At 36.3% G+C, this 72,089-nt stretch overlaps 1 long non-coding RNA gene across 1 annotated transcript; it reads right to left on the reverse strand.

The window, feature by feature from the left end:
* Positions 1-9,890: 9,890 nt before the first annotated feature.
* LOC127492009 (uncharacterized) lies at positions 9,891-57,398 on the reverse strand. Its single transcript, XR_007920921.2, has 4 exons — positions 57,242-57,398; positions 44,224-44,371; positions 27,786-27,939; positions 9,891-10,757 (listed from the first exon to the last, which is right to left on the reverse strand). It is a non-coding gene; the product is annotated as an uncharacterized lncRNA (long non-coding RNA).
* Positions 57,399-72,089: the final 14,691 nt, after the last annotated feature.

Here is a 72,089-nt window from a genome sequence, read left to right on the forward strand (position 1 = left end):
AGGCAGCATGACAAAGAGAGGGAGAGGCAGAGAGATATTCCATTCTCTGGTTTACTCCTCAAATGGCTGCCACAGCCAGGGCTCAGCCAGATAGAAGCCAGGATGCTGGAAATCCATCTGGGTTTCTCCATGGGGGTGAAAGGGACTAAAAAATTGGGCCATCCTATGCTATTTTCCAAGGCAAATTAGCAGGAATCTGGATAGGAAGTGAAACCTCTGGGACTTGAAATGGCACTCTGCCATAGAATGCTGGTACTGCAGAAAGCAGCTTACCCCACTGCACCATAATGCTGGCCCCTCACATTTGGATTTTTAAAAGTAGTGATCCCATTAATACTATCTATCAACTCAGTGATCTCCTTCAGCATGTAAGAAACCACATGTATGAAAATGTACTATAAATCCTGTAATGCATTGCAAAATGTTTGCGAGAATTATTTTTATAACAGTGCTATTTTAACAATCTTGTCACAAAGATTCTGACATTGACAACTTGCATTCATGAAACAACTTCTCCAAGCATGAAACAATTTTTTAAAATGCTTTATAGAGAAAATTTTCCTAAATTTGAGTTAGTGACACTATCAGACTCCAAAATTTGTCTGAACTCAAGGTGAACCATTCTGCCTCTCTTCTCTTTGATATACCTCATCGGTTATTCAGAACAAATAAAACATCCTTGCTACTGAATAATAAACACAGGCTCATCTCCCATTTGGTAAACATTTAGTGGAAAGAAAACAGCTGGTTTAGGAAAGAGAAGCTTACTCACACTTTTCGAGATAACTTCTGATTAGATTCATCTTTAGATTATTCTAACCCACAATGTTTATGGCTTGGATGTAAAACATATTGAATGTCTCAGGGAGAAATATCTGTTTCTGATTGCCAAGCCCTATGGTTCAGCCTAGCAGAAAGTCCTCTTAAACCTTTGGGCTCCCACAAGCTTGTGGAATAAAATTCAGTTGTGCATCGCTGGTTTGCTGTGGTCTCTGAAACCGTATCAAACTGCCTGTGTCATGCTCTTCATTCAACAGATGGAAAATATTGCCTTGTAGCTCAGTGCCAGGAAGGGAGGCTCACTGGGAGAGGTGAATAGGGGCCTGGAGAGGTGTACAGATCATCTGCCTTCCAGTGAGGGGTTAACAGTGAAGAAAAGTAGAAGTTCACTGAGGTAAGAGAGAGAGAGTAGTGGCCAAGCTGCTTTTGTGATTGATGATCAGAGGACGCAGAGAAAGTAAGCACAGAAAGACATTTCAGCTTGGAACACAGGCGTGAATAAATACAGACTATCACAACCAACTCTGATGGTGATTTATAGTGTGGCTCTGCTGTGAGTCCACTCATCTGGGGTTGCTAATAGCATGCAAACCATGGAAACACACTCTCAAAAGTAACAGTGTATGTTACACTCCAAATTTTTTTTTTATTTTTGGAATTTTCTGCTTCTTTGAATGTTTTATGTCTTTATTCAAAATCTAGTCATCCATCTGCAAACAATTACATGATGCCTGTATTGAACTGCAGCTAATAATGACTTCCCACCAAGAAGAGTAATCTCCCAATTTCTGACTGATTTCCAAATTTATTGAGTTGGTACTTCTTTCTTAAGCTATACTTTATTCTTTAATTTCATTTACTCAAAAGACAAAGAACAAGGGAGGGACACAACAAAGGAGACAGAGACAGAAACAGAAAACCCATCCACGGGTTCACTCACCAATGCTCAGGAACCAGAAACTCAATCCTGGTCTCCCATATGCATAGAAGGGGCCCAGCCACTACCACTCAAGTCATTCTTAGGGTGTAAACCAGCAGGAATCTAGAATTACAAACCCACCAACCAAATTCAAGCACTCAGATATGAGTTGTGGGAGTACCAAGATGGGTCCTAACCGTTGTGCAAAATGCCGGCACCATGGTGCAGTAGGTTAATCCTCCACCTGTGGCACCAGCATCCCATATGATCTCAGGTTCTAGTCCTGGCTGCTCCTCTTCCAATCCAGCTCTCTGCTGTGGCCTGGGAAAGCAGTATAAGATGACCCAAGTCCTTGGGCCCCTGCACCCATGTAGGAGATTGAGAAGAAGCACTTAGCTCCTGGCTTTGGATCAGCACAGTTCCGGCCATTGTGGCCATTTGGAGAGTGAACCAATGGAGGGAAGACCTTTCTCTCTGTCTCTCCCTCTCACTGTCTGTAACACTATCTCTCAAATAAATAAATAAAATCTCAAAAAAAAATGCCTGACTCCAAGCTACACTTTCTTGTGACTACTTTTGTATTCTCTGACATTACTTTCTTCATTGAGTGGCTCCTGTCTTATCAGCGCTCCCCAAAAGCACAGTGAGGAGTGCATACCTAGCAAAGACATTTGTTTAGCTTGTCACCAATCCAGGTGGTGGTGTTCAGTAGGCACACTCCAGTCCACTAGGAGAAGACTTTAAATCACTCTATGGCAGAGCTGGTTGGCCACTGGAGCAATCAAAGCCATGCTCTTAAGTACTCTTCTAGGCAGCTTTCATTTAGTGAAATGGTTTGAAGCATGGATACGGAAAGTATCTGATAGGGCATATAAGATAGACCTGTTTTCCCCTTTGAACTTAGAGAATGCAGCGTTGCACCTGTAGTGTTCAGGCGCTTGATGAAGTGATTGTTAACTAGTTCCAGCAGACAGAAGAGAACAGTTCCTGTTAGTTAGAGATGCTTAGCCAACTTCCTTAGTCTCAGGTCACACAGCTATTGGGTTTACACATCCTAAGCAATAATTTTTCATTTTAACCTCTCCTTTTTCAATATTGATGGTCCTTCATTTCTTTTTTAATGTCTTAGTAGCTCAGTTGCAATAATTCACCTCTTCACATTCAGTGTAAGCTATTCAGACTTTTGTAAGTTATTTTAATCAAACTCTGAAAAGCTAAGTTGGACAGAGTAATCACAAAACTGGCCCAATATTGTATTCATTCATTATTATATTTTATTTAAAATGCACTCAAAAGTAGAATTTGAAAAGCAGTTCATATATATTTTGACATGCTAACTTATTAACACACTCTACCAATTTGGGTAAATATAGGAATGTAAGTACTATACTGACACAGTTTTTACACCCAATCCTGATCAAATAAATAAACATTGTTCTAGTTACAGTTTTTGGTTTCAAGTAAGAGTCTCAAGTCACTTCAGGTAAGAGGTGATTTTGCCCCAGAACCTGCATGGATAGAAGAAAAACAATCACCAGCAATATAGGATCAAGTTTCAAAAGAACTCAAAGCTGCAGAACCACTACACATGAAGAAAACAAAGTATACAGAGAACATCAGGATTCAAAGTGCCTTCACCTACAGAGATTTTTTTTTATGCCTAGACCAGAGATTTGCTGGTGTGAATATTTCTACCCATAACAGGTTTTCTCTGTCTTAATCCAGTCTCTGTTTCTATGCCTGAATATTTCCTGACAGTTCCACTGCGAACTTCTCACTTTGGCATGACTGTCTAACTCCAGGTTATTTTCATATTTTGTAAGTGGAAAGTCACTTTGCTTTACTTTATAGATTAAAAACATAAATATTGTAAAGTCATATATTCCTGAAAATAAATGCTTTTTTTTTTTCTTCTGGCAAACCATAGAAGACAACTGACTTTAAAAAACCATCCAGTACCTGACGGTTGATGTACAATGTAATACTTTATCCATTTTAGTATATTTTTTTTGTTCTAGTACCATTGGTTGAACTTTGTAATTAACACACCATTATTCTTAGGTGTTTAAATTTTAACTGAAAAGTGATCCCTGTTAGGAATTTGGAAAACATTATGCTGAGTGAAATAAGCCAATCCCAAAGGGACAAATGCCACTTGTTCTCCTTGATAGGTGACAACTAACTGAGCACCAAAAAGAAAACCTGTTAAAGTGAAATGAACACTATGAGAAACGGTGACTTGATCAGCCCTCACCCTGACTGTTGATGAGCAGCTTAATATGTTATCCCTCTTAATATTTTTTTTGTTTGTTCTACTTAATACTTTTGGTGAATACTGTAATCAATACACAATTCTTCTTAAGTGCTGAAACTTAACTGAAAAGTGATTGCTGTTAAATATAAGAGTGGGCATAAGAGAGGGAAGAGATGTGCAATTTGGGACATGCTCAAGCTGACTTACCTCAAATGGTAGAGTTAGAAACATAATAGGGGATTCCAATTCAATCCCATCGAGGTGGCATGTACCAATGCCATCTCACTAGTCCCAGTGATCAATTTCTGTTCACAATTGATCATAATGATAGGACTAAGAACCAAAGGGAGTGCATAAACAAAAATAGTGTCTGCAAATACTAGCTGATAGAATCAAAAAGGGAGAGAATGATCCAACATGGGAAGTGAGATACACAGCAGACCCATAGAATGGCAGATGTCCTAAACAGCACTCTCCCCTCAGAATCAGCCTTTAAGGCATGCGGATCCAGCTGAAATGCCCATGAAAGTATTTCAGGCATGGAAAGCCAAGACACTCTGGGGGAAAAAAAAAAACCTAAATGAAAGATTTCCACGAGTGAGATCCCAGTGGAAAGAATGGGTCATCAAATAAGGAGGTACCGTTCTCTGAAGGGAGGAGAGAACTTCCACTTTGACCATGGCCTTGTCTAAATGTGATCAGAGTCGGTGAACTCAGGGGGCTTCCATAGCCTTGGCAGCTCATGACAAGAGCCTAGGGTGATTACTGATGCCATAAACAGGAGTGGCAATTTGTTAAGTCAACAACAGGAGTCACTGTGCACTTACTCCTCATGTAGGATCTTTGTCCTTAGTGTGCTGTACATTGAGATTTAATGCTATAACTAGTACTCAAACAGTATTTTTCACTTTATGTTTCTGTGTGGGAGCAAACTGTTGAAATCTTTACTTAATGTATGCTAAACTGATCTTCTGTATATAAAGAGAATCGAAAATGAATCATGATGTGAATGGAAGGGGAGAGGGAGTGGATAAGGGGAGGGTTGTGGGTTGGAGGGACGTTATGGGGGGGAAGCCATTGTAATCCATATTCTGTATTTTGGAAATTTACATTCATTAAATAAAAGTTTGAAAGCAAAAAGAAAAAAATTAAACTGATTAAACTGAAAAAAAAAAAAACCCATCCAGTATTTAACAAATCACCTGGGAGTACATAAATCTAGGCTGGATTAACAAAGTTTTGACCATATTTTGGTCCTCATCTAATTAAAGAATTAGACTCTTAAACCCCAGCGTGCATACATAGGAACAACCATCAACATGCTTGCCATTCAGGAAGATATCATTTCCTTAGATTAAATTTGAAAAGTAGAATCCCACTCTTGGAGAGCTTATTTATAAAAGGATATCAAACTACAGATCTCTGCTCATTCCCAGAAAGCTTCCTTATTAAAATTTCTACATTGAATCAGCTGTAGAATAAAAATGATTCCCCACTTTTTCTTAGCCTATTTAACCTGGAGATCATTACTGTCCTTTTAAATTAACTTTATCATTAATTTACAAAGTTTTCCAAGTCTCCATTTGCTTAGATATCTGGAAATGGAGAAGTGGATGAATTAAGAGAGAAATCTCAAGGCATGAAGGTTACCAAATATTTAAATTACTAACATACAATCTTAATTTGTTTTGGGAGGGTGAGAACCTCTAGACAACTGATACCAAATTTTACACTGTTGGAGAATACAGTAGTAAGGCTTAAATGGAACAGGGATTCAAAATTTGTTGCCTGGATATTCAAAACATAGTAGTGGATTTTCTTAGTTTTCAGGAGAAAAGGATTCAGCATTTATGGGCTAATGGGTGAAAACATGAGGCATGTTAATTAAAATAATAATAACTATGATATAAGCCATAAGATAAACTAGTTTTAAGGATAAATACATAGCATCAAAATTCCAGCACTGATAGGCAGCATGATAAACAGGGACCACAATTTTTCAATGTGGAATCTACCAGGAGAATGAGTTATGAGTTATGTACAATCATTCCCTGACTTCTCAATGTGATTGATCTTCCCATCCAAGCATTCACACACACACACACACACACACACACACACACCTATGCATGACTATCATTTCCCTCAGGTTCATCCACACAGTAGGTTGGAGAAACGACTTTCAATATGCTATGTAGGTTTAGAATATAAGTCATTTACTGAAGGAAATTAATAAATTTATAGTCATGATATATAAAGATAAGTGATATATAAAGATAAGTGGACCTGCCGAGGCAGCTGCAGATGGGACTCAAAATTCAGTAAATCTACAGCTGGCTAATTTTTTTGAGTTGATAATTTTGTATGACCCACAAATAATGTTATAAATATCCACATGGCCCAGGTAAAAATAAATGTGAATTGAATGCATTAGAGGGGGAGGTGGCTCTTTCCACTACCAACAAAAAAATTAACATGTGAGAAAATCCTGTAGGAATACAGGTAGGTAACAGTGGTTTAATTTCAAAAGTTGATGGCTAGAGTTTTCAGTCACATTCTTCCTAGTGTCAAGTTGAGAGCAGCATTATTTCTAATGTAGACCAATCACATCAATATTAAAGCAAATTTAATGAGTTTCAAGTAAGTTAATAAAATATTTTACAATGACTTTTAGAATTCTGAGTGATTATTAAATAAAAAAGTGTTGACAATGATACATAGCTTAGGGAGGAAGACAAATTCTGGATCTACATTTTGATAAAACATCCAAATTAAAACAGAAGTTAAGAAAGTGCTGTTATCCATTTGGCATAACCCATTCACACCCTCCTGTATACTCTCAATCATCTCTAGGTTTACTTACAACACCTAATGCAATGTAAATGCTGTATAGATTGGTATTCTACCATATTCTTAGGGAATCATGACAAGGAAAAATTTCTGCACATATTTACTATTGATTCAGTGTTTTTTTTTATATCCAAGATTGTCTAGATGTGAAAATGTGGAACCCATGGATATATATGGAGGGCTAACAGGATGACCAAAAAATCTACAACATAAAAAAATATTTGTAATATTTAACATATTTGAGCATACCCAGATTATTGAGTTCTTTAGTCTTCAATCTGCTATGATGTACAGTATTCAAATCAGTGGTTCTCAAAATGCAGTTTCTGGACTGGCAGCTTCAACTTCCTATGGGCACATGTTAGAAATATATTTCTCAAAGCAGGCATCTTTTTCAGTGGTAGAGATTCCACTTGGGGTACCCGTATCTCATATTGGAGCAACTGGACTTCAGTCCAGCTCCGCTCCTGATTACAGCTTCCTGCTATTGTATACTATGGGAAGTAATAGGTAGTCATTGAAGTAGCTGAGTTCCTGACACTCATGGGAGACCTGGATTGAGTTCTAGGCTCCTGCTTTTGGCCTGACCCAGTCCAGGCTGATGTGGGCATTTTGGGAATAAACCAGCAATTGGGAGATCTCTCTCCCTCTCTCTCTCTTTCTCTCTCTCTCTCTCTAGATAGATAGACAGACAGACATATAAATGCACATATATGTATATATGTAATATTTACCTTTTTACTTCCTTTCAGATAATTAAAAATGAATAAATAAAAGAATTGGGGTCAGTGATGTAGCATAGCAGGTAAAGACACTACCTCTGACACTGGCATCTCGTATGGTCACCAGTTCGAGGCTTGGCTGCTCCAATTCTGATCCAGTACCCTGTTATTGGCCTGGGAAAAGCAGTGAAGATGGCCCAAGAGTTTGGGCACCTGTCACCCACATGTGGGAACAAAATGAAGCTCCTGGCTCCTGGTTTTGACCTAGCGCTGGATCTCTATCTCTTTCTGTCTCTTCCTCTCCCTCTGTAACTCTGACTTTCATATAAATAAATGAATCTTTTAAAAAATGAAGATGGTTGATCTGAGATCTCACCTAATGAATCAGGCCCCAGTGAATTGTATTATAACAAGCCTGCATGTAGCTCTGACTCACAATGAGTTACATCGTTGGCTTAGTCAAAGCCACAAAAGAAACTACATTATTATTATTATTATTTTCATATTGTGAAAGAATGCCAAAAAAGATAAGCATTTTACAACAGAAACTAACATTGTGTGCATATTTTTCAAAGAGTTCAAATAAGGATAAAGAGATACTGTTTTAAATGATAATATGTTCTCAATTTCAGAGCACTGTACAATATACATATAGTATCCTTCTTATGTTACCTATTTTGTTGTCCTGGTAACATGCCCAGATTACTAGTACTCAAATAGTACTTCATACTTTGTGTTTCTGTGTGGGATCAGTCTGTTGAAATCTTTACTTAGTATATACTAAATTGATCCTCTGTACATAAAGATAATTGAAAATGAGTCTTGATGAAGAATGGGATGGGAGAGGGAGTGGGAGATGGGATGGGTGCAGGAGGGAGGGTGGTTAAGGGGGAAAGAGCTGCTATAATCCAAAAGTTGTACTTTGGAAATTTATGTTGATTAAATAAAAGTTAAAAATAAATAAATAAATAAGCAATTTCCTAAATGTATCAAACTATGAAAGTACTGATTATTAGCAAAAATAGTATTTATATATAACTTACTAATAAAATGACCCTGAATCAAGACAAAACATTTGCAAAAATGCTTCAAAAGGTATTGAAGGAAAGAAGTGTATGGACATAATTGTTACTTTTTCTATCTATTTTTATATTCTTCATATTAAGAGATCTGTAGTTATATTCAAAATAGTGTCCAGAGTATAATTTTTACAGTGGGACAAAACTAGTATAACCATATTACTAATATTATATGACCTACATTTTTATATGGAGAATTCTTAATGCTTTAATACTTAAATCCTTAATGCACATGAATAGTTTTAATTCCATGGCCTATTTGCAGTCCCTAGGAGGTAGGTATTTAATCTGTCAAACATTTGTAAAACACCAAAAACAGTGTGGCCTTTGACTTAGGTCACTAAAATGCACCCCATTCTAGTGACTTTTTCATTTCACACCGCAGGTCCCATACATTTGTGTCGTGTCATATGAAGCACTCAGGCAGAGTCTGATCTTTGACTTCTGACCACCTGTGTCCCATACTTTTTGTGTGAAAGAAATAAATGACAGGCTTGGAGATTAAGTCCAGTGATCCTTTTTTTTTGTATTCAGGTGTACTGCCAGCTGAGTTGAGTGACCCATGGGTGCCTTAACTTACAGGTTTTTTTTTTTTTTTTGTTATAAGTTGTAGCAATGCATGTGTTCCTGACAAATTATCTTGACATTCTGTGTCTCAAATGGTTCTATTCTTTGGTAAGTGTGTATATCAATCCAATAAAACAATCCACTGTATTTCACACACACATGTATATACATCCTTAATTACCGCATGTGTTTTCCATATTAATGTCATCATCATTGTTTTTAAGTCTAGGATCTTTGACATTTTGGAATGTTTTCCATGGGCTTACAAGTGGATTTTACATATTACTATTCCAGACCTATCCTGGGAATTACACTTGGAGATTCAATTGTGGGTAAGTCTCTTTTAAACAATTCTGAAATTTCTGAGGATCAGGAAAAAATTGAGGCTAGATATTTTTAAACTAAGATTGTATCAGAAGGAAAGGTCACCATTGTGGGCACCATGTATATTTGATTCCTATCTGCCAATCTTAAATGTTTTAGTGATGTTAATAAGTGTGTTCTTATTGTTATGTTTCAACCTCTTTACCTGAAAAATTAGGTTGTATTCAATAGGGTTATATGAGATGATTTATTCAGATAATATATGCAAAGCATTCTAAGAGAATATTTGTACTATATTAGGTTAAAAATATTTTCTTTCTCTATTCTTCTCAAATGCTTAATGAACATGATTAAAGGCTGGAAATAAGAAGAGAAAATGTAAATGTGAACCATGGTGGCACCAATTGCATTTTACATTTATTAGCAGTTTCCATTAAATGGAAAAGATCTTCAGTATGCACATATTCATAGCATGTAGATATAGTATAAAATACAGAGCTGTTTATTTATCCTACTTCACTTCAACATCATGAATGAAAAGTTAGAAGTTGTGCTTAGCTTTGTCACAAACCTTAACCACGTAGATAATCTGCTCCAATATTTAGATACACAAGTCAAACAAATCTGTTTCTTAAGTACTTGGTTTCAAGTCTCATAATTTACATCATGTACTCTACATTGACATAATCTAAGCAGTGTTTTAATCTTCTAAAAAATCCTTCTTCACAGACACATACATAGAAGGGATCTTCAAAATGTTTGTGAAAAATGTGTAGTATGATTAAACTGTATGTATTGATTTCAAAAAGTTTTTGCACCAAGACAAACCTACCTTTAATTCTATTTTAAACAGTTTTTTAAGTAATCTCCTATATTAAAAATAATATTTTCATTATTTTACATGTACACATGAAACAACATAGCCAGTTAAATCAACAGAATATAACAGAATGTTACAACACAATTTTCAACTGAAACATGAACAGTTAAACACATGCACAATTTTTTCCTTCCTCACAAATAGTGCATACCAAAAATGGACCACTGTGAAAGAATAGGGTCTTTTGACATAGTATCTGACTTAACATCCTGCTTATAGCATTCCCCAGAAAATTTCCCTTTAATGAATTATGCTGCTGTTTTGAAGATTAAATCATTAATGAAGAGCATGATGTCAGATTCTACTGATGTATCTGTGTTTGCTGAGACCACCAAGTCTCTCAGGAAATGTCATCTGGAGGTTGTTATGGTAGCAATAGTTGCTGCAGAGGGTAAAAAAAAGTGAATAACTACATTAATAATATCCAAATAATGTCTATTTAGCTAAATCCTGGACATTGTTAAATCTGACTTAAATTTTGCCATCCTTAACTTTTCAGTACACATAACGCTCCCCATATTTCCCATGTCTCCTCTTACGATTGTGGAATGAAGCTGGCAAGGACCTGAGCTTAGCATCCTGACTAACACAAGACAATGGAGCAGGATATGATGAGGGGACCGTATTGATAGCTGAGGGACTGTAGCACTGCAATCAGAACTTCCACACACAACTGATGCACTTCCAATCTGGAGAAACATGACATTCGTGGTTTCTCACAGTAATGGCCCTAGTATTTCAGTTCTATGTCCACCATCTGCATCCATATATGAAATAGTATGACCAGTTTATCAATAGTTAACAGAAAGTTACAACGTAATTGCATCTTTACCTCCTTCCTCCACTTTTCTCCCCTTTGTTTTCCTTCTCCTTTTCTAATGGTTGCATGACAGACATTGCTACAAGTACAACTACAGTTCAATTAGAGAGAACTAGACTAAGAGAGGACAAAACAATATTTATGAAATCATAATAGAATCCTTATCTCTCAGGCCCAATGATTTCCAATTGTACATCTATATCAACCTAGGTCCATGTATCTCTGCTTCCTGCAGATACTGAGGAGTGCCTGATGGGTCTCTGGTTACCATAACGACTTATTTCCAGATTAGGGATTTAGTTTGGGGATTACTCTTTTAAATATGGCTGTTCTTGTACTCATATCTGGTGAAATCTAGGACAGATTTGTCACCTCAAAAAATAACATGTGCTTCATTCATTTCTGAGCTGCCAACCTACCCTTACAAATTTGCAACCACAGTTCTTCTATTATTAGAAAACAGGTCATGCATCAAGTTTCACCAGAGGAATTTTTCAGCAAAAATTCTGTATCTTAATGTATACTAGAAATATGTCTGATGGGTCTAAGAGGAGTACTCCATGCTTGCACTTCCATTGCTGTCCCGTCTGGTGACAGAGATACAGGGAGACTATAGCATCCAATTGGAAATAAAGCTAAAGGAGCCCAAAAAATCTGACATTTTAATGCACATCTTCAGTAAAAGTACTTTTCCCATGACTATCACTCATTATAAGTGATAGAGAAAACTAATTCCCCAAAAGCACAGATAGCAAAAGAGGGACACAGGAAGTATGCAAAAGTGCAGAAATATTATGTCTCCAAATGGACACCACAATATTTTAGAACAGCCTCCAAAGGAGAAAGGATTGATGAAATGCCTGACAGATAATTTAAGACAATGATTACAAAATGGTCAAAGAACTACGGGAGAATAGAAGCAAACAGTTGAATTGGGAAACAGTGAGAAAATCTGTGAATAGATAGAAATGTTGAAAAAGTACCAAACAGAAATCTTCTAAATGAAGGATTCCATCAGTCAAATAAAAATTATAGTTGAAAACCTCAGCAAAAGACTAGGTCAAGAAGAAACATGAATATATGAACTAAAATTAGTCTTTTGAAATATCTCACACCAAAAAATAAAGGTTTAAGCAAATGATTAGGACAATGTTGTAAGATTTCCATCTTATACAATTGGGATGGTATTACAAGAGCAAAGACACAAATTGTGGGGATTTCTGAGGGTGAAGAGATGAGTGGAGGGTTAGGAAACCGATTCAACTACAGTAACTGAAAATTACCCCAGTCTGGAGAAAGATATGAATACCCAAGAAGGGAGGCCCATATGACTCCCAAGAGACATGGCCAAAATAGATCCTCATGATGACACACTGTAGTGAAACTCTTAAAGGAACTGTAGAAGGAGATAATTGTAAAATTTGCAAGAGAAAATATCAGATCACCTATAAGGGAGTCACCAACGGACTAACATCAGAACTCACAGGCTAAGATGAAGTGTAATGATGCATGCCAAGTTTGAAAAGAAACCACCACACATGACACTTGACCTAGTGAAGTTATCTTTATGAATGAAGGACAAATACGTGTTTCCAAACAAACAAAAGTTAAGAGAATCCTTTACCATCAGACTAGTTTAACAAAAGATACTTAAGCGGGTCTTATATCCAAAAGCAAATCAATGAAAACATGCGAAAAGTGTAGAACCCAATAGAAACAGAGAAAAGGCAATAAAAATGAAGATAAGAAAATTTGTCCACGAGACAGCAGAGACATTCCCAGAGCCAGCTGCCTGTTGATGCTCTGCCTTGGCAGTTTGAACCCCTGAGCCTTCAATATATTGAGAGGCTGGGGGTACCTCACAGTCCTACATTGGTGCCCAGGCCCCTGTCAACCCTCCCAACTGTACTCAAAGTCAGTGAGGAATGGGGCTTTTTCTTTCTGGTAAAAATCTCCTAGTCACAGGTTCACACAAGACCCACTACAGCCTCTACTGGTGTCAAAGTTACGCCTTCTCCCAGCCAATCGCCAGATGCCCTTGTGGAGGGAAGCAGAGGAAAAAAACATGCTTTTATTTCCCTGGATTAGGAAGGTACCCTGACCCCTGCTAGGTCTCCCTGTCCCAAAGACAGTGTAGTGTGCAAAGGTCTCCTCAGGCAACAGCACTAGTGGCACAGGCTGCCACAATCTGCTCTCACTTTGTCTCCAAAGATGGTGTCTCCTCCAGCTGCTGGCTGCAGGGTTCATGTGTGGTGTCCACACTCATTGCTGAACATCTGCAACTTCACGCTTCTGAATGGCGCCCCTCTTCCTTCTGTAGATTTTCCGCTGCAAGCTTCTCTCCAACCCTCACCGGGGAATGCACTTCCTCTGCTTTTCTTCTGCTATTTTCACGTGTTCAAAAGCAGCACATCTTTTCCCTATTTAGCCATCTTAGAATTGCATATATGATATGAGTTATTATTTTACTATTTCAAGAACTGGTCATTTATTGGAGAAGCAGAATCTACAGAAGTCAGAGCTGATTCCAAGGACCACCCAGGCCATGAGTCAGCCATGATTCCAGAGAGTTTGTAAATGGCAAGATTAACCAATAACTTATCAATGATAAACCTTGACTGTAAATTGACTAAATACCCCAATTAAAAGATACAAAATGGAAGTAGGGATTAGAAAACAAGACTTAACAATAGGCTACCTACAAGAAATACACTTCACCAGCGAAGTCATAGAATAATCTCCAGACTAGACCACATACTAGGCCACAAAAAGTACCCACAAAGTCAAAGAAATTGAAATCATATTTTTTCTGACTTAAGTTAAATAAAATTAGAAATAAATAATAACAAAAAATTAAGAAATTCGCAAATACATGGAGACTCGAACAATAGCTTCTGGAATGAACTATGAGTGAATGAAAAAAGTCAAAGGGGAAATGAAAAAAACTCCTTCCAGCTAAGGAAACTGGAGACATAATGTATCAAAACTCAAGGAATACAGCAAAAGCTCTAAGAGTGAAGCTTCTAGTAACAAGGATTCAGCTCCAAAAAAAAAAAAAAAAGAAGGCATAAAAGAAACAACCTACTAATGCATCTCAAAGCCAAAGAACAAACCAATTTAAAAGTTAGTGGAAAGAAAGAAATAATAAAAACAGAATCAAATATAAAAAATAGAATGTAAAAAATGTATAAAAGATTGATAAAATGACCTGTTGGTTTTTTAAAAGATAAACAAAATGGATAAAATCTTAGCTAAACTAAGAAAATAGAAAAAAAAAAAAGATTTAAATCAAATCGGAAAAGAAAAAGGAAATGTTACAACTGAAAGCATTAAAATACAAAAGACTAATGTAAACAATTTTATGTCAATAAATTGAAAATCTAGTGAAAATAGATAAATTTCTGTATACATATAACTTTCCAAGAGTAAATTGTTAAGACACAGAAAATCTGCCCAGACCGATAATGAGTAATGAGATTGAATCATTAATAAAAATCACCCTCACGAAACAATGAAAAACTCAAGATCATATGGCTTCACTGATGAATTCTATTACAGTTTTAGGAAAAACTAACACTAATTGTTCTTAAACTATTCAAAAAAAAAAAAAGAAAGAAAGAAAGAAAGAAAGGGAGGTAACCCATCCAAACTCACTCCATGAGGTCAGCATGTTTCTAAAATCAGATGCAGACATAACATAGAGAGAAAACTTTAGATCGGTGTTCCAGATGAACATAGTTAGAATAATTATCAAAAACAAAAATGGAAAGCTGAACCTAACAACACATGAAAAAGATCATTCATCATAATCAAGTGGAATAATTCCAGGGATTCAGGGATAGCTCAACATATAAACATCAATACATCATATCAACATAATGAGGGATAAAAATCATATGACCATGTCAATATATACAGAAAGAATTTGATAAAATACAACACCAATTCATAGTAAAACCTTGAGGAAATTACGTATAGAAGAAATATATCTCAACATAATAAAGGCTATATATGGAACGGCCAATGACAACATTTACTTAAAGGCAAAAAATTGAAAGCATTTCTTCTAAGATCTAAATGAGGAAGAAATTATAAGAGCAATCTCATTCATAATAGATGCAAAAAGAAATATCTTGGAATAAATTTAATCAATGATAGGAAAGACCTGCACAATGAAAATTACAAAACATCTATGAAAGATATCGAACAAGACACACAGAAAAATGGAAAGACATCCTGTGCTTATGTATTGGAAAAAATAATATTGTTACCTAAAGAAATGTACAGATTCCATGTCATCTTCAACCAAATATGAATGACATTCTTCGCAGAAATAGGAAAGACAATCCAAAAGTTCATATGGAAACATTAAAGAACTCAAATGATGAAAGTCATCTTGAACAAAAAGAACAAAACTTGAGACATCATAATGCTAGCTTTCAAGATATACTATAGAACTTTTGCAAACAAAACAGCATGGAACTGGCATTAAAGTAGACACACAGTGCAGTGGAATAGAGTAGAAACTTCAGAAATGAAAACATACATCTACAGCCAACTTACCCCCCCCCTTTTTTTTGACAGATAGAGTTAGACAGTGAGAGAGAGAGACAGAGAGAAAAGTCTTCCTTTTTTCATTGGTTCACCCCCAAAGTGGCCGCCACAGCCAGCGCATTGAGCCATTCCGCAGCCAGGAGCCGGGTGCTTCCTCCTGGTCTCCCACGCGGGTGCAGGGCCCAAGGACTTGGGTCATCCTCCACTGCCTTCCCAGGCCACAGCAGAGAGCAGGGCTAGAGTAGGACCTGGAGAGAACCGGCACCCCAACAGGGACTAGAACCCCAGGTGCGGGCGCCGCAGGCAGAGGATTAGTCAAGTGAGCTGCGACACCAGCGCCAACTTACCTTTGACAAAGGAATGAAAACATGTACTAAAGAAGGGACAGTCTCTTCAGTAGATGGTGTTGGTGCAGAGGACTAAAGCTTGCATCCCTGACCTCTGACACTATTTAAAAAATAGCTCAAAATGGACCATAGATTTAAATGTAAGTCCCCAAACTCCCCAAACTATCAAACCACAAGAATTAAACTAAGGTAAATGCTCCAATATTTTGATTTAGACATGTAGCTTTTGGGTAATATCCCAAAAGCACAGATGACAAAAGCAAAAATAGACAAATGAGATTATACCAAATTTAGAAACATTTATACAATAAAGGAAACATGGTGAGGTGACACCCACAGAATAGGAGAAAATACTAACAGACTATGCATCTTGGAAAAGGATTGATATCATAATATCATAATATAAGAAACTAAACAGAAAACAAACAATGCCAATAAGAAATGCAAAGGAGCTGAAAGACATTACCCAGAAAAATAAATACAAATGATCAATAAATATATGAAAAAATTCTCAAAATCACTAGCTAACAAAAAATGCAAAAAAACATGATAGTGATTTACCAATCACAGGCTCTGATTTTGTATGCCTAATTTTAACCAATGGAATATTGGGATCCTAGAAACATAACAAGTGTCTTTTCTATTTAGAGAAAAAACAGAGAAATTAAGAATCCAAGAAAGTTAATGTGGCTACAACTCATAATAAATTAGTTTACTGTGATTCTTGTATTATACTTCACACATGATGCCTTAGTTTATGGTTTGTATAGTGAAAAAGGCATCCCTTCTCTGAATCAGAGATTTCAGAGCTGATAGTCATACCCTGGACCATTATAATATCACTAAGGTAAGAAATGTTACCCTAGGAGTTCTCCTGGGAAATGATTCTAGCATGTATTATCCACAGAGATACTTTTGTTAACAGTGAGTGTGCTTTGTGTCTTGTAATGAAACCCACATTATTTTGATTTATAATTTTTCGACATTTTATATTGGTATCTTCAAATATATTCGGATAAAGAATTATTATTACATAATAATAAAGTATTTTATTGATAGAGCATTTTATTGCTCACTAAATATAAAACAGAAATCTTTGCAAAACATCATTAAAATTTGTCCTTCTCAACTAATGGAAACTTCTTAGAAGAATCTTTTCATCCTATTTACAGTAGCAGCAGACACCAAATAAATTTCAATTTTTTTTCAATTATAAAGGACTTAATTACTTTCCTTATCTAAGGCACACTTTGGGTAAAATGGAGAGTGCTTTAAAACATAGGACAGTCCATTGTGGGAGATAGGGGATTGATACAAGTAATTGTTGTCATACCAAAGACAAACTCACCAGGAAGAAACAGATTAAATCTAGATAGGCTCAGGAAAAGCTTCCAGACGGAGATGATGTTTGAGTTGACTTTTGAAGGATAGCAGTTCTCATTTTGAGTCACGTTCTTGCAAACCTTTATACAATGCATCCGATCAAAACATCCTTCTAATCTGTGGTTTCAGCATTCATGACTGCTTAGTTTAGTCACACTACAGTTTCATTTTCTGAAGTAAGCTGTGTAATGGAATTTCTTTGCTTCCATTTGCTGACAGAATTTATCAGATATTCATGGATGGCTCAGTTCTGCCACTTTGAGGAAATAGTAACAATCCCCCTTTGAGTGAATGTTGAAGATTACTATCAGTGTCTGAATTTTAAAAATCTTCCATCTAACGTTCTCACTAAATAGTAATTGGTTAATATTTTGATTGTGATATTAACAGCTTAAATTTTCCAGTGCAAATTCTGCAATGTTTGTTCAAATTCTTGAATGAGTTGAAAATTAACTAAATTAAATTATTTAAGCTAATAGTTAAGGTCATAGAGCAGTGGTTACAACAGCATAGACAGTCAAGTATTATCTGTTAAATTACTATAAAAATTACTTCATGGTGTACTTGATTAGCTGCTTCTTGAGGTCATTTTATTCATACATATTGCCCTTGTCAAAGCAGCACATGAAAACAGTGGGAAAAGGTCCATGGTCTCATGAACAACTGTCATAATCTGTCATAAAATCTGTGTGTATCATTGCCATTAATCTGTACATAATTTGGTAAATATGTGAAATTTTGTATATAACTCCATAGACTGTGCCTTCCATTACAAGGCCCTGCTTAAAATTCATTCTTAGAAATTACTCATCGAATTTTCCAAGTTTAAAAAATAACACATACAAATATTTACACTAAAAGATAAATGGGACAATTTAGGTAATCACATTTTTGAAATCCTGAACTGTGGTTTTTGCATTGCATTCATGCACACAGGTGTGTATGTGTGCCTTAACTGACCTTTTCCCTCTCCTCAAATCTCCCTGGAATCCATTCAATGATCATTATCACCAAATACATTCAAAGACTTAGACCCACGAAGGCTGTAATATAAAAGGGATTCTTAGATAACATCATTCAAAAATGAGGAAAACATAAAAGATATTTTCATTACAGAATGCATAGTTAAAGGCAACATGGTCAGAGAACACCCACTTGGAAGAATAAAAATCTCCATTTCTTGTACCTAGCTCAAACAACAGATCAGGAATGGCCACAACCTTCATAATGGCCTGTGGGATGAAGGTGGATGGACTGGGTGACTGAAGAGGGGCAGCAGTGTGAGTGAAAAGATGCATAGAAAGTAATAAAATGAGAGAGTCCGTCTGAAAGAGTGAGGTTAGGTGTCCTTGAGAACAAGTTAGCCTGGAAAGATGACCCTGAAGTTAGACCTTGAAGAAAAGCTTAGGTTAAAAATCCCTGTGCTTTTGAGAAGCCAAGAAGGATATACTGAAAAAGGTAGATAAGCAAGTCCCCCAAAAAATCACTCACTGGTGGTCAAAGGGTCTTATGAGAATTTGAGTTCGCCAGGTCACCACCATTACACAAATGTAATGACCGGCTACTGTTTCTTCTATTACTCAACTTCTCAGTAGAGTTTGGTGTCATTGTACACGTCTTCCTTCTTTCAAGAGTCTTGACCTATGGAAGGATGTTACATCTCTTAAGATTCTGGGCTTCCTGTTTCACTGATTGCTTTTTCATTTTTCTATCCCATGAACTCCTTTTCTGTGAGATTTCAGTACATACATTTGAGGGTGTTTTTTTTACATATATTATTGAGTATATGGCAAGTGGTACTAACAAAAAAGGTAGAGAAATGAACTTAACACTCAAATTACTTGTTTTGCTAGGAAATATCTAGATGGTATTGGAGCATTATAGGATGTTTCCCAAACTCAAAAGAAATTTGGAGAGAAAAAAATTGCATGAGAATTTACTCATACCAATTTCACACAACTTTAAGTTGTCAAATTCAAAACATCCACATAGGAACAAGTTCTCAGCATTATATTCAACTGTAAACTGTCATCTATACAAAGCACAGCATCATCGGTCATACGAAATTGTTAAGTTAACCTTTGCTTTTTAGTTATTTAATGATTTTATTTAGTTATTTCAAGATAGAGTTACATACAGAGGGGTCTTCCATCCTCTGATTTACTCCAAAAATGGCTGCAAAGGCCAGAACTGGGATGATCAGAAGCCAGGAGCCAGAAGCTTCTTCCGGGTCTCCTGTGTGGGTGTAGGGGTCCCAGCACTTGGGCCATCTTCCATTGCTTTCCCAGGTCATTTTCAGAGAACTCGATAGGAAGTAGGAAGGGGGGACAATCGTGACATAAACTTGCATCCATATGGGATGACAGCACCACAGGCAGAGGTTGGCGTACTAAGCCACACATCGGCCCCATATTTTTTTTTTAAATATTTCATAGTGTTGTTTCTTTTTTTTAAGATTTATTTATTTATTTGAGAGTCAGAGTTACACAGAGAGAGGAGAGGCAGAGAGAGAGAGAGAGAGAGAGAGGTCTTCCATCGCTGGTTCACTCCCCAGGTGGCTGCAATGACCGGAACTGTGTCGATCCGAAGCCAGGAGCCAGGAGCTTCTTCTGGGTCTCCCACATGGGTGCAGGGGCCCAAGGACTTGGGCCATCTTCTACTGCTTTCCCAGGCCATGGCAGAGAGCTGGATTGGAAGTGGAGCAGCCAGGTCTTGAACCAGCGCGCATATGGGATGCCAGTGCTTCAGGCCAGGGCGTTAACCCACTGCGCCAAAGTGCCGGCCCCCATTGTTTTTAATAATATTTTAATTATATCGATGCTAAAACCCTAAGAAGATTTTTCTAACGTATGTTCATCTACATTAAAAGCCATTATATATAGGTGATTCTTATGCTCATAACCATCTTTCTGGTTTTTTTATGTTGATAAATATCGTGTAGAAAAATCTTCTTTGAATCAGTTCCTTAATTGTATGGGAATATAAATTCCTATAGGTGGCTATAAAACTTGCTTTTTTAGTTGAAAATACTTGTTTTCTGAGTCTGTACTAGCCTATAGTGTTAACCTGAAAATTACTTGTAAAATCACCGGCTCCAGATTTGAAATCTTTCCTTCTTTGAAAATGATCTTCAGGTTTTTAGGTCCTCATGCACAGTCTGCCTAAGAAGTTATTCCTTAGATTTTGTTGTGTCCTCATTGTCAGTACTGTTGGATTAGAAGTCACAGAGGAAAGAAAAGCCAAACTTTTCTGAACTCTGAACTTCATCCTTGTCTGCACTTAAAAAATAGTGTACTAACTTACCCTGGAAACTATTAAGACTTTAGCATTTTATAAATAGTATAACTATTCCAGTAAAATAAAAGTGTTAAATGCAACAAGTAAAAGGAAACTCTTCTAAGCTACAAAAATAGCTTTCTTCTATATGTACTTTACTTTAAATGTTTCTATTGTCTGCATTTTATCTTAACCCCAAGAATATGTTAGTTTAAAATATATAATGGAAAAAGTTAGAATAATAAAATTATAGAGGACCAACCTCTTGACTTGACTGACAGATTCATTGGCATGTTTTCAACTTTATTGCAATTTAAAACTTACTTCCTATAGTTATAAAGGTATTACCACAAAATGGATGAATACATACCAAATTCTGTCTGTGCTCCACAACAAGGTTTCATATCATGAAACAATTGCTTCATTTACTTTCATAGCTGATAAAACCTTGCTCAATAGAAGTTTCCTAGACAATTCTTCCACTATATCATTAACAGCAAAAGGTTCCTATTTTTTTCTTTGATTGAGATGAAGCACTAAAAGAAAGGACACAAATTCTGAAACTGCTTTATAGCAAGAAGCATGACTTCAATTCTATAGTTTTTTCCACGAGACGGAAAGCAATTCAATGTCTCCATGACTTTATTGAAAGTTTTTATAAGTCTAGACAAAACCCTACACAGAAACTGCTTACAACCCTGTAACTAAAGGAGAAAACGTGTGCAGCATGACTCTCTACGGAGTCAGGAATTCCAGTTAGACTTCATTTCTACGAGTAGGCCGTTTATTTGTTTGTAACTTAGTTACAATTCCAAATATTTTTGGTCCTGATTTAAACCTCACTAAAATGGAAATTTCATGAACTATTTTAGAAAGTACTATTACTCCATTGTATATTTTGATCCACTTGTAATACAATATTAACAATTTAAATGTTGTTTCCTTGTTGTGTTTTTAACCAAAATTTAATAGATTTTATAAACATTTAAGTAGGAAAATTATTTCATATAAATGAAAAAATTTTTAAATGTATAAGTTCAGAATATTTATTTTAAAAAAATCAACTTATAGGAAGTTAAGCACACAGGATTGGGCAATAACCAGGATGTCCTTGAAAATAGTAATATGTTACTAAAATTCACTAATAATTCATGCATCTGAAACTACCTCTTAAAAAGGAGTATTAAATGGAATCTATTTGGTTGTAGTGAGTTTTGATTTAATCTTTTATACCATATCTGCCATTAAAACAACACTGCTGGAACTAGTAACGTTTAAATGAGTTACAAGAATAATGAAATCTTTTGTTAAGACACATAATAGAAATCAAATATAGATGGCTTAGGTAAAAAGTACTAATTCAAAATAACACTATAAAAAATATCTTTTAATAAGTCCGTGCCTCCGAAGCATCAAAAAGCAGAAATTGGCAACATATCCAAAGTACCCACTACTCCTACAAATTTCCCTTACAATATTTACTTTCATTATTTTGTCTCTAAGCAGATCAATTTCTTTGTTTTTCTTACCTACAAGGCAGATGGATCATAATCTTTTATGCCATGGACCCAGTTTGGATCTTTATTCCAAATATCAAGGAGACCTTGGAGTATTCCCTCCTAGCCAACTAATTATAAGGAGGGGCCAAAGTCATATTCTACCTAAACATGACTGAGTAGTATGGTATGAACCAGAAGTTCCCTCTGAACTACAAGTTTTCAGAAAAAGGAGAATCATGGTAAACTGGGCAGGTACCCAATACAAAACTGGATCATTATCATTATCATTCCCAGTTAATTAACAAATTAATGAAAGGACTTCATAGGTAAGAATGGAGCTCTTGTGCAAAGACCTTTCTTAGAGGTGGATAAATATAAAAATTAAGTAGATATGATTTCTATTCTCAAACTGCTTACAACTGGATACTCAAGAATTTCTCTAATTATCTATCTCATTGTCCACCTGTGTAATCATCATATATTTATGCTACAAAATGAACATTTATTAACTTAAAAAGAATACATAGGTGATAATACATAGATGATATGTGATAGATAGATGGTAGTTATTTTACACATTAGATATGTGTGTATATTTGCTATTAATGGTGTCAGTAAAATAGATAAACATCAATGAGGAATAACATATTTCTTAAAAATCAAGGAATTATTCACTTGCTGAGCAGTGTGACTGGTGTGATCCTATTATAAGGATCTAGAAGGTGTGTAAAGATACAGAACAGTAGATGAAATAACTCTTCTAAAAGGTCAAGACCAGATTTGGATAGTGCCACTAGCTTAATTGCTTTGGAGAAGTGTTAAAATATAAGATCTTTACAAAAGCGTTAAAAGTGTGGGGACAATGGCCCCTGCTGAGGCAGTGGCTCCACTTCCCTCCACATTTTACCCATGCCCTTTCTTTTAAAATTTATATTAGACCACACAATTCTTCAGCTCAAAATCTGCCAACATTTTGACATTCAGAATTAAAGAAAAATCTTTGCATTAGCCTTAAGCCTCTGCAAAGTCTGCTCCTCTTTCTTGACTCTAAACAAATCTATTACTCTGTCCCACCCACTCTGCTCCTGACACATTGCTCTCCTCACTGCCCCTCAAATCTTTGGCAATTTTGTCACCTCCTTTTCCACCTACCTGGGATTCTATTTCTCAGATTTCTGCATGACCTTTTCCCTCATTTTCTTCAAATAAAATAAAATAAAGTGGTCCTTCCACATACCAGCCCTTTCTATCCTACCTGCTTTATTTTCCTCTATATGTGAGTTGCAATATATTCACTTGCTGAAATATGAGGGATAGAGTTGAATCCAACTGCTATTCGTCATAGAAAGAGCTTTGCAGCACTGCATAAAAACAGCACCTGGAGAAGTTGTGTGATTGTGTCAGCAAGATCAGTAAAAATGTTATATTCTTCCTTTTTTATTTATTTTTTTTTTATTTTTTGACAGGCAGAGTGGACAGTGAGAGAGAGAGAGAGAGAGAGAAGTCTTGCTTTGCCATTGGTTCACCCTCCAATGGCCGCCGCGGCCAGCGCGCTGTGGCCAGTGCACCGCGCTGATCCGATGGCAGGAGCCAGGTGCTTATCCTGGTCTCCCACATGGGTGCAGGGCCCAAGCACTTGGGCCACCCTCCACTGCACTCCCTGGCCACAGCAGAGAACTGGCCTGGAAGAGGGGCAACCGTGACAGAATCCGGCGCCCCAACTGGGACTAGAACCCGGTGTGCTGGCACCACAACACGGAGGATTAGCCTAGTGAGCCGCGGCGCTGGCCAAAAATGTTATATTCTTACCTGTCTGGGATAGTCTATGAGCAATCCAGCCTAAAGTTGGGGTAACTAACTTTAATAGCCATGATATGAATGGATGAAAGGTTTTTCGGGGGATCCAGGTGTTGTACAATGGGCAACAAGATGTATGATGTTTGTAGTCAGGATAATGGAGTTCAAATATTAGTGTTAACATATCTTTGTTATATTATTGAGCAAAGTCATAACAGTACATTATAGTAGTAATAAAAGTATATGAATTAAGTGAATAAACTGGATAAATTTTTATTTATCTATTAAAAGGGTAATATAATTTAGAGTTACTGATTAATTCAATTGAAGTGAGAATGGGATGAAATATGAAAATGCTCTATAAACTGAAAGACAATCTGTATTAGCTAATCATCATTCTTTGTGATCAGGAAAGTGATAAGATAAACATATAATTGAAGCAAGTCTATACAACCTGGTATGGGTAGAAATATTGTTCAACACATTGATATAGACAACTGTAATCACAATTTAAATGAGGATGTTTCCAAAAGAAATAATAACAATGACAACATTTATTGAGAATTACTATGTACCAAGTATTAAGAATTTTACATTATGTCTTTGAGTAACTACATCAATTTTACAAGCCAAGTAACTACCATTATTCCAGTTTTACAGATGAGGAAATTAAGAGTAACTGTCAGATTTCACCTATCTAGTAAAGGTTTTAATAATGATTGGAATTAGTAGGTTTATTAGTCATTTAGTGGTTTATATACCCACATTAGAATTGTTTATCTCTCCCATAACAACAGGTACGTTTAATACAGCCAATTTCTATTTTTTTGAAAGTGAAAATATAAATTATAAAGGAAATTAGCATGTTTTAACAAAGAAGAAAAAAAGTCCTCCACACATTACATAAAAGAAGTTACCACAATGAATCAAGAAAGCACGACTATGTTTTTCTAAATAACTGTATAAAATGAAACACATTCTTTGTGGCATTTATGAATTTTACTGTAGAACTTGCATCTTAAGGAATTGAAAATAAAAGTCTTTAATTGTCCCAGCCCAGCTGTCTCTTCGAGAGCCTGGCTGCCTACTCCACCAGAGGTCACTGCACCACCTGCTAGGCAAAGCCCCCAGGCATTGAGGGCAAGACCTAAATGAGAAGAGTGGTGAAAATTCATGCACAAAAATCCCTTAGTGGATGGATAATTAGAATGGCAGGTCTGTCCTTGTACATGAGTTTTCTTTTACCACAGAATCCATAGGGCATGTAAGAAGGCTCTAAAAATTACAGTTGAATGCTTTTCACCCTTAATTATATGAAAGTAAATAAAAACTTTCGAAAATCTATGCTTTGAATGATGCTTTAAAACTTAAAATCTAGACTGTAAGACAATTGCCAGTATCATCAATTTATTTTATCATGTGAAAGATTAGCTCTGCTATGAATAACCTTGTTATTATATACATAAGCTCTTTTTTAGATATTGTGATTTGTTACTTCAATGATGTGGACAGAAAAGTCATTGATTTAAGAGAAAGTGGAAGAGGGTGAGTAGAAAATGCATTTACTAGAATAACTGCCATGTGATTTTGAAAATCTCTTACATGTTAAACAGGACAATTTTGTCTCTTTTCTCATATTTATAGAAAAATTGGAATATTTTATGAGAGAAGAAATAAGGATAGGAGGATGTGGATATGAAGAATGCTTTGCCTTTGTCACATACATCTTAATTTAACTTTGCTCAGAAATTTTTTCATGTTCATTTAAGGGCAGAAGTTGCATCAAAAGCTTCAAAATGATCCATTTTCCAGACAGCAAATATGTCAACAAAGACAATCAGGACAGTCAAGGCCAGTCCTGGGCATGAGAAGATAAGATCGGAAGTTGGATCCCGGTAAATGCTACCAAAGGAGCAAGAAGGAACAAGGATGAGATGCCCAGAAGACACTGATCCCGAGTCCCTAGAAAATACAGGAGGAGGGAAAACAGCACTGGGAAGAGGGAGTCAGTAGTAGAATAAGAGAAGAAAATGCCCAGGACACTGAGCCAGTGATTAATGATCATGAGGACCTGGAGACATGAAGATGAGAAATAGATGTTGGAATTTTCGCTAAGGAAACAATAATAAATAGTTATGTCCAAGTGGATTTAATGTACCATAATTTATAGCACTGGACATTTTAAAATAATATATCTCAATATGAATAGATATGGTATATAAAATACATACGTATATGTATACGTCATCAAGCAATATGTACCACTAAAGATAATTTATAATATTACAAATCTGAAAACACATTAAATTTAAAAATTTATAAAGTAAGACTTATCTTTACATATGCATATACAAAATCATTTCATGTATATGTTAACTTGTAGACATATATGGAAAAAAATGAGAATAAAGAGACACATCAAAATACCAACAATGATTTTTCTCTGGATACTGGAATTACATAAAATTATAATTTATTTTCTCAAGGTTTTTTCTAAATTTTTCAGATTTTTCTACTTTCTACTTTATATTTTTAATTTCAAATGTCATTCATGAATACTTCAGTTTTAAATACTACTAAAAGCTATTAAATAAACCTAACCCTCCCCTTCTACTATATTTCCTCTCAAGCCAATATAACCCTTTTAGTTAGGCTCTTTGCGGAATCATATTTATTCATGTTGGTTTTTATTTCCATTGCTAATTACTAGGATGATTGTAAATGATGTATTTATGCTTGTGCTAGTCATTCTACATAGGCTTCTGATCATTTCTCTACTCTTTACTGGCTTTCTCTATGCCCTTCAGGAATGATTTGCTTGGAATGCATATTTTAGACTCAATGGGCAGCATTATGCAGGTAGAATTTGACCAATAGGAAGCACCAGTTAGTGATGCAAGAGTAAGGAGAAAAGAGGCTGATATATCCCATCCCTCATTGCTCTGCACTGATCCAGATCCCCAGCACACCGCTGACCTATCATTAACATTTCCAGTTTCCATTGAGCCCCTTTGGTTTTCTTCCCTTCCATTTAGTGACAGCTTTTTTTTTTTTTTTTTTTTTTTTTTTTTTAAATTTTTGACAGGCAGAGTGGACAGTGAGAGAGAGACAGAGAGAGAAAGGTCTTCCTTTGCCGTTGGTTCACCCTCCAATGGCCGCCGCTGCAGCCGGCGCACCGTGCTGATCCGAAGGCAGGAGCCAGGATCCAGGTGCTTTTCCTGGTCTCCCATGGGGTGCAGGGCCCAAGCACCTGGGCCATCCTCCACTGCACTCCCTGGCCATAGCAGAGAGCTGGCCTGGAAGAGGGGCAACCGGGACAGAATCCGGCGCCCCAACCGGGACTAGAACCCGGTGTGCCGGCGCCGCAAGGTGGAGGATTAGCCTATTGAGCCACGGCGCCGGCTTAGTGACAGCTTTCTACTACTTCTACCCTATCAGTCCTTTTTGTCTTAACACGGCACGCTTGAGACATTTGGAATAAATTATATTCTCTTCCAGGCTCTGGAATGGCATGGCATTTAGTATTTGGTAGGACCTTAAGGAAAGAAACATCTGTCCATCAGAAATGGGTCATGAGAGATTCCTGGTATGTAGATGTCAGATTTACTTAAAATATCACAATGGGTGCACGGGATAGAGCACCAGTGGTGAGCAAGGCTTTGAGGGTGATCAAGTGGCTGAAATGCGATTACCATGTCTACAATATTATGGTTGTAGAGAAAGGGTGAAGTTACCTCTGACTACACCACAAAGATGGCGAGATGAAAAAGATAACCTCAGAGACTTCATTTATGAACTTAAGACACTTAGGGAAAATCATAAGCTTTCTCATCTGACTTTGAAGTCATCTCTGTGAGCAAAGCAGGCAGTATTAGATTCCTCTTGCTGCTGTAAAAAAAAAAAAAAAAAAATTCCCATGAATGTAGTTGCTTGAAGTCGCACAAACAGTTTATCTTACAGATCTGAAGGTCAAGGACTCAAATGGGTCTTATTGTGGTGCCATCAGAGTATGGCAGCAGGGCTGTATTCTTTCTGGAGGACCAAGCAGGGAATTATGTTTTCTTGTAATTCCAGCATCTGAAGACTGCCTCCATTCCTTGATTCACAACCACTTCCTGGATCCACCTTGGAAGGCAGTCATGTAACATCTCAGTTTGAATCGACTCAGACTCTCTCAGCTCTCACTTGCGTTTATAAGAATTTCTGTGATTACAGTGAGCATACATGGGTAATTCAGAAAAACCCCTACACCATGCTTAAAAGGAAATCAAAGCCTGAGTTCCTCTCTCCTTGTTGGCAAAGTTCTTCCTAAATCCTCAGGCTTGATTAACCAGTAGAATATGACTATCAGTGCCATGCAGTAGTAGAGAAGCAATGGTATATCAGCCTCTCTGGATCGCAACTTCTTCACAAAAATATGGTATTACTGCTCACCAAATCATTCTAAGTATTACTTTATCAATTTCTGCTGAGCTTCCAGCTTAACAGACACTATATTAAGAAATCTTTTTCTCAAAAAAATCACATAACTTTCATTTGCTTAGGCATTCAATTCACAACACCTACTTATAGCTGTTGAAAAATATACATATCTTTTCAGCCAAGTCTGATCAAAGTCATAAAAAGAAATTAAAATTGTGCTAACTTTATATGCATACTATTTTTAATGGTATGACTCTTCCTCTTTAAAACATTACCTTTTTGGTGCTAGATGAACTATAGAAAGCAAACAATAAGATAATATTCTGGATGAAACTATCAACACAATATTGTAGACTGAACTGATAGTGAATTTGTTGGAGAGGAAAAGCAGGAAGATAAATGCAGCTTATGAAGATGAAATAAATTAGAGACATGCCCTAGCAAGATTTAGCCTTCTCACACCTAAAGGGTGTGATTTAAGCCCCAGAATCCAAGTAAAAAATCAATGACTGCAATTGTTTAAAGCAGCTTAATTCTACTGAATTTACTGTAAACATTAGGAGGTAATGTTAGCAGATACTTGGGGCAGGTGCCAACTGAAGAATGCCTGTTTAAAATATCTGCCCGCCTTCACATGTGCTCATCATACACAGTCACTGGTCATGAGAAGCTGCTGGACCACAAGCACAGGCTCAGACATTTAGCAGCTTGAGAATGTAATTTCCCTCCCATTTGAAAAAGTAAAGATGCTCTGAATTGTAACAATAAAATTCTGAAGAAAGAGAATAGATCCACTGGTCATATTTTGCTGGAAAAGGGAAACATGTAGACCTTCTATAGTTGATTATGTAAAGTACTTGGAGAAATAAATTTAAAGATGAATATTACCAACAAACATGGGGTAAGAAAACTCATCCTGCAATTTTTAATACTTTTACTATGTTTTAAAAGATAATATTTGTCAAATACATCTTACTGGTTCTAAAATAACATATGATATCAGCTTTATTATCTTCTAAATGGGTGGTAATGGACATAATATATCAAAATAGAACCTTAGTTGTGATAGGACTGTTCTACTTAGGGAATGCAAATGTCCACAAGCACAGCAAATCCTTAGAGCACTTTATGCCATGGTGAGGGGCTACATGAGGCTGTGTTGACATGTTATATATGAAATATGAGCAAATATGTGGGAGGATGGAAAAGGCATATGCTGCTATGTGTGATTTTTCTAATATGACGAAGTTCAAAATCTCCCAAGACATAACTTAGGATAGAAGGGTTGGAAATTGACAATTGAGCCTACTCACACAACCCAGGTTTTATGGAGAAGAAAGAGAAGTTGAAAGCCTGCATTTTACGCTTTTGGTGTGTAAGGGTACCAGTTTTAGCCTCCAATCTTAGTGCATTTCCAGATTGTTTGCCATAATGCAAGTAATATGGCCAGGGCTGATTTTCTATTTCTAATTTTGAGTAGTTGCAGGGACAGCTTTTCTCTAAAATAAAAGAAAATTTCTGGTCCCCAGTTTTAGCAGGTCGCAACAGTCAACACCAGAAGAAAAGCAGAGGATAGCACCTAGACAGGAAGAAAGTGAAGCAAGCACCCACCAAGAACACTCTGGAGGTAAAAGCAAGCCTTCAGGGTTTACAACTATTTCACTCTTACCATTACTCTATCCTTGTGACTAAGGGAGCAATTTAAGCTGTTGCAGATGGCTTTGTGCTTAGCTCAGAGAGAACATTTTATTCAGAAAACAGTACTGCCAGAAACCCTTTACTTTGCCAGCTTGAGACTTGCAAAGATGAGACTTGATACATTTACAATTTGGAGCTCTTGATTTCAATTCACTTAGAAACTTCAAGCACATGTTTAAGACTCACTCTTTCCCCATGGATTTGCAGTAGCACATATTATAAGTGATGCTTAGAAAGAAGCCCTAAGTTCAGTGGTCTGAGAGGTGCAACATAGATACTGATGCTCTGTCCATGAGTCCAAAGTTTCTTTCAGAATGGAAGAAATAAACTATAATAAATGAAAAAATTGAATTATATGGTCCAATATGGAGCTCTAGGAAATCTAGAATATCTTCTACCAAAGAAAATAAACCAGTCTGCTGGATCATGTCAAATAAGGCCAGTTAATGAATGACTCTGACTATAGTAATTTTACCATAGAGTAAAAGAGACTATTTCAAATGTATAGGGTAACTAACAAAAAATAGCAGTATTATAACAGAAATGTGAATAAATCCAGGGTAAATTGGATACAATTAACTTATGTTACCCCACAGTTACAGTTCTATATGTGTAAGAGCTCAACATCGTGACTAATAATGAGAAGAGATTCTGTATTGTGTGTCCAGTATAAGTTACCAATTCCCAAAACAGCATATATGAATAAAAGTTTTAAAGCATTTTACAAATAGGTACAATTAACATGTAAGTCAAATCGGCAACTCACCCAGAAAACATATGCAGCAAGCCTATTCAAAGCTTCTCTTAGGAAAGACTAACAAAAATGTAGCCTAAATATGCTTGAGCAAGAATGGGTGGGAGGGGCAAAAGGAGTGGTGGAAGGTAGGCAGGTGCAGGCAAAAAGGAAGGAAGGAATGGACAAAGAAACAAAAAGCTGTTTCCTAATTAAATTGAAAACAAAATATAGGATATCTTCTTCTTCCACATTGGCTTTATTCTCAGGAAGACTTTAATATTTTTAAAATGATTTGTAGCTGTTTTGGAAATGCTAAATCAAAATACTATTTCTTTCTCAAGCTCTCTAATGAAAGCTCCAAAGTTGAGATTCTTTGGCTACCATCAGATCTCACCACCATCTCCAAACTGTTGAAGTACAGGGATGGAATATTCTGACTGTCTAGGCATGGACATACTTGTTCATCTACATGCAAAGTGGTAGAAATGTAGAATTAATCCCACTTAAACAACATAACAGTAGAATGACTAAGGTAAATCAGGGAACTGTTACAAATAGAAGAAGGAATTCTTATTAGACAGGCAAAAAGAGTTTTTCTACTGATGTGTAAATAGATTCCATACCTCAATAAAGGGTTATATGTAATATTAATACTGCATCCTAACCTTGACTTCCAATAGGAATCTAAAGCTTTTGCTCACTTCATTGCATTTCCGCCAATCAAATGGCTTTAGCCTCTGTCTGTTCCTTGCTCGTCCTTACTCTATCAAGACTGGGTCATAGTCAGAAGCAGGCAGTGTTACTGAGCTGCACTCCTAGTGAGTGTAGGTTTGTTTGGTGTGAAGTTAAACTCCAAGTCAGGACTGGAGGGATGTGCTCCCACACATCTGGCTGGGGAGATGAGTCTGGGGCCAGTTCCAGTTGGTAACTACCTGAGGATATGACATTCCATGGGAATTTACAGCAAAAGCCACATAACGATGAAGAATATGTCCTCCTGGCCTTGCCTTCTGTGCACATGCCTCTCAGACACATTGCATTTGGGGCAGTGCGGCTTGTGAAAAGGATTCAAGTGATTGACATTGCATCCTGGCTCAAACACCATCACTTTTCACCTTCAACATGATTTACATTTGGCCCAGTTTCTGCAGATCATATATGTGGAGGGAATTTGAAATTAGGAAGAAAGTGCTCTAAAAGAGTGAGACTCGGGCTATAGGAAAGGCCTCAGATGTTTACATAAAACTGCAAGCACAGCTGTGCCTGCTGAGTAATATCCCACATGCAGTAAGCAGGATCTGGTGTTAGAGGGGACTGGGATTTATTTCTCCTTCCAGACAGGCTCTCTTGGGAACTCTAAATGGTAAAAGCAGTGAACTTCCATATGGGTTGAGGTAGGCCATAAGTAGTTCTCTGCATATGGGTTTTTTTGGCCATGAGCCTCCTCACCTTGCTTTGAACCCTGTATTTCCTTTCCCTTGCCAGCTGAATTCTGCATCCATGCTCAATGGTGGATTTGTCATAGGACTAAATTGGTGGATTCTGGTAGCTTTCTTGAAGAATCTCGGAGCTACCTGTTCTATCACTGCTCAGTTCCTTAGATAAGCTCTCATTTCTGTACTCTTAAATGGATCAGTCAATGAGAGAGAGAGAGAGATGTGGGAAAAGTGGTATTAAAGTCTATGGCTTGACCACAAGCTGTCTAAAGCAATCTCTGTTGCAATCTTTTCTGTTAGGGATGTTGATGATACATTTGATAATTCCTTAATTTGGTGCCAGGCACCATACAGCAAAATGTAGACTAAATCACAGTTAGTAAAAGATGTCTCCACTTAGCACATGCTTTTTTTTCTTTGATTTGGGAAGAAAATGAGAAGGTATCAGAGGGAGAAAAAGGAAAAAATCAGTTACAGGTTGAACATAACAAAAAAAAAAATCACAAAACAACAGTATTTGAAACGTGTACATGTGTCACTCAGCTGACCTTCCTCTAAAAGAACCCAGTCTGGAAAATGTCACAGTCTAGGGGAGATTGATTGCTTTTTGTTCATCACACCAAAAATTCCTATCTTTCTGATCTATGAATGTACCTCATGATACCTGTACTTGAGATACACTTCATAGTTTCACAAGGTCATGGAAACCCTAATTAGCAATTCAATATTCCAAATACCAAAAAGGAAGGATGGAAGAATAAAACTTTCCATTGTCCAATGAAATGAGTTCCCTTTAAGAATTTTTCCTAAATTTCCATGAAGTATTTATTTGCTCAGCCTCAGATGCCTCAGCCTAAGTTGCTTGCTTACTGAAAGCTGTGTCCTTTAACAAGGTGCAATGTCAGTTTGAATAAAATCGTGCACAACACATACGCTCTGCCACAGGAAGTAGTCTTCCATCCCTTCAGGCCCTAGTTTTCTAATTCTCTGCTAATCTTCTCCCTCAGAAGCAATATTGGGGCTGGCACTGTGACATAGAAGGTTAAGCTTTCACCTGCAGTGCTGGCATCATGTATGAGGGCCAGTTCGAGTCCCAGCTGCTCCTCTTCCCATCCAGCTCCCTGCTAATGGCTTAGGAAAGCTGTGAAAGATGGCACAAGTGCCTGGGTCCCTGCACCCATGTGGGAGACCTGGAAGAAGCTCCTGGCTCCCAGCTTTGGATTGACCCAGCTCTGGCCATTGTGACTATTTGGGGAATGATGCAGCAGATTGAAGACCTCTCTCTTTGCCTCTCCTTTTCTCTATAACTGCCTCTCAAATAAATAAATAAATAAATAAAACAGTATCTTCATTCCTAATTCACTATGGACACCTTTATTGAGCTCACTGAATTAAAAAAGGAAATAATAAACTAAAGAAGCAAACTGGTTAAGCCACTATGTAAGTCAGTCTGGAGATTACTCAGAAACCTGAATATAACCCTAACATACAACCCAGCCATACCACTCCTTGGAATTTACCCAAAGCAAATTAAGTTGGCAAACAAAGAAGCTGTCTGCACCTTAATGTTTATTGCAGCTCAATTCACAATAGCTAAGACCTGGAACCAACCCAAATGCCCATCAACAGTACACTGGATAAAGTAATTATGGGACACGTTCTCTATAGAATACTATACAGCAGTCAAAAACAATGAAATCCAGTCATCTGCAACAAGATGGAGGAATCTGGAAAACATTATGCTGAGTGAATTAAGCCAGTCCCAAAGGGACAAATATCATATGTTCTCCCTGATTGGCGACAACTAACTGAGCACCAAAGGGGAAACCTGTTGAAGTGAAATGGACACTATGAGAAACAGTGGCTCGATCAGCTCTTGTCCTGACTGTTGATGTACAATGTAATACTTTATCCATTTTAGTATTTTTTTTTGTTCTAGTACTATTGGTTGAATTCTGTAATTAATGCACAATTATTCTTAGGTGTTGAAATTTAACTGAAAAGTGATCCCTTTTAAATATAAGAGTGGGAATAAGAGGGAGGAGATGTACAATTTGGGACATGCTCAATCGGACTTGCCCCAAATGGTGGAGTTAGAAATGTGCCAGGGGATTCCAATACAATCCCATCAAGGTGGCATGTACCAATTCCATCTCACTAGTCCAAGTGATCAATTTCAGTTCACAATTGATCACACTGATAGGTCTAAGAGTCAAAGGGATCACACAAACAAGACTAGTGTCTGCTAATAATAACTGATAGAACCAAAAAGGGAGAGAACGATCCATCTTGGGAAGCAGGATACAGAGCAGACTCATAGAATGGCAGATGTCCTAAATAGCACTCTGGCCTCAGAATCAGCCCTTAAGGCATTCAGATCTTGTTCAAGAGCCCATGAGAGTATTTTAGGCATGGAAAGACAAGACACCCTGGGGGGAAAAAAAAGACCTAAATGAAAGATCTCTGCAAGTGAGAGCCCAGTGGAAAGAATGGGGCCATCAAAGAAGGAGGTACCTTTCTGTGAAGGGAGGAGAGAACTTCCCCTTTGACTATGACCCTGTCAGAATAAGATAGAAGCTGACGAACTTAAAAGGCTTCCATAGCCTTGGCAACTCATGACTAGAGCCTAGGGAGATTACTGATGCCATAAACAAGAGTGTCAAATTGTTAAGTCAAAAATAGGAGTCACGGTGTACTTACTTCTCATGTGGGATCTGTCCTTAATGTGTTGTCCAATGTGAAGTAATGCTATAACTAATATTGAAACAGTACTTTACAATTTGTGTTTCTGTGTGGGTGCAAACTGATGAAATCTTTACTTAATATATACTAAATCGACCTTCTGTATATAAACATAATTGAAAATGAGTCTTGATGTGAATGGAATGGGAGAGGCAGCGGGAGATGGGAGGGGGGTAAGTGGGAGGGAATTAAGGGGGGGAAGCCATTGTAATCAATAAACTGTACTTTGGAAATTTATATTTACTAAATAAAAAAAGGAAAAAAAGCTATTGGAAATTAAAAAGAGATTAAAATATTACTCTACTTTCTCCTTCATATTCCAGTGTTCCTCTCTCCTTCTGCCTTGTATTCCCTTCTCCTTGCATGTAAACATATGCGTGTATATGCACATAGAAATAAAAGATCTCAGGGGCATAAAATAAATAAGACAAGAACTGTTCTAGTTCCAGATTACTTGTTTAGCATATTCAAGCCAAGTACAATCACCTGTATCTGTATCTTAGGGACACACCTTACTCTGAGCAGTATTTTTTTTTTTTTTGAGATCTTTGTCATTCAACAACCAAAGACCGTTGCTATAGAAGCTTATTCAACAGATGTAAGTTGCAAAAGTCAAAATAAAATCTGATAGTCATCTATAGCATACACTATATCTCAACAAAATCCTTTGAGGAATAATTCTAATTAAATATGATGGGAGCACTCAGATTACACCAAGAAAACTACAGGAAGCCAAAGTATATGTGTTCTCATGCACATCAATGATATTAGCTAGAATCATTGGTTAGATGAGGATAATAATTGGTACGTATTCATAGTGTTGAATTAGTACTCTATGATTTAATATTTGTAAATTACCCTCAAATTACTTAAAATAAATAAGAATTATTTAAGTCTATGTAAAATGTAATATATTTGTTCAGACAAATGATATTTCAGTAACAACTATTATGTTGTGACCTGTGTTTAGAAATGTGAATGAAACATCTTGAAGTGAATAGCTATGGATTTTTTTTTATAGTTTGCTGTGCTATTAACTCAGGTAACCATGGCAATCCATCAAGGTCAGTGTAAACCACAAGCTGATTAACCTTAAAATAAATACATAGAGAGAAGACAATAACTATCAGGAGCATGATATTTAAATACATGTATTTAAATCTGCATGTATTTAAATACACGCAGAAAGAAGTATTTCTTAATTTTCAGCCCAATCTTTACTAGTTTGGGGACTTCACTAACCTCTCTGCACCTCCATGTATTTTAATTGAATCATGAGAGCAACCACAGTATTTCTCATAAAGTTGTTATCAATACAAATTAGTAAATTTTCAAAAATTAAAGAATTTTAGAAGACCTTGAAAGTAATAGTGAAATGAACACTAGGAGAAACGGTGACTTGATCAGCCCTCACCCTGACTGTTGATGAGCAACTTGATATGTTATCCCTCTTAGTATTTTTTTTGTTTGTTCTACTTAATACTTTTGGTTGAATACTGTAATCAATACACAATTCTTCTAAAGTGCTGAAATTTAACTGAAAAGTGATCACTGTTAAATATAAGAGTGGGAATAAGAGAGGGAAGAGATGTGCAATTCGGGACATGCTCGAGCTGACTTGCCCCAAATGGTAGAGTTAGAAACATACCAGGGGATTCCAATTCAATCCCATCAAAGTGGCATGTACCAATGCCATCTCACTAGTCCCAGTGATCAATTTCTGTTCACAATTGATCATAATGATAGGACTAAGAACCAAAGGGATCACAGAAACAAGAATAGTGTCTGCAAATACTAGCTGATAGAATAAAAAAGGGAGAGAATGATCCAACATGGGAAGTGAGATACACAGCAGACCCATAGAATGGCAGATGTCCTAAACAGCACTCTGGCCTCAGAATCAGCCCTTAAGGCATGCGGATCCAGCTGAAAAGCCCATGAGAGTATTTCAGGCATGGAAAGCCAAGACACTCTGGGGGAAAAAAAAAAAAAAAAACCTAAATGAAAGATCTCTGTGAGTGAGATCCCAGTGGAAAGAATGGGCCATCAAAGAAGGAGGTACTGTTCTCTGAAGGGAGGAGAGAACTTCCACTTTGACCATGGCCTTGTCTAAATGTGATCAGAGTCATTGAACTCAGGGGGCTTCCATAGCCTTGGCAGCTCATGACAAGAGCTTAGGGTGATTACTGATGCCATAAACAAGAGTGTCAATTTGTTAAGTCAACAACAGGAGTCACTGTGCACTTACTCCCCATGTAGGATCTTTGTCCTTAGTGTGCTGTACATTGTGATTTAATGCTATAACTAATACTCAAACAGTATTTTTCACTTTATGTTTCTGTATGGGAGCAAACTATTGAAATCTTTACTTGGTGTATGCTAAACTTATCTTCTGTATATAAAGATAAACGAAAATGAATCTTGATGTGAATGGAAGGGGAGAGGGAGTGGATAAGGGGAGGGTTGCGGGTGGCAGGGACGTTATGGGGGGAAGCCATTATAATCCATAAGATGTACTTTGGAAATTTATATTCATTAAATAAAAGTTTGAAAGCAAAAAAAAAAAAAGAAAGTAATACATATATGATAACATTATTTCTATTATATATTATTCATTTCCCCAGATTGGACTATGGCTTTGGATACCTCTAATTATATTGTTCACTTAATTGAGAAATTTTTAATTTAAATAAGCTCAATGATGGTTATAGTATGATTCAATGGTATTGAATATCTCATCTTTAGCTGAAATCAAAGACAAATACAAGATCAAAATAACAATTATTTCTTGTTACAATTAGTCTCATTCTTTCTCCCAGCTCTACCTTAGCTCATTGAAAAGAGAACATGAAATCTGAGTAACTCCTGCCTCTGGAGATAGGTCATGATTTTTCTTAGAAAAAGAAAACAGCATTATCCAGATTTATAATATAATTAAAGCACTATGCCTTTAAGAAGTTTAAAATAATAATTGTATAAAGTTGAATGGACCCCAGGAACACTCAAATAAAATGTCCCCCAAGAGTTCTGTGCATGCTGACGTTTCATTGTCTCCATCCAAAAGTTCAGAGCTTTCTCACAGAGTGCTTGGGATATAAAATTTCCACTTTGTAGTTATGGGATAGATTTCATCTATTACTTTTGTATATGCTTTTGATATTTGGGGGGTTATAATTTGAAATGAATTATATATGAGTAACACATCAAATCGCTGTGTTATATTGTCTGAAATAAATCAACACAATGAGGACCATTAACCAAAGCACTATTACAAGAATTACACCCACTAAGTATATTTGAGATTTTAAGATGGATAAGTTGAGAGTTATGTGCAGTCACTTCTTGGCCTTTTGGCTAAGATCAAGTGAGAGTTATGTGCAAATTTTATTTATTTAATTTTCTCCTTAATATTTACAAAGATATAACTTTAATGTACTCTATTATCATAGGTTTAATTTACCATAAACAAATAAAAAATAGGAAGCCCGCAGGTCCCCCAGAGTTTAAACAAGGGCTGAAAATGACGATCATTTCACAAGTTGTCCATTTTATTCCTATACATTTTTATATTCTATAGTAACTGCTACATATCAGAGAATATTTGTCTTTTTGATACTGCCTTATTTCACTAAGTATAATGGTTTCCAGTTGCAAAATATAGGATTTCATTCTTTTATATGGCTGAGTAGTATTCCGCCATGTATATATAAAACATTTTCTTTATCCAGTCATCAGTTGATAGACATCTGGGTTGATTCTATATCTTAGCTATTGTGAATTGAATTTCAATAAACATAGGAACACATAACTGTTTCATGTGCTGATTTCATTTCATTTGGATAAATTCCCAGAAGTGGGATGGCTGGGTCATATGTTAGATCTATTTTCAGATTACTGAGGAATCTCAATATTGTCTTCCATAATGGTTGTACTAGTTTACATTCTCACCAATGGTGTATTAGGGTATCTTACTTTAGCTGACTTATTATCTGTTTTGTATTTCAGTTGTAAGACAAAGTTAGTTTGTACAGAATAGGTTCATTTAATAAATTCTCAGTTAGCATCTTCTAAGTACCAGACACTCCCATTGTTGCTTAAAGTAGTGTAGGGTATAAGACAGATGCATTCGTTGGTTTCAAGAATCTTATATTTAGTGACAGATATAGATAATGAATAATAATAAACATCAAAACAAAAGGTGATCCAAGATTTTTTCAAGGAAAAAAAAGGCCAGTGTAACTGGAGCACCAAAGCAAAGTTTAACCTAGGAAGATTAGAAATGTCAGTACATATAAGATTATATGTGAACCTAGTGTTGGAAATAATTTGGGACATAATTCTTGATGGGAAAGTGTTTCTGAGTTTTAAGTATGACTTATGTTTTTTAAAATAACCTTTTTTAAAGGTTACAGGTGGTTTTGATTAAGAGCAGAGGCAGTGAGACCAGTTAGGAAGCTGTTAGTGGTTGCTCAAGTGGGAGATTATGATCATGATTGCAAAGCATTTTCACATTTGACTATCATACACACACACCAAGAACAAAGTCAATGGGGGTTTATTATAAACCCCTTTATGAAAAATCTGAGGTGTGAAAGACTAAAGTTAAGTCCCAACTCACGTTTTGCTTCTTCAAACTTAGGAGCCTCCCAGGAACTTTCAGGAAAAGAGCAGAGTTGCAAGTGACAGAATCAAAGCAACTTATAGGTCTTCATCGATGACCTGCAGGTTAACTAATTTTGAAGTATTTCACAAATTGAAGTGTATTACATGAAAGCTTTATGAGACAGGGAAGAGACAGGGTGAGGTTTTGGTAACCCCAGGGCCACCTGCTTTCAGAGAAAGCCATCAAATCAGTGCCACTGTGAGTGGATGTGGCTCCCATTTAAGTTCCAGTTGAGTGGTGCCATTCCCTATGCCCTGTCCACAGCACTATTCAACTCTCTTCAGAAGTACAATGTAGATGCGAATCTGCCCAACCCATTTTTTGTCAGATCTTCCTTTTATTATGCTAATCCTGATTCAGAGTGATTTTAAAATGTAAGAAAAGTTTCTGTATGTTTTCTCATTCAAAAAATAACACGAAGAACGATAACTGGATTGCCTTGAAAGTATTATAATTGTGATAGATAATGATTTCCAAAATGAAAATATTTTTTTAAATTCTATCAGAATTTGATGAAATGATCTGAACTTAGTCTGAATTTCTGAGGTTCAGATTAGTTTATGTGAGAGAATAATGTTTTTTAATATTCATTTTGTAAATAGATATAAAGTGCTTTCTTCTGTTTCTGAAGTTTTCAAATATTCCACTTATCATTTTTAATGATTGTTGCTTAAATTAAGAAAATAGTATTTGAGGGGTGAATCAACGGAGGGAAGACATTTCTCTCTGTCTCTTCTCTCTCACTGTCTAACTATCTGTCAAATAAATAAATAAAAAAAGTGATATTAATTTTTTAACAATAGTGAATAGAAGTATTTGGTTCATTTAAGTCTAGAAGTTTATGGTCTGCTAGAAACATATATAACTGACTCATTACCTGATTGGCAGTGAAGGGTATGTCTTGAAATCAAATAACTGCAATAACTTGACCATTTATCAAAGCCTATTTCTACTTTGTATCATGGATAATGCTAACCACTGTATATAATGCCAAATCTAATCTTTACAACAATCTTATTAGTTCATTGGGTTATAGTATTTACATACTAAGGACAAAAAATAGAGAATCAAAGAATAGGTATTCAAAATTAGGATTGAAATTAATACAGTTATTTCATTACCAAGGATGAGATTTGAACCATGCACCATCACACTCAGTGCTCCCATTTTATCCCTTAGGCTACACTGTTTTCTTTTATAAGAAAAACACAGTGGATAAATTCCCTTACATCATCTATATATAGATGTTATAGATGTTATAGATGTATCAGTCATAGTCCTGACAAAGTGCAGAAAGAATAACAAGTTCACACCAATTTTCCAATTCGGTGGCATTATTGTAAACTTAGAAACATGAGGATGAGACTGATGAAAGACATTTGGGAGTCCTTCCGAGATAACAAAGGATAGACATGGGATAAAAACATGTTGATAATGTCATTTATTGTTCAAATCAAGACTCTATCAATAACTTTTTCAGAACAACAGTCACATATCAAAACTGCCCTCAGCAAACTGGGCCATACAAAGGAACTTTCAAAAAAGTTATGTAAAACCGAATCAAAATATGAGTTTATTAGGGAGGGAGTTGTGGCACAGCAGATTAACCCATTGCATGCAACACTGGCATGCAATATCAGAGTGTCAGTTCAAGACCCAGATGCAATCCTCTGCTTCTGAACTAGCTCCCTGCTAATGTTTCGGGAAAGGCAGTAGAAGAGGACCAAGAGCTTGGAACATTGCCACCCATCTGGGATACCCAGATGGAGTTCCTGGCTCCTTGCTTCAGTCTTGCCCAGACCTGGCTGTTGCAACCATTTGGGGAGTGAAGCAGCATTATCTTATTTTGAAATATTAAGTATATGATATCTACAAGTAATACTATTGTGGCCCATGTAAAAGAAGAAATGACACATATAAAAAAATGCACCGAGCCTTGAATACAATAACTGTTCAGTAATGTTTGCTATTCTTAAAAAAATAAGCTGCTGAAGACATAAAGAATAAAAGAGCCATGGCAATGTATAATTAGGATAACAAATATAAATGTATATTGCACATTTCATTCAATCAATTACTTGTTTTTCATCTCGCTTAGGAAAAATATTCTGTCATGTTCTGCTGAATTATGGAAAGCAGCTTATTGTGGGGTTAGGATAGGACTGAGAAACTCAGGCAAGGTAGGCAACAAGATACTTATTATACAGAGTGAGTCAAGATAAATAGAGGTGAACACATACAATGTGAAGTTCAATGAAAACTAAGCTGTGAAGATATAACCATGGATACCAGAAGGTAGATCAAGAAAGTGATTTCAATGTCAGGTGTGGAAGACAGATTTCAAGAAATCGAACATTCAAGGCAAAGCAAACAGAAGAATATGGACTGAATTCAAGTTTGTGGAAAAATGAGATTAAAAGATAAGTTTATTTTGGTGCAAAAGAAATTGAAATCTATATATATAAGGGATGTTCAGAAAGATCATAGAAAATGCAAAATATCAAAGAATGATTCATAAAAAATTACATTGAGTATTAAACATATTTTTTTAATTTTTAAAATTTTGTATTAGCATATACTAATTGTATATTTTGGGAGTTACATTGTAAATTTCCAACACATATGCATAGCTCCAGGAGTAGGGAAACTTATCTGCCAAGACCATTTGGATATTCAAACATCATTTACGGGCCACACAAAATTATCAGCTTAAAATTAGCCTGCTATAAGGCCGGCGCCGCGGCTCACTAGGCTAATCCTCCACCTGCGGCACCGGCACCCTGGGATCTAGTCCCAGTTGGGGTGCCGCGTTCTGTCCTGGTTGCTCCTCTTCTAGTCCAGCTCTCTGCTGTGGCCCAGGAAAGCAGTAGAGGATGGCCCAAGTGCTTGGGCCCTGCACCCACATGGGAAACCAGGAGGAAGCACCTGGCTCCTGGCTTCAGATCAGTGCAGCATGCCAGCCGTGGCGGCCATTTGGGGGCTGAACCAATCGAAGGAAGACCTGTCTCTCTCTCTCTCTAACTCTAACTCTCTGTCAAAAAAAAAAAATAGCCTGTTACGGATTCATTGAATTTCAAGTCTCACTTGCAGTTGCTTTGCAGGGCCAGATAAGTTATTTCCTGGGCCTTATGTAGCCCATAGGACAGACCCTATCCACCCCTGGAACAAGCATATCAGGCAACATTCCTTTCCAATTCCTTATTTGTCTTTGTGTTTGGAGCCTACTAGTTCCACTATTCTAGTCTTTAATACACATCATGAACCAAAGTCACCCAACTGTGCAGCAAAACACCGAAACCTGTGACATTCATCATGCTGCTAAGTTTTTATATGCCACCTGGTAAGGTTGCATTCATCTCCCTAGATGGCCTGACATGAAACACTAGAATCCACAGTACAAGGACAAGACTGAGAAAAGGAATAATGACAAGTCACACCAGGTTAGACTAAAAGGCTAAAAAGGTTCTTTTAGACAGTGAGTAAGCACTTTAGTAGTTTCTCTCTTGCTTTTCAATTACTTGTCTGGGGCTGGCATTGTGGTATAGTGGGTTAAGCCTCCACTTGCAACATTGGCATAGCATATGGGCTCTGGTTGGTTCAATATCTGGCTGTTCCACTTCTGATCCAGATCCCTGAAAATGTGCCTGGGAAAGCAATAGAAGATGGCCCAAGCACATGGGCTGTTGCACTCACTTGGGAAACCTGGATGAAACTCCTGGCTCCGGGCTTTGGCCTCACCCAGCCCTGGCCATTGGGGCCATTTAAAGAGTGAACTAGCAAATGAAAGATCTCTCTTTCTGTCTCTGTCTCTCTCTTTCTCTGTATAACTCTACCTTTCAAACAAACAAATAAATCTTTAAAAAAAATACTCCAAAAATATCTTTACTCAATTAAATTCTTACTATTCAGTCAGTTTAAAATATCTATGCTGAAATGATCATTCCATTTCTAGTTTAAATCAATGCTCAATAGGAATAGGCTGTATAATTGAATTTCAAGGTTGTGTGTGACGAAACAAAGGAGAATATATACCCCCAATATAACAAATCCCATGCCTGTTTCAAGGTATACCATATTACTGTTGAACATCATTGCAACTATGGATACTCGTAATATATTTTGAAAATATAAAAACATTTAAAGTGCCTTTATCAACTTTCATGATTTGATTATTCCACATGTAAATATACAAAAAGATTCATGCACCATAAATAAACAATATATACAATTGTTATTTTACCATTAATAGCAACATATTAAAGAATAAATCAAATGAAAGCTAGCTAAAATCTTAGAAAATTTTTAATCTGTGAAAGTAGTAATAATGGATATAATTCAATTTGACTTTTTGCCTTAGTTATTTTTTCTTCTGATCACTACTTCACCAGTTTCTGAGAGAAGTCATTGATCCTATCTCAAGCCTGCTGTAATATAGACTCCAGACTTGGAGATGAAGTAATGGAAAGGACGATCACCTTGAAGTTAGGGGAGCTGCTTCCAAATTCCACTTTAACATTCGTCAACAGATGACCTCAGAGAATTCACTTAACCTCTGTGCCTTTCAGGTTTTCACATATAAATTCAAGGGAAATCATACTGTTGATATTTTAGATGTTTTTCTAGCTAAGAAGAAAAAAGAAACAAAATAGAGTTAACATTTTCAAAATCACTTCATTTCTTACTTACTTTAGTCTATCAGATTCTTAGAGTTACAACTTAACCATACTTTCTTATTTTCCTAAAGAGGATCTTTATTTCCTGATATCTGCCCTTAATTCATTTTACATATTCTGATTCAAAACATCATCCATCATAGAGTTGGAAATTCTCAGCTTGTTCCTGATATCACTAAATTCTGAGACATAAAACAATTCACCAAATGTGACACAAATAAATCTCATATGAGAATAATTATGTATAATTACATGATTTTTGCTATTTAACCAAGACATATTATATTTTTTAAAAAAACATATTTAATGTCTCCCAAAGTCAGTTTTCTAGTATACTGCTGAGAATTTTTACAGTTAAGTTCATCAGGAATTTTTCATCTATGTTCATTAGGAATTTTCTTTTTTGTGATTATTGTGTTTGGTTTTGGTATCAGGGTACTTAAGGGTACTACTCAGAATAATTTTTAAAGAATGTCCACCTTTTCCATTTTATTGAATACCTCTGAATAGTTGATATTAACTCTTCATTACATTTTTGGTAAAATTCAGCAGTAGAGGCACCAGATACTGTGCTTTTCTTTGATGAGAGATGTTTTATTATTTATTCAATCTCCTTACTCATTATTGGTCTGTTCAGATTTTCTATTTCTTTTTCATTTAATCTTGGAAAGATGAACATGCACAGCAATTTTTCCTTGCTTTCATAACTGCAATAATTTTAATGTTTAATTTTCATCTCTGATTTTACTTGAGTACTCTCTCCTGTCTCATATAGAAGCTGAAGTTTTCCAATTTTGTTTGTATTTTTAGGAAATTAATTCTATGTTTCTTGAAACTTTTTCTTTTTTTGGAATCCAAAACTGGGTATTTACTTTTTTATCCAAAGAAAATAAAATCAGTGTGTCAAAGAGGTATACTACTCTTTATTGCAACACTATTCACAGTAGCCAAGCTATGGAAACTTCCTAAGTGCCCATCATTGGATAAGTGGATTAAGAAAATACAGTATGTATACAAAGTGAAGTACTATTCAGCTATTAAAGGAGAATGAATCCTGGCACTTGTGACAATGTGGATGAACTGGGAGGACATTATGCTATTTGAAAAAAGCCAAGCACAGAGAAATGAATGCTACATGATCTCACCAATCTAGAGAATCTGAAAAAGTTAGCCTAAATGAAAAGAGTAGAATAGTGGTTACTGGTAATAATAGTCTTGGATGGCTATTCGGGTGGAAGAAATGGGAAAATATCTGTTAGAGAATGCATAATTGCATCTAAATCGATGGAATACATTTCACGGGGTATATTATACAAAGTGACCATAGGTGATGATAATGGATATAATATTCTTGAAAACGTAAATGGAGTGAATATTAAGTGTTCTCACCACAAAGATATCTACATTATAATTAGCTAAGTTAAACCATTCCAAAATGTGTGTGTGTGTGTATTTCAAAACACCATAAAATCATTAATTTGTCAATTAAAAGAAACTAAGCATAAAATTATATATTTAATGCAAAAATATAAATCACATTTTAATGAAATAATTAAAACATAGATAAAATTCCATGTATTTCCATGTAAATCATAATAAACAATTATGTTGATGAAAATGTTTTGACAGCTAGCATTTATTAAAAAAAAATCTTTCTGGATTCTGTGGAGCAGTGAGGAGAGTGAACAGACAGTCCACTGCCAGCCACTCCTATATCTACATGGTTGGTTCCCAAGTGGAAAGCACTATCTTCCAAGAGCAAGATAAAAGACAGCTGTCAGAGCACCCACCACTAGCAGTTTTGACTGAAGGAGAATTCCGTTGTCACCGATGACTTTGAATCTGGCCTAGGAAGCAGGCAGGGGTCTGAGTCTGTGAAGGGAGAACATCTCACCTTTCTCTCCTTCGCCTGCTAAAGCACCAGACACGATTTGCTGAGGTGGAGATATATAACTGAACTCTGTCTTGACACAGGGAACACTGGGCACTTCTGCCACTGCCAGAGGCCACTGGGACTGAGGATACCCTGCATCTGTGATGGTGAGAGTTCTGGACATAGACTATAGGTTGAGTTTCATGGACTCATCTAGTCTCACTGTATAAATAGAGCTCAGAACATGCTGGAGAAAGAACTTATAAAGGGGTCAAGAAACACTTTGCAGTATGGATTGAGCTCTGTATGGTGAATGTGCCCATGTGGGTGCTGTGCACTGACACCATTAGCTCACCCTAGGCTGTGAATCATTGAGTTCACTTTGGCAACAAGAAGAGTTGAATTAGTGAACCCACTAGACAACTCCAACATCCTCTTCCTGCATTGACTGTAGCCAGAGGTCCACCACCAAGCCTGGCTTGGGTGTTATTCTGAACTGTTGCCATACCCAACAATGATGGTCAGAACTCCCTGCTCCACCCATTACATAGCATTGGAACTCAAGTGTAAGCCTTAGCCACTAAACCAAACCCCAGAAGCAAACTTCCAGGGAATAAAGGCAAAGAAGAAAGAAAGAAAGAAAGAAAGAAAGAAAGAAAGAAAGAAAGAAAGAAAGAAAGAAAGAAAGAAAGAAAGAAAGAAAGAAAGAAAGAAAGAAAGAAAGAAAGAAAGAAAGAGAGAGAGAAAGAGAGAGAGAAAGAGAGAGAGAAAGAGAGAGAGAAAGAAAGAGAGAAAGAAAGAGAGAAAGAAAGAAAGGAAGGAAGGAAGGAAGAAAGGAAGGAAGGAAGGAAGGAAGGAAGGAAGGAAGGAAGAGAAAGAGAGAAAGAAAGAGAAAGAGAGAGAGAAAGAGGAAGGAAGAAAGAAAAAGGAAGGAAGGGAGGAAGCTAGGGAGGGAGGGAGGGACATAGGAAGGAGGGCAGGAAAGGAAGAAAAGAAAGAAAAAGAGGAAGGAAGGAAGGAAGGAAGGAAGGAAGGAAGGAAGGAAGGGAGGAAGGGAGGGAGAAAGGAAGGAAAGAAAGAATCATAAAAAATAAACCGCCATCCTCCAGAGTAGATAGTAACAAGGAATTCTCCAGATGTGCAAAATCAGCATGAACAAGGAAGACAATGTATCTCCTCAAAAGGAAAACAATAATTTATTAATAATGGACCATGAAGGGGAGACTGATAATTCGTGAAATGCCTGAAAAAAATTTAAAAGTGGGCCAGAGCTGTGGCATAGTGGGTAAAGCTGCCACCTGCAGTGCTGGCATCCCATATGTGCACTGGTTTCTGTCCCAGCTGCTCCACTTTTGAACCAGCTCTCTGCTATGGTCTGGGAAAGTAGTAGAAGATGGTCCAAGTCCTTGGGCCCCTGCACCCATGTGGGAGACCCAGAATAATTTCATGGTTAGACTCAGAAGAATTTAATGGGTCCTGACTTCAGATCAGCCCTTCTCTGTCCATTGTGGCGATTTGAGGAGTGAACCAGCAGATGGAAGACTCTCTCTCTCTCTCTCTCTCTCTCTCTCTCTCCTTCAGTCTTTCTATAACTCTGCCTTTCAAATAAATAAATAAATCTTTTGAAAAAGAATTTAAAATGAATGTGCAGCTAAGTGAGTTACAGAAATCAATACATGATATGCATGAGAAATTCTTAAGAGATAGGGATATTAAAAACAGAAATATTAGAAATGAAGTATTCAATAAGTCAAATAAAGAATACAAGGGAAAGCCTTAACAACAGACTTGGTGGGGCAGAAGAAAGAACATCCTATCTAAAAAAATAATAAAATAAATAAGGAAGACTGAAAATAGTATTTGTAATCTAGGTTATACCACAAACCAAATATGTAAGTCTTAGGAGCTTCTGAAAGTATGAAAAGAATGAATGGATTAGAAATCTTATTTATGGAAATAATAGAAGACAACATCCTCACTTTAAAGAAAGATATAGACACTTAAATACAAGAGCACATAAAATCCTAAATTGGCATAAGAAAAGGTCCTCATCACTACACATTATACTCAAGCTTTTAAAACTAAAACATAAAAAAAGAATATCCTAAGATGTGCAAGACAGAAACACCAAGTCAGCTTTAAAGGAACTTCTATCATATTGTCAGGAAATTTCTCCACAGAAACCTTACAAGGCCACAAGAGCATGGAGAGATATAGTTCAATTCCTAAAAGACAAAAAAACTGCTAACCCAGAATACTTTACCCAATCAGTCTTACAACTCATAATTAAAGATGTAATAAACACAGAAACAGAACAAAAATTGGCATCGTGAAAGAATGTGAAAGCAAAAAATATATCCAAGTAAAGAACAAAGGAGATTCACAAAAAAGCAATGGGAATACTTATGGAAAAATGGCAGTACCAAGTTGTTATTTATCAACAATTTAATATAAATGGACTAAATTGTGTAATTAAAAGGCACAGGTTAGCTGAGTGGATAAAAAAACAAGACCCATACATATGCTCCCCACAAGAAACACACTTCACCAATAAAGATATGAACACACTGAAAGTAAAAATATAGAAAAAGTATTCCATGCAAACAGAAATCAAAAAGTAGCTATCCTCACATCAGAGAAAATAGACTTTAAGACAAATACTGTGAAAAGAGACAGAAAAGGTCATTATGTGATGATTAAGGGATCAATTCATCAAGAAAATGTTACTATAGTAAATGTATATTCACCAATGCCAGTGTGTCCAGTTTTGTAAAACAAATGCTAATAGATCTAAAGGAAGCTATATGCCGAATACAGTAATAATGGAGGATTTCAACACCCTACTTTCATCAACCAGACCAAAAACAACAACAAAAAAGATAATCTACACTATGGACTAAATGGACCTAATAGATATCTATAGAACATCTTATCCCACAGTTACAGTATATACATTATTTTCATCAGTGCATTGAACATTCTCTAGTATAGACCATATGCTAGCCCATAAAAAAGCTCAGCAAATTCAGAAAAAAATGAAATAACACCATGATTCTTTTTGGCCACAGTAGAATGAAGCTGGAAACTAACAAGGAAAGACACTATAGAAATTATATAATCAAATAGGAATGGAATAACATTTTCCTTTTTTATAGAAAATTTTATTTAATAAATATAAATTTTGAAAGTGCAACTTTTGGATTATAGTGGTTAACCACCCTCCCACCTGCAAACTGTCCCACCTCCTACTCCCTCTCTTCATTAAGATTCATTTTTAATTATCTTTATATGCAGAAGAACAACTCTACACTAAGTAAAGATTTCAACAGTTTGCACACACACAAACACACAAAGTATAAAGTACTATTTGAAGATTAGTTTTACCATTAATTCTCATAGTGCACCATTAATTCTCATAGTGCAACTCATTAAGCACAGAGGTACTACATGGGGAGCAAGTGCACAGTGACTCCTGTTGTTGATTTAACAATTGACACTCTTATTTATGGCATCAGTAATCACCCGAGGCTCTTGTCATGAGCTGCCAAGGCTATGGAAACCTCTTGAATACACAAACTCAGACATTATTTAGGCAAGGCCATAATCAAAGTGGAAGTTCTCTCCTCCCTTCAGAGAAACGTACCTCCTTCTTTGATGGACCCTTATTTCCACCGGGATCTCACTCACAGAGATCCTTCATTAAGGTCATTTTTTGCCAGAGTGTCTTGGCTTTCCATGCCTGAAATACTCTCATGGGCTTTTTAGCCAGATCGGAATTCCTTAAGGGCAGAACAACATTTTCTTGAATGAAAAGTGGGTTATAAAAGAAATCAAAGGAGAAATTTTTAAAAAATCCCTTGAAATTTTTGAAAATGAAAACACAGTATATCAAAATTTATGGGATACAGAAAATGCAGTGTTAAAAACAATGGTTTTAGCAATAAGTGTCTACATTTGAAAAAAACAAAAAATTATATTTACAAATTATATATCAGTAAATAACCCAGCAATACATCTCAAATACCTATAAAAAACAAAAATAAAGCTTACCCTGAGTTAGTAGGAGGAAAATAGAAATTAGAGAAGATATAAACAAAACAGAAGTTAAAAAACTACATGAAAGGTCAGGGAGAGAGGGGGAGGAAGGAAATATCATAATGTTCTTAGAATTGTATCTACAAATCAGATTGAATCTGTTAAGAGCTAATAAAAAATTTAATGATCAGTGAAATTAAAATCTGATTTGATTTGAAAAAAAATGTTTTTTTCTTTTTTTTAACTTTTATTTAATGAATATAAATTTACAAAGTACAGCTTATGGATTACAATGGCTTCCCCCCAATAACGTCCCTCCCACCCCCAACCCTCCCCTTTCCCACTCCCTCTCCCCTTCCATTCACATCAAGATTCATTTTTTATTCTCTTTATATACAGAAGATCAGTTTACCATACATTAAGTAAGGATTTCAACAGTTTGCTCCCACACAGAAACATAAAGTGAAAAATACTGTTTGAGTATTAGTTATAGCATTAAATCTCAATGTACAGCACACTAAGGACAAAGATCCTACATGAGGAGTAAGTGCACAGTGACTCCTGTTGTTGACTTAACAAATTGACACTCTTGTTTATGGCTTCAGTAATCACCCTAGGCTCTTGTCATGAGCTGCCAAGGCTATGGAAGCCCCCTGAGTTCACCGACTCTGATCATATTTAGACAAGGCCATGGTCAAAGTGGAAGTTCTCTCCTCCCTTCAGAGAAAGGTACCTCCTTCTTTGATGACCCATTCTTTCCACTGGGATCTCACTCACAGAGATCTTTCATTTAGGTTTTTTTTTTTCCCCCAGAGTGTCTTGGCTTTCCATGCCTGAAAAAGTCTCATGGGCTTTTCAGCCGGATCCGCATGCCTTAAGGGCTGATTCTGAGGCCAGAGTGCTGTTTAGGACATCTGCCATTCTATGGGTCTGCTGTGTATCTCACTTCCCATGTTGGATCATTCTCTCCCTTTTTTATTCTATCAGCTAAAATTGATAAATCACTCACTGACTCACCTAACCCCCCTCCAAGAAAAAAGTAGTAGAAGATACAAAATAATAAAATCAGAGATGAAAAGGGATGTGTTACAACTGATACCACAGAAATACAAAAAAGAAATTATTACAGATATATGCCAACAAATTGGAAAAGGTAAAAGAAACATATAGATTTCTATACACATATAATTTACCAAAATCAAGGCGCAAAGACATAGAAAGCCCAAATTTATCAGTAACCAAGGACAAGAGTTTTAATCAGTAACAGAGACTCCCAACAAAGTAAAGTCCAAGACTAAGAAGACTTCAATGCTGAATTAAACCAAACTTTTTTAAAACATTTTATTTATTTATGTGAGAGACAGAGTTACAGAGAGAGAGAGAGGTCTTCCATCCTCCAGTTCATTCCCCAAATGGCCACACAGCTGGAGCTAGGCCAATCCAAAGCCCAAATGTTCTCCCATGCTGGTGCTAGGGCCCAAGCACTTGGAACATCTTCTACTGCTTTCCCAAGCCATAGCAGAGAGTTGAAATAACAGAGGAATAGCCAGGACTAGAACTGGTGCCCATATGGGATGCCGACATTGCATAGCCTACTATACGATCCTTACTTAGTATAGAGTTGATCTTCTGTATATAAAGATAATTAAAATCTTAATGAAGAATGGGATGTGAGAGGGGGTAGGAGATGGGATGGTTTGCGGGTGGGGGGGTGGTTATGGGGGGAAAAACCACTATAAGTTTGGTGTAGTAGGCTATGCATCCACCATGTTTGGATGGTGTACCAAACTCTTAAGAAAGAACTAATCCTAATTCTTTATAAACTATTCAAGATAATGGAAAGACAAAACCTTTCCAAACTCTTTCTATGAGGCCAGAATTACCTTAATTGCAAAACCAGAGAAAGATACAACAAAAAAGAGAAGTTCAGATCAATATCCCTGATGTCCATAGATAAAAAATCCTCAGGAACAACTACTCAACTAAATCCAATAACACATCAAAAAGATCATTCACCGAGACCAAGTTGGATTTATCCCAGGGTTGCCAGGACCTTTCAGCATACACAAATCAATAAACACGATACATCTCATCAACAAAATGAAGTTTAAAAAACATTTGGTTATCTTAGTAGTTGTAGAGAATTCATTCAATAAATTATAACAGTCTTTCATGAAAAAAAAAAAAACCTTTAAAACTCAGGAATATGTGGAACATACTTAAATAAAACTAAGGCCGAAAATGACAAACTGACAGCCAGCACATACTGAATAGGGAAATAATAGAAGCATTTTCACCAAATTCTAGAACCAGACAATGATATGCACTCTTTCCACTATTATTCAATGTAGTTCTGCAAGTTTTAGCCAGAGTCATTGGGGTAGGGAAAAAAAAGTAAAAGGGACACAAATCTGAAAGGAGGAAGTCTATCCCTGTTTATAGATGACATGATCGTTTATATAGAGGAGCCAAAAGACGAAGAGAATTCAACAAAGTTGCCAGATATAAAATCAACACACAAAACTCAACAGCATTCTTATACACCAACAGTTTTCTGACTGAGAAAGAAATTAGAAGATCAGTCCCATTCACAGTAGCTACAAAAAAAATTTATTACTTTGGGATAAATTTAACCAAGGATGTGAAAAATCTGTACAATGAAAATTATAAAATATTAAGAAAAGTAATATAAGACAAAACAAATGGAAAAAATCTTCTGTGTACATGGATTGGAAGAATTAATATCACCAAAATGTCCATAATACTCAAAGTAATTTCCAGATTCAATGATATCCTTATAAAAATACCAGGGACAATATTCACAGGTCTATAAAAAGCAGTCCTAAGTTCATATGGAAGCACAAAAAGCCTCTAAAAGGCAAAGCAATCTCAAACACTAAAGAAAAAGCTGAGAACATTACATTACCAGATTTTAATATATATTAGAGGACCATTATATTAAAAATTCACTGGTACTAGCAGGAAAAAAAAAATAGACACACAGAACAATGGAACGGAACAGAAACCCTAGAAATTAATTGACACAGCTACAACCAACTAATCTTTGAAAAACGAGCTAACATCACTCCCTGGAGAAAGGACAGTCTTTTCAAAAAAATGTGATTAGGGACATTTGATTTCCATATGCTAAAGTTTGAAACGAGACCCCTACCTATACCCTGTACAAAACTAAACTCATGATGGATCCAAGATCTAAACCTAAACTTTGGAACCATAAAATTACTATGGGAAAACACTAAAAGACATTGGCATAGAGAAAAAATTACTAGATAAGAACCCAGAGGCACAGACAATAAAAGCAAAAGTTCAAATGTAAATATAGCAAACCAAGAAGTGTCTGTACCACAAAGGAAACAATTAACAAACTGAAGAGGCAACCAACAATGGGAGAGAATAATTTCAAGCTATGCATCTGGTAAAGGATTAATATACATATTGATCTTGATTTCAAAAAACTCAAACACAACAAAACTAACAATCCATTTAAGAAGTGGGCAAAGAACATGAGCAGACATTTTCATGAGCAGACATTTTCAAAGGATGAAATGCAAATTGTCAGGATCACTAGCCATCAGGGCAATGCAAAGAAAACCACAATGAGAATAAAAATTTAAAAATACACACTAAGAGGCTGCCGCTGCGGCTCACTAGGCACACCGGGTTCTAGTCCTGGTCGGGGTGCTGGATTCTGTCCCGGTTGCCCCACTTCCAGTCCAGCTCTCTGCTCTGGCCAAGGAGTGCAGTGGAGGATGGCCCAAGTCCTTGGGCCCTGCACCCACTTGGGAGACCAGGAGAAGCACCTGGCTCCTGGCTTCAGATCAGCGTGGTGTGTCGGCCGCAGCGACCATTGGAGGGTGAACCAATGGTAAAGGAATACCTTTCTCTCTGTCTCTCTCTCTCAATGTCCACTTTGCCTGTCAAAACACACACACACACACACACACACTAAAATGTATCACCTCACGCCCTATAGAATGGCTATCATCCAAAAATTTAAAAATAATAAATGCTGACAAAGATATGGAGAAAATGTAATCCTAATATACTGCTGATGAGAATGCAAACTAGTACAACCATTATAGAAGACAGTTTGGAGATTCCTGAGAAATCTGAAAGTAGATCCACCATATGACAAAGTTATCTTACTCTTCGGGATATACCCAAAGGAATGATATCAGTGTACAAAAGTGTTACCTGCACTCCCATGCTTACATAAGCTCAATTCACAATAGCTAATATTTGGAATAAGCCTAGTTGTCCATCATCTGATATCCAGATAAACAAAATGTGATGTATATATACACAATGTAGTATTACTCAGCCACAAAAAAGAATGAAATCCTGACATTTGCAACAAAATGGACTCAATGGAGATCATTATGCAGAGGAAATAAGTCAGATCCAAAAAAGACAAATACTAGGCCGGCGCCGCGGCTCACTAGGCTAATCCTCCGCCTAGCGGCGCCGGCACACCGGGTTCTAGTCCCGGTCGGGGTGCCGGATTCTGTCCCGGTTGCCCCTCTTCCAGGCCAGCTCTCTGCTGTGGCCCGGGAGTGCAGTGGAGGATGGCCCAGGTGCTTGGGCCCTGCACCCCATGGGAGACCAGGAAAAGCACCTGGCTCCTGGCTCCTGCCATCGGATCAGCGCGGTGCGCCGGTCGCATCGCGCTGGCCGCGGCGGCCATTGGAGGGTGAACCAACGGCAAAGGAAGACCTTTCTCTCTGTCTCTCTCTCACTGTCCACTCTGCCTGTCAAAAAAAAAAAAAAAAAGACAAATACTACATTTTCTATTTGTGATAGTCAATAAATAGAGAAAGTATAAAAATTGTGTGGATGTAATATCATTTGGGGTAGTTATAAAATTGGTTCACTGAGTCATAACATGCAAATAGCAATATACTCTTATTGCATGTTTTAAAAAAGAAATGTGTAGCGGTGTGAGGACTCTCTCTTGGGGTACAAGTAATTCTTCATTCTTGAGTGTTCTTTATTAATGTGATCAGATGACAAAAACACTCATCTGTACATTTATGTGCATCTCTTGGTATGTGTACTATATTTCAATAAAATGTTTTAAAAGTTTAAGAAATGAAAACCTCACTGTCGTCCAAAAAAAAAAAAACTGCAAATTAACCTTCTCCTAGCAAACTGAAGGATTTTATAAATTCTTTAAAAATTTTTCATAATTAGGGACTGGCATTGAGACATAGCTGGTAAAGCTGCCACCTGCAAAGCAGCCATCCCTTATGGGCACCAGTTAGAGTCCTAGCTTCTCCACGTCAAATTCAGTTCTCAACTAATGTGCCTTGGAAAGCAGCAAAGGATGACCCAAGCACTTAGGCCCCTGAACCACAAGGAAGACCTGGATGAAAATTGTAGCTCTTGGTTTTGGTCTGGCCCAGCTTCGACCATTAAGGCCATTTGGGGAGTGAACCAGTGGATGGAAGGTCTCTCTGTCTGTCTCTCCCACTCTCTGTGTAACTCTGATTTTCAAATAGATAAAATGCATCTAACAATTTACAATTAAACAAATAAGTATTGAAAATAAAAAAAAAGTTTTTCCCTGTATGCTAAAATCTTAAGACTGAGCGTTGAAAATAAATCACCAGCCTGTGATTGTCTCTGTGGGGTGTGTGTGTGTGTGTGTGTGTGCTTGTGTGTGTGTGTGTTCAGGTCTTACTCATAAGTTCTATAGCTGTCATTTCATATAATCACACTTTAATTGTAAATCAAGTTTTCTTGTATGGAAATCAACTAAGGGTTATTATATCCATTTTAACATTTCTAAACATGGTGCTAATTGAGAACTGATATCACAATGGAAAATTTGAGCATATAAGACATTTTCCATGGGGCAGTCTCATGAAGCTATTACTTTTAACAAACAACTTGAATTCAAGAGAAATTTGCAAAACTCTTAAGCACATTCAGGGTCTTAGCAGGAAATGCTTATATGGAATCTGTTCTGCTACAACTGCTTGATTTATGAAGGTGTAAACAATCCTGACTCAATCTGAGGAAATTTTAAGTACCATATGGAGTGTTAAATGTACAGACACTACATAAGGACCGATGCAGTAGTTTGAATTATAGCCATTCTGCTATCCCGCTTCCAAATCTTGACTTAATCCTTGTGAAGAAATAAGAACACCTATTCAAACACCTTTCACTATCAGTCTCATTGCATCGTGAAAATAAGTACACATTGAGATGCTTAATAAATAAGGTAAATAAAAGCTAATTAGCATTGTAACACTTAAATGTCTGCTTCCTGAAATTTTGGTAGTGATGTTAAAACCAAACCCACCATATTAACAGTATTATATAGGCAGGTTTTTAAACTCCCATAGCATAGGAGGAGAAGCAAACAAACACTTTAAATCCATTGTGATATAAACATTTGAAATATGTTTTAATGAAATTGTGACTAGAGTTGTCATCCTTAAAAATAAATCCATGGAAAAACCCTAGTCTAAAAATAATGAACATTTTTCGTATCATAGCAAAGAAGCTTTTTATTATCTATATTACAAAGAAACATTTGTTATCTTGTCTCAAATGCCTAAATGGTCACTTGATATCTAAAAATGTGATTAACTTTTGTAATTCATTCCCTCTCATCTAGACACTGAATTGTCAGTGTTGGGGCACAATATTGGAAGAACTCTCAAAGAATCTTTGCTATCCAACTAAGGTATCCTGGAACTTGTGGGAAGCCACTGGTAGTTTTTAAATAATATTAAACAAGACCTATCTAGTACATAGAAAGTGCTAGACATTATTTAAAAACCTCTAAATGTATCCATTCTAACAAGGACCGCAAAATCTTATTATGACTATTTTTGTAAGCAGGAAAGCTTAGACAAAGAGAGCTTAAGAAAGCTGACTTACTTCACACGCACACATTGGGAGTGAGAATACAAAGACCATGGAGTCTCCAATCTGCATGTTTTTCCATCTCAAACGGTGGATGATATAAGAGCTAAACTTTGGGAAAATATTGCGGTAGCAATGTGTTCTGTGTGTCTGAACAGGCACAAGACTGGACAGAGAATTACTAATGAGTGAACTCCAGATGTATTCCAGGAAAAAATAAAATACACACATGAGAAAAGATATGAAAAAAAACTAAGAATTTGGTGACTAATTGAATATGGAGAACAGATGAGAAACAATTGGAACATGACTAAGGATTTGCAGTTGGGGAAACTGGGAAGATGTCACAGAAGAAATAGAGTGCTTAAAGGAAGAAAAGAGTGGGGAAAAATCACACTCAAACTTCTTATCACTGGGAAAAGCTCTGTGGGAGATTCACATTGTGTATGCAAGGCACAATTTAGTCATACTGTACAAATTAGCCATCATCCCAGATTTTAATTGTTAGGAAGTTAGCATATATTAAAAATTCATTTTACAAAGCATTTTCAGATATCTCATTCCTTTGGAAAACACCGCAATTGTATCTGTAAATATATATTTGACCTTAATGAAATTTGCTGACATAAAAGGTATTTAACGTCCTTCAGGGTAAATGTTCAATGAGAAACGGTCAGCATGACTTGTTGTCCTGTGACATAATCTGTCACATTCCCTCTGTAATTCCTCTGCATGAAGTCAATTGGTTTTGGCTGTTGGAAATTATTATAGGGTTGAACACTAAGAAAGGATAAGTGAGTCACCAAAAGGGAAAACACAGCCACGGAATGTGAAATTTTGTCCAGGTAGCCAGGTGGTCTGCAATTGCCTCTAGCATTATTTCTTCCAGTTGGCATAGAACATCTGTTTCTACAGTGAAAGGGTGTGAAGAAAATAACACAAGTGGTAAGCACTGACATATGCGGAGAAAGGAAGTGATTTATTTTATATTAAGGATTGTTACTGTTGCAAAAATAAAAGCACAACCTCAATATGCCTCTGTAAGTCTTGTATAATATATGTGTGTTTAAGAGAAATATTGTATATTTTTATTAAATCATAACACAAAAATACAGGGCTCTGAAAATCTAATTAGCACAATGAATAAAAACAGGAGGCCTATAAAAATTATTTTCTGTAATATGTGTAGGATTCTATTAAGAATTTAAAAATAAGAAGAGAGAGGAGAACCTAAGAAATAATATATTAAATTATGAATTTTCATTAACTAGAAACATTATATATAATGTAAAGGAATGGGTCAATATTTGTGTAAAATCAAACAGAACTAATTGAAAAGAATATGGATTTTAAAATATCAGTATATTAATTTGAGAAACCACTAATTGGGGTGACATTGTGGCACAGCATCTTACATCACATCACCCCTTGAGATGCCTACATCCCATATTAGAGGGCCTGGTTCAAGTCCTGGCCACTCTCCGCATTCAATCCAGTTCCTCACTGATATGGGTGAGAAGCAGTGAATATGGCCCAAGTATTTAGGTCCCTATAACCCATGTAGAAGTACCAGATGAAGTTCTGGACTCCTGGCCTCCACTTGGCCCCTACTGGCTGTTGTGGGCATTTGGGGAGTGAATCAACAGATGGAAAGTATCTCTCTCTCTCTCTCTCTCTCTCTCTCTCTTTCTCTCTCTGTCTTTAAAATAAATAATTTTTTAAAAACCACTATGATGGACTAAGTAGGTATTATAATTAGCAAAAATAATATTTCCAACAGAAGGTAGTATGAAGTATTTGACTTCATAGAATAAATTAATAGGAAGTGGAAAAATATAGGTGATAGAGTAAAAAGAATAACCTTTTCAAATTAATTTTTAAATTAAAAATGCTTAAGCATATTTATCATTTCCAACATTATATTATAAAATAGATGCACATTGTGGGATAGTTAAATTGAGCTATTTAACATGTATTTAACCTCATACACTTTTCTTTTTTGTGAAAACATTTAAAATATAATCTTAGTGATGTACAAGGATACAACTATTTATTAGTTATAAACATCATGAAATACAAAAGATGTCTTGAATTCATCACTTCTGGTTAGCGAAAATTTTGTATGCTATGACCAACATCTCCCCAACAGAACTTCTGCCCACAGCCCTTGGTAACCATTATTCCACTATTTGACTCTATTGTTTCAATCTTTATAGATTCTATACATAATTGAGGTCATGTGGTATTTGAAAAGGCTGGTTTATTTCACTTAAAACAATAGCTTTCAAATTCATAAATGTTGTTTTAAATGGCAAAATTTCTTTTTTTCCTTAAGTAAAATAGTATTTAAATGTGGACATATACCACATTTTCTTTACGCACTCATTTTGTTGGATGTTTGGGTTGATTCCTTATCTTGACTATTGTAGACAAATTGTTGAATCAGATTATATTTCTTTTTTATTTTTTGTGTTATTTTCAAGCTATTTCCCTTAATGACTGCATAATTTATATTCACACTAGCATGCAAAAACATTTTTTTCTCCACATCTTCATTTTTCGTCTTTCACCTTTGTGATAATAACTCCTTTCAAAGAGGAGTGAGATAATATCTCATTGTGATTTTGATCTGCAGTTTCCTCATGAATTGTGATGTTCAGCATTGTTTCATAAATCTCTTGGACCTTTGTATGTCTTCTGTTGAGAAATGTCTACTGAGACATTTGGCCATTTTTTAAAGATTTATTTTATTATTTATATGAAAGTCAGAGTTACACAGAGAGAGAAAGAGAGGTAGAGAGAGAGAGAGAGGTCTTCCATCTGCTGGTTCACTTCCCAGATGGCCACAATGGCCAGAGTTGTGCTGATACAAAACCAGCAGCCTGAAGCTTCTTCCAGGTCTCCCACATGGGTGCAGGGGTCCAGAGACTTTCCCAAGCCATAGCAGGGAGCTGGATCAGAAGAGGAATAGCTGGTACTTGAACCAGCACCCATATGGGATGCCAGCACTGCAGGTGGCAGCTTTACCCTCTACACCACAATGCTGGCCCCAACATTCGCCCATTTTTTAAGTGAAATATTTATTTTCTTGTTTTTGAATTGTTTGAGTTCTTTATATATGTTAGATATTAACCCCAAAATAGGTAAATTCATCTGTTTGATTGGTCATTTCTCCACTCTGTTGATTATTTCCTGAGTTATGCAGATTTTTAGTTTTGCTGCCTGTGCTTCTGGGGCCAAATTAAAGAAAAAATGTTCAGAACAACATCACAGAGCTTCTCCAGTACATTTTCTTCTAGTATGTCTTCTCTTTAGGTTTTCATAAAATTTTGAGTTGATTTTGTGTGATGTGATATTAGTTTCATGCTTTATTCTTTTACCTGTGAATATTCCCTTGCATCAACACCATTTAATTAAGACATTATTTTTATCTATTATATGTCCATGACACCTCTCAAAAATCAAGAACCATAAATATCTGAATTATCTTTTGTTGCATTAGTCTATTTGTCTGTTTTTATGCCAGTACCATGCTATTGTGCTTACTATAAATTTTAATAGATTTTGAAGTCAGTAGTGCAATGGTTTATACTTTGTTCTTTTTTTATCATGATTACTTTAGCTATTAGAAAGGATGTTTCTATTTCTATGAAAAATATTGAAATATTGATAGATATTGAAATGAATGTCTTGATCACTTTGGGTATAATGGATATTTCAATAATATTCATTTTTCCAAAAATAGATATGGGATTTCTTTTTCTCTTTCTTGTCTTTCCAGTTTGTTTCAACAGTGTTTCATAGCTTTCAGTGTAGAGGTCTTTACTTCCTTGATTAAATTTATTCTCATTTCATTTTATTCTAGCTATTGGAAATTGGATTCTTAGCTTTTTTTTCAGGTAGTTGGTTGTTAGTGTATAGACATATTGGGAATTTTTATATGTCATTTTATATACTACAACTTGCCTGCATTCATTTGTTAGCTCTAACAATTTTGTGTGTGCATGTGTGTGTGTATGTGTGTGTGTATAATATCAAGTTGTCAGCAACAGGAACTATTTGATACTTTCTTTTCCCATTTGAATATATTTTATATATTTTATTCATTAATTGTTTGGGCTAAAACTGCCAGTACTATCATATGTTAAATAGAAATGGTGAGATTGACTATAATTGTCTTCTTCCTAAACTTAGGAAAATTTTTCTACTTTTCAACAAATCAACTGGGCGGGAATATAGACTTCTGCTGGGTGCCTCAGGCATCACAGAGGTGAGCTTAGAGGCTCACTCTGCAGATACTGGCCAGGCGTCTGGGGCTGTGAGGACCAGTACAATACTAACTTTTTCAGGGATAGGCCAAATGTTGGAGTTAAAGTGGAGTTTGATGTTCATCCCTTTCTCCTTCCCCTAAAGGGAGATATCTCTCTCTACAATATGCTGCCTGGATTTGGTGTAGGGGTGATGCAGGTAGTGTAAACCTGTGCTTCTGAACCTCTTTAATGTGTCTTCCTATTTTGACACCTATTCCTTAATTATTTTTTTTTTTTTTTGACAGGCAGAGTGGACAGTGAGAGAGAGAGACAGAGAGAAAGGTATCCTTTTGCCGTTGGTTCACCCTCCAATGGCCGCCGCAGCTGGCGCGCTGCGGCCGGCGCACCGCGCTGATCCGATGGCAGGAGCCAGGTACTTATCCTGGTCTCCCATGGGGTGCAGGGTCCAAGCACTTGGGCCATCCTCCACTGCACTCCCTGGCCAGAGCAGAGAGCTGGCCTGGAAAAGGGGCAACCGGGACAGAATCCGGCGCCCCGCCCGGGACTAGAACCCAGTGTGTCGGCGCTGCAAGGCAGAAGATTAGCCTAGTGAGCCACGGCACCGGCCCCTTAATTCTACACTTAGATGCTGTAATCTCACGTCTTATTTCCTTACCTCTTATGAAGGCATTTTCTTGCATAAATAGATACTCAAATTTATTTGTCTGTGGAGAGATATATGCTTAAAAGTTCTACCAGATTTGCAAATTAATTTTTAAATCAGGAATGAACTCCATGTGCCAATTAGTTCCAGTCCTATCTTTCAAAATAAAAATATCAGACACCAGAAAAATGATGGGACTTTTTCAAGGTCATGTAATAGAAGAATTTTCTTTGGAACTATGATAAGAAGTATTAATAGGCAATGGGGGAGGAAGGCCCCAGGACAAAGGGAATGAGTAAGGCATTAGACATGGGTGGACAGGAAAGACAGAAAAAAAAAAAATTATTTGCAGTAAAGGAATGGAGCACATATAGGGTCACAGAAAATAATAAATGACCAGAAATGAAAATTACAATATATTATTAAGAACGAAAGTAAGATAGGGCCACATGTTCTGGTGGAGCCACCTGGGTTGCTTACATCACATATGGAGTCTTTGTTGAAGTCTTGGAATCCATTCCTGATTCAGCTTCTGCAAAAGCACCTGGGAAGCAGGAAGTTATGGCACAAGTACGTGAGTCTTCATCAACCGTGGGAGAGACCCACATGGAGTTCTGGCTCCTGGCTTTGGCCTGGCCTAGCCCCGGCTGTGGCAGTCTATATGGAGAGTGAACCAACAGATGGAAGAACTTTCTCTCCCTTTCTCTTTGTCACTCTGCCTTTCAAATAAGTAAAATAAATCTTTAAAAAGTTAGAAAACTCTAATATATATATATATATGTATATAAGCAGTGTGTTCAAAACAATATGTCAAATTACTTTCTTAGGTAATTTCTCAGTTTGGAAGAAATATCTTATTGTTAAATTTCATAACATGGAATGCTCTGGATAGCCACGGTGACTACCCAGTCTGCAACTAGTTCCGTGGCTTCCTGGACTTTTCCATTCCAGGACAGATCATTGATCCCTCACAAACCTCCATGACAGGATCCTTATTTACACAATTTTATTATCATTGTACATAACCTATAAACATTATCTCACAATATTAAATTACTAAACTTGAAATTACCTTATTTGTAATGGGAATACTATTATTATATAATGCACATATGATAATAATAGTTGTCACACATTTGTGTGTGAGACAGCATTGCCACAGAGAAAGATGGAAAGATGTAAAAGGAAAACATTTTTCAAGTACTATCATCAGAAATAACATTGCCAGAACTTATGCAAGTACTTCAAGGCAGTGAAAATAAATTAAAACCAGATTTTTTTCCCCTAACAAACTTGCTAGTGGGCAAGGCAACGACTCAGGAAAACAGGGGGTTTCTAACATATTAACCATCCATTCAATGTCTGGTAGCAATTAGGAAAATAAATAGGATCCTGAGTCAAATTAACAGCACCAATTAAACCTTCCTGCAAGCGTATTTATACCGATAACTAGTGGTGCAACATCTGGAAAATTTTTCACAAAAAGGATGCCAGATATTTCTGATATTCTCAAACAAACAAACATAAAAACCCCAAAATTTAAAAATAGCAAATGGATAGTTGGTATGTGCTTTATACCAAAACAGAACTAATTCTGACCTTTACCACAATTTTAAACAAAAGTTAGTTCAAACTTTTTTAAAAGTTTAGAAGGTACAGTTACCTTTTCAGTCTATTTTTGTAGGCAAAGAGTTCTTTCTAAATATGGGTTAAGTCATAGAAATTTAAAATATTACATTTAAACTACATATAAGAAGCTTAGAAAAATTGAAAGTGAGGTAAGAATATTATCCTTAATATAACACATATTGCAAAACTTGACAGAACATTACTTTAAGGCCATAAATTATTTAATATTTTCAGCAAACTGTGTTTATGGGAAGCTTTTGGTGAGTTTGCTTGTAAACAAAGAATCCTCTGTAATAAAAGGATCCGCCTTATGTTTGCTTCAACTTAGGAAAGCAAACTATGAACATATTGAATTAAAAGTATTATTATCAACCACTTTTTGGAAATGTGAAAGTCCTGCTCTATAGAAATTTATAATAATGGTAAAAATTTATTCCTAAGACAGTCCTCAATTTTTTTCATCTATATTCCTTGAAATATAATACTAATTGCATTATTTCAACTACATCTAACCAACATATATATTTTTCCTTGCTTGAAATGAATTCCAAATTCTAATTTAAGAGGCTAGGAAGACATTCACATTCCCTAAAAGAATTATCTTTGAAGACTTTTAATCGCCCAATTCATCCTCAAAAAGAAGAAGATTTTTTACACACTATTCTACTGAATAGAAGAGGGGAAGGAAAAAGGAATATAGAAGAAGCCTTCTGCTCAGATGTTCCAATATAAGTGTTCATTCAACAAACATCTATTTAGGACCTAGGAGGTAAGGAACCCAGAGCCAGCCATTTATGATTCAGGAAAAATGATGATGGGGTAAATCATGAACATACCTTCCAGGAATTGAATCCAGTCTGACGTATCATGCCAGGAGTTTTATTTTAGTATGATGACAGAGGGCTTTACATACTGAGCCAGAGGTTGGAGTTCACAGTATGGACACAGTCTGCCCTATGTTCATGTGAGGGTAGTGAAGTGACAATAGTTGAGATAAACTTTGGTGAAAGTATTTCAACTGTATCAGTGCAGTGAATTACAAAGGATGAAGTTGGAGACCAGTCCTAAAATCTTGTATAATGTAGGCTAGCCTCCATGCTGCACTGGGTTTTGGAGATGAGATGTCTTTAGAAAAACTTTTTGATGACTTGAATAATTGTGGTGCTGAAGATCTCTCATTATTTCAAGAAAGCCAGAGCAAGGAGTGAGTGCGATCTCAAGATGGGCTTTGATAAATAGAAAGAGGGAGAAGAAAAGAGTTGATATGTCTGGAAAAAATATATATTTAACTTTAGATGGCAGCAAAATCATATTTATGATAATTAACTATAGAAGTTTTCAGTAAACCCTAATGCTAAATGTGATTCCAGGGGAAAAAATTTTAGGGAAATACATATACCTGAATTAAGGAATGAAAATGAAAAAAGATATGTCAAAAAAAAAAAACCTTGAAGCATGTTACTACATAGAAATCAAGGTAAAACAGCATACTACAAAAGACAAATAAATAAAATGTTTTGGAATGGTACAGGGAGATGAGAGATGAAAAAGAATTTGTAGAGTCTTCAAAGGTGACAAAATCATTCATAAGAAATCCGTTACTCCCAAATTTGTCTATGTGCAGATAATTTTTTAAATAGGGCTTATTTCTATCGTCTACATTAAAGTAATCTTTCAATTTTATTTTGATATTGAAATAAAAATTCTCCAGTTTTACTAAGGAAGCTCGTTTTTCAATTTAAATCTACCTGTATGCTTTACAAGTTTCTCCAGCAAAATATCCAGTGTCTAGGATGCTGTTTGTCCTGTGTGTTAGATAAAACAATGACATTAGTGTAGTGATACGCCATGGAGGAAGAAAGAAAAAGCTTTGAGAAAGAATGAAAAAGAAAAGAAAGGGGTCTATTTAAGCAATTTCTAGACTTTATGCAGCTACAATGTTTACTATTCCAAACAATGAATTTTAAGACATGAGAGTGGAATGTATTATCATAGAGATTTTGAAGGTATTATCATAGGTTTGCTCAATGTTTTCTCAAGACACTCAATTAGATTTTACTGCACTTATTTAAATCTTTCACTTTTAGGTAAAGTCACCTTTCTTTATTTCCAAATTTTTTCTGGAACTTAGAATTCCATCAAAGTATTACTTGAAATACTCAATCATCCCTTTAAACACTACCTGTGTTGTCAAAAATAAATTGAAACTCTAAAATCCTTTAGCTAATGAAAATTCATGTGCTGTAATTTTGAAGTTCTACCAAAAAGTCTATGCCAATATATGCAAAATATTCTGATAGGTTACCCAATCCACATTTAATAAAAATATAAGTCCAATAAAAGTTTCTAATAATTCTGCTTAATTAAAATTTTACCCTTGTATAATGAATTATTAGGAAATATTTCCTTATTTCTTCTCACCAGCATCTAAATGTCATGGCTCCCTCCTCACCTCTGCCTCACTATTACCTTCTTAATATGATATTTGTATTTCTTACAAGGTAAATTAAAACCAAGTTTTTGTGTTATTCTACCCTGCTTTTCACCCTTAACCTGAACTTGGCATTATGACAGTTGAGAATGTGGAGAATGACGTCAGGTCTTCTTTGAGTTTTTGATTACTTTCCTCTCAATTTCCTCTGGTGCTTCACTCATCTTTAGTTACTTTCTTTGGCTCACAACTGAAGGTAACCAGCATGATAGGATAAACGAGTTATGTAAGAAGATGTCTTTGAACCATTAAAACCCACACTTGAGCTTCTATGGCGAATTTCAGGGTAACGTGAAACAACAGTGCTAAAGACCAGTAATTGTGGTGTGATAAACAAAGTTATTTGCTCTAAATGTTCATGGTGCATTTGCTTCATTTTTCATGCTTTCCTTTGAATTAATCATCTTTTTATTATTTGCACAGCTGGTAAATTACCAACAGCAGATATTAGAAGTAAAAAAAAAAAAAAATGCACCATACAGTTTGAAGCATTTCCTGTATGTCCCAAGATTTTTATCCAAGTTCCTCCTGAGAAACAATATGAATTCTAACTAGTAATTCTCCTGAATATATTTGAATACTTGAGGCCAAAATAGTTGTTGCAGTTGTATTGGCAGGTATTTTTCTAAACAAGCTATATCCTTGAATCAGCAAAGCTTACTACTGTTAGGTTAACACTGTCCTATTTGATCTAGTGGATGTTCTTATAGTTTTTCGAACTTCAACATTCTTTTTGACTTGATCACATTTTTCCATTACCTAACAAACAAATATATTTCACCAGTAATTGTTTTGTTCCCTGCCACTTGGATTATTTTTAAAATTCTGTGTATAAAGTTGATTCTGTGTCTCATTGAGAATTTTTTCCACTTTCCAAAAACCTCAGCCATAGTTTTTACTCACTTCAAGTTGTGATATTTATTCCTTGACTGCAGTTTTTCCTCTGTCTCTTATTAAAACTAACTCTCAGATTTTGAATTTGGCTCCGTGGAGGCCAACCCTTGGACTTCTGCTCATTTGGTTACATTTGCCCTTTACCAAGTGTTATAATGTTAGCAAACACTCTGTGTATACATCTTTGTTAAATTGTTAAATACATCTTTGTTTTGTTAAGTAAATCAACTCACTTTCTGCTGGTTAACTCATACCCTGTGAACAAGATTTTAGCTTGTAATTACCTACTGTCCATTGGGAGTTCTTAGCTAATAGAGAAAACCATAGATGTATCTCTGGATGTTTTGGAAACAAGACAAACATTGGGGCCATCATCTTGGCATAGTGGCATAGTGGGTGAAGCCGCCAGCTGAGACACCTGCATCCCATATGTGTGCTGATTCTCAAGACCAGGCTGCTCCAACTCCAATCCAGAGCTCTGCTTTTGCTCCTGGGAAAGCCATGAAGATGGCCCAAATCCTTGGGCCTCTGCACCCATATTGGTGGCCTGGATGAAGCTCACTGTCCCCCACCCCACCCCACCCCCTTCAAACAGGTCTCAGGACATCTTTTGAAGTAGGTCTCCTGCAAGCTGTAGATGGAGCTGGCGTGTAGTATGAACAGATTCCGATCAGATCTGGTTAGAAAGGGCTTCATAACAAGAAGTATGTTCAATTAGTTTTTCATGTTTTTCCTGTTTTGATTTTCATGCTCATTTTCTATCTAAATATGTATCTAAACACTAGCTTAAAAGCATTATGACTTCAAATGTGAATGACTAGCTAATGGAAAAATTAATTGATTAGTACCTGGTTATACACATGCAACCAATCTGGGTGAGAAGGGGAATAGCAACCTACTTCAGAAAATTTCACAGCTCAGAGTCCAAACACTGACATTAAGCAACTCTAATGTGTACTGAATGCTTTATTTGCCGTTTACAACACAGTTCCAAGCAAACAAATGTCATGAATCCAGTTTTCTGAAAATAGAATTTTGAAATTTGTGGACCTTGAATCAAGCGCTCTGTGTCTTGCTGTGTGTTGTTGCTGTGCACTGGTGTCAACAGTTGCCATGTTTCATGGAAGGTATTGATGCAACATCTATTGGGAATTAAAATCATTCTCCATGACAATAGTTGCTGTGGTTTCTGAAGTAACATCACTGTCCTCAATATTTCTGGGCTTTCTGAATACTGATCTTTTATCCTAAATGTCTGGCTTTCAGTTTTCAGAAAAGTGAAGCCTGATACACTTCCCTATTTGGCTTTAACATACCCTACATTTCAGAACATGAAAAAATAAAAGACTATCAGATTTGTAGTAGCAAAATCTATACTAAATACGTATTACCTTCAACATTGATTATTGCTAATTTAGTTTTTTTAAATGTCTTAGACATTGGTTACATCCTATGCAGTGCATAAAGCATAACCTGCATGTAGGTGTTTAAATAGCAGCATCTGATCAATCAAGTATTTATACAAAATATCAATCTTCCACTAGTCATTTTCAAGTACCATTTCAGTGTAACATATTTCCAGTTAAAAATTAGTAAAATGGTGAGTGTGATCAGTGTTTTGTTAATGCTTATACCCAAATTTTCTATGTCAGCAAATCTACAGCATAGAAAATCATTGATATTGCTATGTATCACTCAAACAAAATGTCTTCCAGGATTACATTGCATATATTTTGATTATATATACTTTATCATATATTCTGAGAATATTCACTTTTATTTTTATTCTTGCTTTAATTTCCTTATTATAATTTCAATGATATTATGTAATCTGTTGAATAAAGAAATATGGAAATTGGAAATTATTTTGATAATACAAAAGTATACCATTTAGTAAATTAATAATTTATATATATATATTAAAAGTCACATTATACTCAGCATAGTAAAAGTAATTGATAAATATTGTATAATTAAATATATAAATCTATTAAACAATTCATCAAAAATAGAAATTAAAAGATAGCATCATTCAGCCGGTGCCCCAGCTAACTAGATTAATCCTCCACCTGCAGTGCCTGCACCCTGGGTTCTAGTCCCGGTCGGGGAGCCAGATTCTGTCCTGGTTGCTCCTCTTCCAGTCCAGCTCTCTGCTGTGGCCCAGGAGTGCAGTGGAGGATGGCCCAAGTCCTTGGGCCCTGCACCCGCATGGGAGACCATGAGGAAGCACCTGGCTCCTGGCTTCGGAACAGCACAACGCGCCGGCCATAACAGCATTTGCGGGGGGAACCAACAGAAGGAAACCCTTTCTCTCTCTCACTGTCTAACTCTGCCTGTCAAAAAAAAAAAAAAAAAAAAAAAAAAAAAAAAAAAAAAAAAAAAAAGATAGCATCATTCATTAAACAATGGCACAATCAGAACAGGATATTTGACTACCAAATCATGACTCTGAATTCAGTATTAACATTGTTATTTTACACAGGAGATAATTAAGAATGTGTAGAACTAAGGTCTGAAACAGTAAAGAGTTAAGTAAACATTTCAATCTGTTTTCACTAAATTATGCATTACTGGTTTCTTCACAAAATTTAATCAATGTTATTATGGAAAATGTATGTAAAAGTTACTTATTTTCTTTCTTTCTTTTTTTTTTTTTTTTGACAGGCAGAGTGGACAGTGAGAGAGAGAGACAGAGAGAAAGGTCTTCCTTTACCGTTGGGTCACCCTCCAATGGCCGCCGCGGCCGGTGCACCGCACTGATCCAAAGCCAGGAGCCAGGTGCTTCTCCTGATCTCCTATGCGGGTGCAGGGCCCAAGGAATTGGGCCATCCTCCACTGCACTCCCTGGCCACAGCAGAGAGCTGGACTGGAAGAGGGGCAACTGGGACAGAATCCAGCTCCCCGACAGGGACTAGAATCCCGGGTGCTGGCACCGCAGGCGGAGGATTAGCCTATTGAGCCACGTTGTGGGCCAAAAGTTACTTATTTTCATTCCATAAAAATTTTTACCTTTTTGGATTGTGTTTTCTGTGAATAGAAGATACTAAATCATTCCCCAGTTATTTACACCACTGAAAAGAAATCATGCTCAAAATCATTTTAAGAAAAAATTTTAAGTACCAATGAAAAGCATATGGTATCTGAAATTTTGCAAGAGAAATCGCATCAAATAGTACTGCCCACTTAACTGCATTTGTGCTGCGCTAGGTTCATTTGATTCATCCATCTGACACCCATCCTCATATGTGTTAAGTACAAAAGGACATAAATTTCCTGAGCTGTGAGTCTGCTGGCAATCCGTTAACAGCCATGAGCCTTGACGGCATGATTGTGGAGTCAAAAATGGTGCAAGGAATGCAGAAGCCCAAATTCTAAAAGCATTAAGGGTATTTTAGTTATTTGTTGCACATAGATGTCACAAATCTCTTTAACAACAACATCATTCATCTATAATAGCTACATCAGGCACTATGGTAAGAATTCTTGTCCAATCTATCTTTACCTGTCTACTACATATACATATACATTGGTGACTGAGAAGCTGTCATGGCAAACTAAGACGAACATTGATAATGAAAATAACCATGTAACCACAGAGGGCTATGACGTATCTTGGCAGGTGCTCACCGTGTCTTGTTTTCAGAAGTATCCCATGCTCACAGTAACTACTGGGTATTTGCATCCTTCTCCATAGCAACCTGGCCCATCCTTGTCCTTGCTGGTCTGGCTTGAACTCTGCTCTAATCTTCCTTCCCTCAACACTCCAGCTTCTTTAGGAAACTTCATGTATCACTCACAGAGATGGCTTGAGCGTAGAACTTCCATGAAAATGTTATTCTCTCAGAAATACACAGCAGTTCAGCTTCCAGTGTTTGAATATCGGAAGCCAAAATGATAGCATATAGTGATTATGCTCTGTGAGTGTTGCACTGCCATGTCTACTTTCTTTTGTGGTCCTTCCACCATTGTGTGGTAAAAATATGTATCTCATATCTCCCATGGTAGTACTGTGCACACTCATACTATATAGAGAGTATGAGTGTTTATATATCTATGTAAATATATGTATTTTATGCATGTTTATGTATGTTTATATATTTATAAATATGTTGATATACGTATATATTATATACATTTATATATTATATACATTTATATATGTGTATATATGCATATATATGTATTACATACGTACATATATATCTATATAAAATCTCCTTGAAATTAAGGTAAAAACAACACCTATCCAGAAGACACACACACTCTTCTGAGGCACTTCTTGCCCAAAATGATGCACAGATATTTTACATTGTTATAAAGATAGGTTTTACATCCCTCTATTCTGAGTTATCTTCAGGGCAGATATTGTTGCACAACAGGTTAAGCTGCTTCCTAGAATGGTCATATCCATTTTCAGATAGTTCAAGTCCTACCCACTGTTCTTCCATTCCAGCTCCCTGCTAATGCATCTGGGAAGTGATAGATAATGGATCAAGTACTCAAATTCCTACCATCCACACAGGAGACCCAGATGGAGTTCCTGGCTCCTTGCTTCAGCCTCTTCCAGCCCCAGTTCTTATAACCATTTGAGGAGTGAACCAATAGAAGGAAGATATCTCTCTCACTTGCTTTCTTCCTCTGTCTCTATCTGCCTTTCAAAATAAATAAATTTTTAAAACCATAGAGATATTTTTCAGACAATGTCCAGATGATATATTAGTGTATATTCTCATAAAATAATCTCACTAAACTATCTGGTAGAGAATTATTTATTAAGTTTTTTATTAAGTTATTTATAAGTTATTTATTAAGTTTATTTATTTATTATTTATTAAGTTACCCTAAGAACCCTAAGAATAAATTATTTTTCAAAATTTGTTTTTATTTTGTTTCATTCTGTTTTGAGATAAAACTAAGTAAGCAGATTCAACACAT

Source organism: Oryctolagus cuniculus, chromosome 9 (assembly GCF_964237555.1).
Source record: "Oryctolagus cuniculus chromosome 9, mOryCun1.1, whole genome shotgun sequence".
NCBI lineage: Eukaryota > Metazoa > Chordata > Mammalia > Lagomorpha > Leporidae > Oryctolagus > Oryctolagus cuniculus.